Source organism: Garra rufa, chromosome 10, assembly GCF_049309525.1.
Source record: "Garra rufa chromosome 10, GarRuf1.0, whole genome shotgun sequence".
Classification (NCBI taxonomy): domain Eukaryota; kingdom Metazoa; phylum Chordata; class Actinopteri; order Cypriniformes; family Cyprinidae; genus Garra; species Garra rufa.
In genome coordinates, this window is record NC_133370.1 from 47960171 (window position 1) to 48032259 (window position 72089).

The window sequence follows — 72089 nt, forward strand, 5'->3', positions numbered from 1 at the left end:
TCTGAACACAATCTGATTTGCATCACAGTATAAGCAAATCGCTAACTCTTTACAATAAGATTGTATTTACTGACATCAACTACACTACCAGTTAAATGTTTTTGGACTGTAAGATGTTAAATGTTTTTAAAGAAGTCTCTTCTGCTCACCAAGCCTGCATTTATATGATCCAGAATACAGCAAAAACAGTAATTATTGTGAAAAAGTTTTACTATTTAAAATAAATGCTTTCTATTTGAATATATTTTTGAATGTAATTTATTCCTGTGATCAAAGCTGAATTTTCAGCGTCATTACTCCAGTCTTCAGTGTCACATGATTCTTCAGACATCATTCTAATATGCTGATTTGCTGTTCAATAAAACATTTATTATTATTATTATTATTAATATTATTATTAATATTATCAATATTTAAAACAGTTGAGTATTTTTTTTCTGGACTCTTTGAATAGAAAGATCCAGATTTATCTGAAATAAAAAGCTTTTGAAAAGAAATGATAGAAATTAATAATTTTATTTAGCAAGGATGCTTTTATTGATCAAAAGATGATGAATACATTAATGTTACAAACGATTTCTATTTCTATGCTGTTCTTTTGAACTTTCTATTCATCGAAGAAAACTAAAAAAATTGTTAAGCTGTTTTCAACATAACAATAGTAATAATACTACATGTTTTTGAGCAGCAAATCAGAGTATTAGAATGATTTCAGAAGGATCATGTGACACTGAAGATAATATTAATATTTTAAAATATATTCAAATTAGGGGTGGGAGGTACACTGGTGTCATAGTCATTACCGGTGTGACATTGCGCCACGACATGGATTTTCTAATACCGTCAATACCGTAATAAATCAATTATGTGCCTTGAACGGCTGCTTTTACATCAATAATAGCTCATTCTAAATAATAAGGCATTACATTTACTTCAAACGTTTAGTTGTGGTCTGAATACCTGTCCTTATACTATATATCTTGTTGTAAATAAAAAAGTAAAACATATTCGTTTCAGCTTTGCAGGTGGTAGGTAAAAGGGGAGTGTTGGATGCAGGGTTGCCAAGTCTGTGTTTTTCCCCACAGAATCGGTCTACTTTTAAACTGTTGCCATGGGTTGATTTCCCCCAGTTATTTAAAGGTTTTAAATATTGCAGAAATTAAATTTCAATTAAAAAATAATTTTTGTTTTGTTGTACACTAAGTATGATCTTTAGGTTTTTTTGCAAAATAAATATGTTGAGAATGCATAATACTCTCCCATGTCTCTTTTTGATAAGGATACCTACCATTTACTTATTATATTATAAAAATATTAACTTTATTCACATACTAAAGGGACAGGACGGGCTACTCCTCCCAAAATGTACCAAAAAAAGTACATTTCTACCGTGATATTATACCGTCACCGTTCAAAAGATGAAAAATAAAGTGATATTAATTTTAGGTCAAATCGCCCACCCCTAATTCAAATAGAAAAAAGTTATTGTACTATTTTGGATGTACTTTGGATCAAATAAATGCAGGCTTGGTGAGCAGGAGAGACATCTTTAAAAAATAAAAATCTTACTGTCCAATACTGGTTCCCACGGGTCCTTGAAATCCTTGAAAGTTTGTGAATCTGAAAAAAAAAAAAAAATGTCAAGTCCCTGCAATGTTCTTGAAAAAGCTTGAGTTTATTGTGTGCAAGATGTTTTCTGGAAAAAAAAAAATATCCATAGTAGTTCACTTCCAGAACAAAAATGTACAGATAATGTACTCACTCCCTTGTCATCCAAGAGGTTCATGTCTTTCTTTTTTCAGTTGTAAAGAAATAGTTTTTTTTGAGGAAAACATTTCACGATTCCTCTCCATATAATGGACTTCTATGACTTCCATTGGTTTAAACTTTCAAAATGCAGTTTCAAAGGGCTCTAAATGATCCCAGCCGAAGAAGAAAGGCAACTGACAAAAAACGATCACTTATTTTCCAAGCAAATGGACAATTTATGTACTTTTTAACCTCAAACGCTCGTCTTGTCTAGCTTTGCGTCAACTCTGTGTATTCCTGTTCATGCCAGTTAGGGTACGTCGAAAAACTCAGGATTAAAAATTTCGGAAAAACAATCTGTTTTAGAAACAATATATTTCTATTATCCTCTAATATCTCTTCCTGTGTTTCTCTGTTAGAGCTGTGAGTGGTCTGGCCATGGTGCTGTTCAGTCCTGCCTTCACCATCCTCTACTGCGTCTTCATCTACCAGGAGCTCATCGAAGCTCCCGTCAGCATCAGCGAGGGCTGGATGCTCTTCCTGTCGGTCATCTCGCAGGGCATACTAGATCACACTCTCTACGGATCCCTCGTGTATCCGCTCTTAGCCCTGTTCATTTATCCCTGCTGGCTAATGTTCTGGAACATTCTTTTCTGGAATTAACTTGTCTCAAATGTCTGAAGGAGCTTCAGATGGAGCTGTTTCTGAATTGAATACCACTTTGTGCCAGTCATAAAGAGTTATTGTCCATCTGAGGACGTTATCTGCCTTTAGGGGTTGGCGTGAGGAGGATATAGGAGGATGTCAGGCCCAAAGAGAGATCAAATAAAGAGGATTTAATGGTGTGGCTTCAACGGTAAGAGTATTGAGTGTTTCAGTTTTGGGGAAGGGGTTTGCATGAAGATGGATGTAAGAAAGCAGAAATGTTCAAATTCATTAGGAAAGATAATATTGTTACTAGAAGTGTGGACATAATGGGACATTTTTACCTTATTATAGAAAAGGCTTTGCATAGTTTGAGTACTGGAAGCTTATATTTGATATGGTTTAACCCCTTAACTGTCACTTCCATTTTTGAGCAGAGACATGAAAATGAAGAATTCAAACCAAATTTTTTATAATTTATGAACAAAAACATTTTGCAATATGAATTTAATGTACTTTTTCCATGTAAAATCATTGTCTGATTTTAAAATGGCTTTCAAAGAGTGAATTTTGATATTTTAAGTTTTCAACTGATATATCATTTCTTATAATTTCTAAAGTGTGATAGAGAAAAAGGCGACAGGGAAGTCTATTCATAACAAAGGTCAGAACTCCTGTTATGAAGTAGATCTTCGAGGTGCACTCTTGTCATAAATTAATCTATTATTTTTCCTACATAATTTGTAACACACAAAAAAATGTAAAATATCTATTTAAGAGCCTTAGACCTTTCCAACAATATATAGTTTGTCATGATTAGATTAGGATTTATTTGTAAAATGGTGAAGAAACTTAGGCATCCCACAGAGTGGACGGGTGACAGTTAAGGGGTTAATACTCAAAAATTGCACAAAAGCATTGTTTGTTCATTCAAAACGAAGCCCTTGCCATTTTAATTCTTTCTGGACATTACAAAAGGCGGAAGTGAGAACAGTCAACCTTAAAGAACAAGTTGTTTTCAATTTGTTTCAGGCAACACTGTATTCATATGTTCTGATAAATTATGCACATAAGTTTTTGATTATTAAAATAAAATTATTAAAAATAACTAAAATTATAACCAAAGTGTCAGATTTACTGCTGATTAATTGTTTATTAAATGAAAGTGTTAATGCATCAATAATATTAATAAAACCTTTATAAGATGTTGAAATGGACAGTTTGAATACTTATACAAAAAAAAAAAATAACATCAAAATGTTAAAATAAAATATTATTGTCTGTCAGCCATTTATGTTACAGCTGATGTTACAGTTATGATCAGCTTTATAAATATGACATGAAACATGAATGCTGCACTTGAGCCACTAAAAATAATGAATTGTGATCAATAAAAAGTTTTTGGATCGAGTAATTGATTTTGGGGGGAGGCCAGACCAACACTCGTCCTGCGAATGTTTAGTGAGCACATCTAGGCCATAGATAATACCCTAATACTGATCCAAAAAACTTGAACTATTCTAACACATGCACCCATACATATACATACTTTAGCAATGGATGAGAGTTAAAGCTAAAGAAGAATAAAGCATAAAAGCATGAAGCTTTGGCAGCATTCAAAAGTCAGCAGTTTAGCAGCCTTTAATAAACCAGTTCAATCAGTTTCTAGTGGAAAGGAGTGGTTGCTGTTTGTGTATCTGTAGTTAGGCACTGTATCATCATTTTATGTTAGGGCACACATTGAGGATAGAGCAGAGGTGCCTTTTGAGTTGAAACCCTTTTGGGCAGCGTTCTGACATGTAATGCAATTGTGCTTTGGCTGACCCAAGTTCAATCCCTGGATTGAGACCCTTTCTGATTCCATTTCTTCTTTCCAGCTCTGTACTGCGCTCTACGAATAAGGGCCAAAAAAGTAATAAAAACAAAGCAAAGACAGAATGGACTAGACATCCCAGCAGATTAAAGGCACGATATGTACGATTTTTTGTTTAAAATATGCAAAAACCACTAGAACAGTGTTTTATATTTTGCTGACTTGTGTGCTTACATTATCACTTATTTAACTTACATTAACTTACATTTTGTTTAGAAGAATGTCCAGAGAAGCTAGCTATTTTAACTACTGTAACAAACTGTAATTGTGTCGCCTGCCAATGTTGTGACACACCCTCGATTTTCCAGTTTTATTTTGTAGGAAACATGGAAACCCCAAAGACACTTTAATATGTTATGCATTTTGTTAGAGAGCTGACGAACACACAACATTATAACAGAACTTTCTACACACTCAAATGTATCTAGCATGATAAAACAGCAAGGCTTTTTCCAACATACACATGACTGGAAGGAGCGGAAGCGGTCAATTGTGGGAATAATAAAAGCTCTGCTGCTTTCTAGCCATGTGTCGCCCTTATCCTTCATTATCAGTCGCTCCAGTGTCCTCGTTTCGCTTCCACCACTTTCAGCCCCACCCTGCTTCATGCTACAGTGACCTTAATAAGTCTTTTATATATTAGCTCATCCATGAACATGATTTCTGCCCAAATCCCGACAGATTGCGTGGTCTGTGGGGATGAAACTACAACTTCCATGATTCCACACCCTATCACAGCCTCATCAAACTACACCTTTGTTTCTTTGTTTATTTTGAAAATGCGCCCTCTAGCGGTGAAAACTTACATATTTTGCCTTTAATTGAATTGAAGCTGATTGAAGCCTTTACACTATTTTACTGGCATATGACTCTGAAAATGTGTTGTGGGGTGAGAGATCGTTTCATTTCCAACATTGACCTAAGATATAAAATTGTATCGTGCCTTACTGCCTTTACATGAAGCAGACGTTTTCAGACAATCGTCTGGCTCAGCAAAGGGCCAAGCAAGAACCACAACCTCATTGCTTAATCGCAACAGTGGTCGTAAGTAAGCCACAACTGTCTGCTGTCCTTGAAACTCAATAGAACGAGAGCCAAAAAAGTAACAGTTTTGAGCAACTATGAACCAAAATTGGTGCACAAGAAAATTAATTGCACGCCATCGACAAAATTCATGGTTGAACTGCTGTTGACAACAAAAGTCATAATCCCACAAACTGAATGTCTGGTATCATAAAGCATCAAATCAGCTGCATGCACTAGTCTGTCCACTGCCTGACTCCTTAGAGTCCGAAGTGTCTAAGATGCACGGCTGAACTGCTGTTGTCCGAAACGCCATGCGGCAGTCATGAGCAATCATTCACAAACTGAATGTTTGATAGCACAAGGCACCAAATCAATCGCATGCACCAGCCTGCTCAGTCTGAAACAGCAGGCTGAAACATATACAAGCTAAAAGAGGCATGCATAGGGAGCTTCTGGACTTTAACACAACTCCTCACGTGCCACTCCAACCGGAGAAAGCGCTGCACATGCAGAGAGAACACGAGCCTCAAGCTAAAACATTCTACTTGTTTTCTTGAAAAGAAGCAAGGCTACAGTGAGCTAATTAATCTAAACCCGTGTAAATGCATACAAGAGCTCAGATTAAGCCTCAGAAATAGCCTCCCATGCTGCCCTCCAGAGGCAAAGCGCAGTAACTATACATTTGGTCAAAATTGAGTTAAGGCTTAAAATGGACTTTGTGACAAATGTTGTCTTGTGGCAAAGTCTCCTGGTTCAATTTTTTTCCTGGTTCAATTAATTTGTCTCGGAGTAACGAGAGTGTCAACATGTTTGACCAGCTGGTGTAAAAACCTTAAAGGCATTTTTCTCAGTTTCAGTGTTGGCGTAGTTACTGCACTTTGCCTTTGGAGGGCAGCATGGTATAAAACGTTTTAAACACTCGCATGCAAATTCAAGCTAATTCACAGATGAGATGTAAATTCCTTGTAAATTTAGATGCACTGGGAAATAAATACATGTGCCTTGTTTTAGTCAAAAGAAGCAGCACATGACTGAAACTTGTTTTTCTGGTTACATTAAGTACTATTTAAAGGAGTAGTTTACTTTCATAACAACAATGCACAGATAATGTACTCACCCCCTTGTCATCCAAGATGTTAATGTCTTTCTTTCTTCATTAGTAAAGAAATGGTGTTTTTGAGAAAAACATTTCAGGATTTCTCGCCATATAATGGACTTCTATGGTGCCCCTGAGTTTGAACTTCCAAAATGCAGCTTTAAAGGGCTCTAAACGATCCCAGCCGAGGAAGAAGTGTCTTATCTAGCGAAACGATCAGTTATTTTCTAAAAAACATTTACAACGTATATACTTTTTTTTAATCTCAAAGACCTGTCTTGCCGAGTTAGACAAGATGAGCATTTGAGGTTAAAAATTTGAATTTTTTGTTAGATAAGACCCTTCTTTCCTTTGGTGTGATTGTTTAGAGCCCCTTGAAGATGCATTTAAACTGCATTTTGGAGGTTCAAACTCGGGTGCACCATAGAAGTCCATTATATGGAGAGAAATCCTGAAATGTTTAACTCAAAAAATATAATTTCCTTACGACTGAAGAAAGAAAGACATAAACATCTTGGATGACAAGGGGGTTAGTATCCATCCAGAAAAAGTAGACTGCCCTTGGAAAATGTAAATGTTCACCCTAGTTTAAGGGTGTCAGTTTGGTTCTCAATTGATATTTGGAGCTCTATAACAGGACCGACAACTGAAATATGGTATTGTATAATATGGTCATAGTATGAAATGGTGCAAAGTTAACAATGCAAGCTATGCAACAACCGGCAAACAGAAGCCTGTCTCAGTAACTATTTATGTGCTTAGAATCAAACGTTTTCAAGTACTGACGTTATTGTTTTGTAGTGTTTTCTATGTTGAAGAAGACTTAAGACAACCAGAGTGAGCTTAAAGGGATAGCTCAGCCTAAAATTAAAATTGTCATTATTTATTGACCCTCATGTCATTCCAAACCTGTATGAGTGCCTTTCTTCTGTTGAACACAAAATAAGATATTTTGACGAATGTTGGTACCCAAATGTTTTTTTGTCTATTTTTTTTCCCCCTCCATATTATGGAAGTCAATAGGGACCAAAAAGTGTTTGGTTGTCAACCTTCTTCAAGATATCTTCTTCTGTGTTCAGCAGAAGTAAGAAACTTTTATAGGTTTGGATCAACATGAGGGTGAGTAAATAATGACAGAATTAAAATTTTCCACATATTAACATGCAGTTATTGCATAAAAAAAGGAAACACACCACTTGCATGCTGTATTACATTATTAACTATTTTAAGAAAAGTGTAATGACAAAAAGAATCTATAAATATATTAAAATGCGTTTTGTTTTATTTATAGGAGGTAATATGTGACCCTGGAGCACAAAACCATTCTTAAGTCGCTGGGGTATATTTGTAGCAATAGCCAAAAATACATTGTATGGGTCAAAATTATTGATTTTTCTTTTATGCCAAAAATCATTAGGAAATTAAGTAAAGATCATGTTCCATGAAGATTTTTTTTGTAAAATTCCTACTATAAATATATCAAAATGTAATTTTTGATTAGTAACATGCATTAAGAACTTAATTTGAAGAAATTAAAAGGTGATTTTCTCAGCAATTTTTTTTTTTTTTTTTTTTTTTTTTTGCACCCTCAGATTCCAGATTTTCAAATAGTTGTATCTCGGCCAAATATTGTCCTATCCTAACCATACATCAATAGAAAGCTTATTTATTGAACTTTCATATGATGCATACATCTCAGTTTTGTACAATTTAACCTTATGACTGGTTTTGTGGTCCAGGGTCACATATGGTAATGTGATATAATATGGAATTGGGATTTGGATTATAAAATTGGATTTTTGTGGGGTTAAATATGTTTTTGTTGCCAGCATTCTTCTAAATATCATCTTTTTTCTCAAAATACCTTCAAATTAACATGCAGTTATTGCATAAAAAAGGAGGCACACCACTTGCATGCTGTATTACATTATTAACTATTTCAAGCATGAAAAGTGTAATGGAAAAAAAATTATATATATATATATTTAAATGCATTTTGTCTTATCTTATTTATAGGATGTAATATGGATTTGATAGACAATATTGCTTAATGTTTATTTTTTTTATTATTTTTTTTTTTTGGTTAAATGTTTTTGTACAATCTCCCACTATGTTATGAGAGGTACTCATGCAGAATAATATAGTAATATATATTCAGTATTCTTTGGCAATATATGTCTGCTTAGTTTGGCTGTTGCTAAAACAAACGTGTTTTTCGCAGTTAATACAAATCCATTCAGGAATGTCATTAAAGCAGAAAGCCCTTCGATTGTGCTGCAGCAACAAAACCCTTCATGCTTGTGTGACCTCACAACGTTACAAAACCTACACAAAGAAAATAAGCAGCACTGGCTTAAAATAGGTATAAAAATACCTTTTTATTGCATATGTGAGACTTTTTATTTCTCATTCTGTGAGGGAATACAATTTAGAAACCCTTAGACTTAGAACAGGCCTCTTATATTAACATTTTTATTTAGCAATCAGTTGTCATATCAAATGAAGACACAGTTCTTACACATGTGCTACACTGCAAACATGCTTTCTTACTTAGATTTTTTTGTCTAGTTTCCAGCCAAAATATCTAAAAATTCTTAAATCAAGAAGGATTTTCAAGACAAGTAAAAATAATTTCAAATTAGGTCAAAATTAAGTGAGTTTTTGCTCAAAAAAATCTTATTTCAAACAAAACAATATTATTTTTCTAACCCCATTGGCAGATTATCGCTTGTTTCAAACAAAAACGCACCTAATTTTGACTTGAAGAAAATTATTTTTTACCCGTTGATTTAAGAATCTTTAGATATTTTGGCTGGAAACAAGACAAAGAAATCTAAGTAAGAAAAGCATTTTTTTGCAGTGTACAGTCACCATCATTTAAAATTCCTGCCACTGACAGATTTGACAGACTTTCTATAGTGTTAAAATCTAGAAAGAAAATTATTATTATTTATTTATTTTTAAAATTGTTTATTTAGTGTGTCCTTTTTTTAAGGCGAGACACTGCAGGTGAATAGGATAAAAAAAATAACTAATATTTATCTTCTTTCTTACCCAGTTGATGCAAATGAACCATTATTTAATGAAATATGCACTAATTTGCATACATTTCTAGTACAAAAATCTAAACACTGGATGAAGTCAGTTTCAAAATTCTTTTTCAATTTTTTTTATTTATTTATTTTTTAGTTTTTTGGGGGGAATCAAATGTATAAAATCAAGCAAATTCTATATGAACAAATCCCTCTGTAAAGTCTTCAGGATGTAGACAGGAATACAAATGTCAAGTTTGGTGTGTGTAAGTGCTACTGAAGTGGAGATTTATGGCTCAGTGTAGAAGAAAAAACTCATTTTGAGAAAACAACCTTTAAAAATATGGATTGTAATTGAAATCTATCGACACTAATAGATAAAGTGCTATAATAGAAACACTGTCTTTAGGATGTTTTCTTTCCACTAGTCTGAAAAACCAAAAAGCCCAATATCTCAAACTTGACAAGTGCATGAATAAAACTCCAAACTTGGGTCACACATGTACATTGTTATGAAAACTGCTGTATGTGTATTTCAATGTTATTATTTCCTGAATGCAGTCTTTGTTAGGGGTTTTATCAGCTGCCTTCAGCTCATTTCTTACGTCGTACATCACAGCTTTCAGCTGCAGGAAAATCTCAAATCCTATTTGAAGGACTGGCTATTGTAAAGGCATCTCAGGCCTTGTACAATGGCCTTGTTGTTTAGCAAATGCTGCCATTGGCTGTAACAGGGGTCAGAGTTAGTCAGAATAAACCTGTGTAAGAGGATAAAGTATAAAAACCCAAAACTCAGAGCTCTGCTGATAAAACACAACAGGAACAAGTTCACAGACACCACTGTCCCAGCAGCAATCATGGTTAGCCGGTAAGTAACTTTCTTTCTTTCTTGTTATTCTTTGCTGTATATCACAAGCTTTAATGTATCTGGATGAACATTACAGTATGTTTTGGATTTACACTGCAAAAAATTATTTTCTTACTTAGATTTTTTGTCTTGTTTCCAGCCAAAATATCTATAAATTCTTAAATCAATAAAGATTTTCTAGACGAGTAAAAATTATTTTCTTGTTTTCCGAAAAAACAAGTCAAAATTGAGAGCGTTTTTGCTTGAAACAAGCAAAATATTCTGCCAATGTGGTAAGAAAAATAATCTTGTTTTTTGTTGAAAATTTTTTTTCTTACCCCATTGGCAGATTATTTTGCTTGTTCTTCTAAGCAAAAACTCACTTCATTTGGACTTTTCTGAAAACAAGAAAATATTTTTTAGTTGTCTAGAAAACCTAGAATTTGTCTAGAATTTTTTGATATTTTGGCTGGAAACAAGACACAAACATCTAATTAAGAAAAGCTGTTTGTGCAGTGTATGCACCGCAAAAAAAAAAAAAAAATGCTTTTCTAACTTATATTTTTTGTCTTGTTTCCAGCCAAAATATCTAAAAATTCTTAAAACCAAGAAGAATTTTCTAGACAAGAAAAAAAATATTTTCTTGTTTTCAGAAAAGTCAAAATTAAGTGCATTTTTGCTTAAAACAAGCAAAATAATCTGCCAATGTGGTAAGCAAAAAAAAAAAATAAATAAATAAATCTTGTTTTCTGTTTGAAATTAAAAAAAAAAAATTTGCTTGCCTCATTGGCAGATTATTTTGCTTGTTCTAAGTTAATTTTGACTTGTTTTTTTTTTTCGGTAAACAATAACATAATATTTACTCGTCGAGCAAATCCTTCTTGTTTTAAGAATTTTTAGATATTTTGACTGTAAACAAGACAAAAGAATAGAAATGCAGTTTTTGCAGTGTACGGTGTTGCGTTTAGGTCACTGGAAAACATTTATATAGTGATGTTGTAAAATGGCAGAACATCAATTCTCTCAGATATTTAAAAATTAAATTAAAGTATTATTATTTATTTCCTCGCTTTTCAGTTTTGAGCACCCTGCTGGAGGCTATAAGAAAATCTTTGAGACTGTGGAGGAGCTCAACGAACCTCTTCCAGCAACCGTCACTGGTATTTATATCTTTTTTTTTTTTTTCCTGTATTTATTAACTGAAAATATTCTGGAAAAAAATGGCATTCATTTCTAATATTTTAAAATGTATTTTTAATATCCACCACTCAAATTTCTCATATAAAAATCTTTAGAAAGAAAGGATGATGTGCTAGTCTGACCTGACAAAACCCTTTCTGGGTTGAAATGTTTATTTGTTTGTTTGTTTGTTTTAAAAATAAACATTTGTGACCCTGGACCACAAAACAAATCTTAAGTAGCATGGGTATATTTGTAGCAATAGGCAACAATGCATTGCATGGGTCAAAATCATACCTTTTTATGATCCACAAAGATATTTAGTTAATTCCCCACCATGAATATTTCAAAACAATTTTTGATTAATAATATGCATCGCTAAGAACTTAATTTGACAACTCTAAAGGCGATTTTCTTAATATTAATTTTTTTTTTTGTTTGTTTTTTTTATGCACCCTCAGATTCAGGATTTTTAAATAGTTGAATCTCAACTAAATATTGTCAATTGAAAGTGTATGTATTCAGCTTTCAGATAATGTATAAATCTCAATTTCCAAAAAAATGACACTTAATGACTGATTTTGTGGTCCTGGGTCACTGTAATTGTGCACCTGCATTAAATGCTTTTCTTACTTAGATTTTTTTTTGTCTTTTTCCAGTCAAAATGTCAAATTTTTTTTAATCAAATAGGATTTGCTAGACAAGTAAAAATTATTTTCTTGTTTTCAGAAAAAAAAAAAACAAGTCAAAATTAAGTGAGTTTTTGCTTAGAACAACCGAAATAATAAAGAAAAAATAATCTTATTTCAAATAGAAAACATTATTTTTCTTACCCCATTGGCAGATTATTTTGCTTGTTTCAAGCAAAAACACTTAATTGTAACTTGTTTTTTTGATTTAAGAATTTTTTTAATATTTTGGCTGGAAACAAGACAGAAAATTTAAAGTGAGAAAAGCAGTGTAGATGTATACATTTCAGGATCAGAGTCTGGAAACAGCTTGAGTTGCATTTGAACTCACGTGATGAACATATCTGCTAATTATCAAACACTAAACTTGTATTTTTTAGGTCGCATCCCTTCATTCATAAAAGGCAGTCTGCTCCGTCTGGGTCCCGGTTTGTTTGAGGTCGGAGCAGAGCCTTTCTTCCATCTTTTCGACGGCCAGGCCCTCATGCACAAGTTTGATTTCAGAAATGGACAAGTCACATATTTCCGCAAGTATGAAAGTGAATCTTTACATTATTGTGTTGATTCCTGCTCCAGTTAACTCTTTAAAAGAAAATAATACAAAATTATCAGTGATATTTTAGTTTCAATGATCTACAATTATAGTTTTTATTAGTATTTTGAATAATTAGAAATTTTAGTTTTCTTTATGTTTTATTTACATAGTTTTACTTTGTTTTATAATGTTCTAGGGCTGTCACTAACAATTATTTTGCTAATTGAGTAATCGGTTGATTATTCTGATGATTAATGAGTAATTGTACAATTTTTGTGGTAACAATAGACTTTAAAATGACTTAAAATACATATATGTGACCTTGGACCACAAAACTGGTCTTAAGTAGCACGGGTTTATTTGTAGCAGTAGCCATAAATACATTGTTCTTTTATACCAAAAATCATTAGAATATTATATAAAGATCATGTTCCATGAAGATACTCTACTGTAAATAGATCAAAACTTATTTTTTTGATTAGTAAGAACTTCATTTGGACAACTTTAAAGGTGATTTTCTCAATATTAAATTTTTTTTTGCACCCTCAGATTCCAGATTTTCAAATAGTTCATCTCGGCCAAATAATCGGCAGGAAATTGTGTTTTTTTACCGGGAGAAGTCCCACCAAAATGCGAATGGTCTAGTTTTAAGAAGCATTTGGGCAACCCTGCTCTATAGTCCTTAAATATTTAATATTGACTAAACTACAAGTCAAATCTCCTTATATTCTTAAATATTTGGCCGCTGCTTTATGATAGAAATTCTACAGCCACTGTCATTTCGTGAACAAGAACATGTGCACATCAAATTCAAACTTAAAGCGAGAGTTTAAACTTTTATTTCGAGATGATTCTGTTTGTGTGGAGCAGCATTTACTGATGTAGACGTACATAACCTAAACGCATAAAAAAAAAAAATGCATTATAAACCAGCAGTACATGTATTTATTTAATTGAATCACATCCTTTGTAAATTCGCAATAGCACTATACTGCAAAAAATGCTTTTCTTACGTAGATTGTTTGTCTTGTTTCCAGCCAAAATATCTAAAAAATCTTGAATCAGGAAGGATTTTCTAGACAAGTAAAAATTATTATCTTGTTTTTAGTAAAAACAAGTCAAAATTAAGTGAGTTTTTGCTTAAAACAAGCAAAATAATCTGCCAATGGGGTAAGAAAAAAAATCTTATTTCAAGCAGACAACTAGATTATTTTTCTTACCCCATTGGCAGATTATTTTGCTTGTTTTAAGCAAAAACTCACCTAATTTTGACTTGTTTTTACTGAAAACAAGACACAAATTTTTACTTGTCTAGAAAATGAATTGTCAAGAGTTTTTTGATATTTCGGCTGGAAACAAGACAAAAAATCTAAGTAAGAAAAGCATGTTTTGCAGTGTAATTCCTCTTTTTGCACTCTTCTCCTTGATTTGTTATAACTTTTGGCAGTCTGTGGTACTCCAAATGTTTTTTACCGGTCAGACCAATTAGTACAGCCAAAAACATGACAATAATTGACCATTTTCAGCAGCAATAATCAGCAAAATATGCAAGTTCGGTTCAATGGCAATGTTTACATTCACTTGAGCCATTGTGAAAACACTCATTGATTCTTGTCCATGGAATGTCCCACTTTGATTAATTGACACATGCAAAATGTAGTAAATTATTTTTTCTTATTTATGGAGTACTTGAATTTATTCAAGGAATCGTGACAGCCCTATAGTTTTCATTCATTTATTTCAGTTCTAACTATTTAGTACATCAAGTTAAACATATTAACTTTTTAAACCTGGCATTTTTCCGCCAGGTTTGTCAAAACAGATGCTTATGTTCGTGCTATGACCGAGAAACGTGTCGTAATCACTGAGTTCGGAACCTGTGCTTATCCAGATCCCTGCAAGAACATCTTCTCCAGGTTTGACTGCATTGCTGTTATTCACAGAATTGAAACCTTCTGCATTTGGTGCATCAGCATTTTTACATTTTGCCATTTGTGGCAGGTTCTTCACTTATTTCAAAGGAGTTGAGGTGACAGACAACTGCCTGGTGAACGTTTACCCTATTGGAGAGGACTTCTATGCTGTCACTGAGACTAATTACATCACCAAAGTCAACGTGGAAACCATGGAAACCTTGAAAAAGGTGAGACAAAGATTTAAAAAACACCCTTGCTCATGCAATAAGTGACATTTTAGACATAATGCTTGTTTTTGCTCAATTTTGCCAATGAAAACAGTTCCAAACAAAGATCACAGCACTGTTTTGCATCTCTGAGCAGTGGATGGTGTTTACCTGAATCAGCTTTTTGAAAGAATCGGCTAGTAAAAATGATTCAGTGATTCCTGAATGAATCAGCCGTTTGAATGAATCAGTTGAATCTCAAGCTCAGTGTGAAATTTCACATTTCGAATATATTTTTATGTCTTCAGTTATTTCAAATGTCAGTATTCAACTGTTTTGTTAAAAACAAAACATTAGGCCTATTTATGCATTTGTAACTGCAGTTTAAATGCAACCATGCCTCCTCTGAGATACATTAAAGTAGATATGTGAAAGTACTCGAAATTCAGACATATGGATTCAAGGCCTGGAAAGTGCTTAAAAACAAACATAGGTCCTTGAAAGTGCTTGAATTAAATTTTTAAATACATTTTGTTTATGGTGCTATTTCAATGAAAGACACTAGACGAAGTGCTTCTTATGCTGCCTTCATGTGCTATCGTAATTATGGTAAATACCAAAATCCGACATCGAAATTGCACATGAACACCCACTCACGTTGTAATTTCCACTGGAAAGCTCGAAATTTTTTATGATACCCGAGTTGCCGAGATGGGATAAACTTTGACCTTTCAACATGGCGGACAGCAACGAAACTATACTGAATGGTAAACATTGCATGATGTTAAAAGTTAAAAAAAACTTATATAGGCCGTATAAAATATATATACTTATATAGGCTTATAACTTATATAGGCTAGCTAAAACAGAACCATTAGTTAGTATTGTCTTTAAAAAAACTATACTATTCATGATCAATAAGATATACAGCCTATCATTTATCGTTTGCGTTTTGATGCATCCTCTTCTTCCTGTAGCAGATGCATTAGGGAGTTTATAACCGTTTTAAAACTTTTACCCAAATAGCATGTGAGGACAAATTCCGAGTCCGCCATGTTTCTCTTCAGTACGACAACAAAAGCACCTGAACACGACACACTGGTAATTTCCACTTCACAAGTGGAAAGCATCATCTTTCCCATATCACATGAAGGCAGCATTATTCTTACCCAAAAATACAAAATGGAAGACAATCTTGCTACTCAAGCTGTGTATTAACATTATATTTATTTATAGATTTATTTGCTTCTTTTCCATTATGCATTTACTTGCACTTTTACTTTCAATAGTATGTTTAAGATAAATAATAATAAAAAAATTCGTACTTAAAGGATTAGTTCACTTTCATAACAACAATGCACAGATAATGTACTCACCCCCTTGTCATCCAAGATGTCTTTCTTTCCTCAGTCATAAAGAAATTGTTCTTTTTTTTTTGTTGAGTAAAACATTTTAGGATTTCTCTCTTTATAATGGAGATGGATGTCGCCCCGAAGTTTGAACTTCCGAAATGCAGTTAAAATACAGCTTCAAAAGGCTCTAAACGATCCCAGCCGAGGAGGAAGGGTCTTACTGTATCTAGCAAAACGATTGGTTACTTTCGAAAAGAAATTGACAATTTATATACTTTTTAACCTCAAATGCTTGTCTTGTCTCATCTCTGTTCAGTGAATGTGTAGTGAGTATAATCCGGGTCAATGCAGTTAGGGGACGTCTGAAAACTCCCATCTCGTTTATGTCTTCAACGTCAAAATCGTCCTATAATGCTGTTTTTACCTTTTTTTGTAGAGGGAGTTTGAGTTTCTTTGTATGTTCACTTTGTAAACACTGTGTCGGTACTTTTGCAGCGATCTAAGGTGATTTTGAAGTTAGGGAAGAAAATGAGATGGGAGTTTTTAGACGTACCCTAACTGTATTTACCCCAATCACACAGACTTCGCATGCGCTGAGCAAAGACGAGACAAGACGAGCATTTGAGGTTAAAAAGTATATCAATTGTCAATTTGTTTCGAAAATAACCGATCGTTTCGCTAGATAAGACCCTGGGATCGTTTAGAGCCTTTTGAAGCTGCATTTAAACTGCATTTCGGAAGTTCAAACTTCGGGTGCCATCCATGTCCATGATAAAGAGAGAAATCCTGAAATGTTTTCCTCAAAAAAAAAAAAAAAATTTCTTTACGAGTGAGGAAAGAAAGACATGAACATCTTGGATGACAAGGGGGTGAGTACATTATCTGTGCATTGTTGTTATGAAAGTGAACTTATCCTTTAAGTACAATAAATATCCCATACTTTTACTTTTGCTCAAGTAAGTTAATATTCTAAACGGTGACTTCGACTTCTACCAAAGTCATTTTCTGGTAAGATATCTGTACTTTTACTTAAGTATTGCCTTCAGATACTTTATACACCACTGTTTAATCGTTTCTAAAAGGTGGACTTGTGTGACTATGTGAATATAAATGGAGTAACGGCTCATCCGCACATCGAGAAAGACGGTACAGTCTACAACATTGGAAACTGCATGGGGAAGGGAGCCTCGCTGGCCTACAATATCGTCCGAATCCCTCCAAAACAAAAAGGTAGGTGTTCTTATGGTCATTGAGAAACATTTCATGAATGTTGGTTAAACGATATCTAACGTGTTTGGTTAAATGGAAACAAACTCTTTCAGACAAATCAGACCCGATTGAGAAATCCAAGGTGGTTGTGCAGTTCCCGAGTGCGGAAAGGTTCAAGCCATCCTATGTGCACAGGTAAGCATAGCTACACTCAAATAGTACTATTATTGAAGACATTCTTACAGGAAAATACTATTTCGTTTAATTCAGTGTATTACATGCTGTTTCCCTGTCATTGGATGAAATGAAAATTTTGCATACACCATTCAATTAAATAATGCATTGATTTATGTATTGCAAATATGTATACAAATGCATAGAATTGATTTTGTTGTAATCTATTACAGTTTTATCGAACTGCTGTTATTGATGATAATGTTTAAATGAAGTGTAGATACAGTACTTGCACCAAAAAACTTTATTGTATAAATCATACAACTATAGTCAACTAATAAACCAGGCAGGGCGATCAAGACCATATCTGTTGCTCAGATATGCACAATATTTTTTATTTGCTTAATTTGGCAAATGTAAATATAGGGACATATAGTGTCTTAAATATAGGTTTCTTAAACAATGATGTTTTTATTTATTTATTTATTGTGTGGATTCCATATACTACCTTGAAAAAAAAAAAACATTGACAGTATATTTCACAATTATTTACACAGAACTAATTAATTAACATGAAAGACTGAAATAGTATTTTCTTGTGAATCATTCTCCAAAATCTTTTCATTTACTTCAACTTCATTTTTTTTAATTATAATGAATAATTACAATTAGGTTTGCAATCAAACTAAACCTAGTTTTATTGTAGTTCACAAAAAAATCACACTATAAAAAAACTGAAAATTGTACTATTGTAAATACTAAAGATCAAAACAGTGTAAATGTTGTTTTATGTTGGAAATATTAATGAAAATCCAACCTTAACTTAAAAAAACAATTACAGTGTAATGTTATAATTAATAATTATAATTAGGTTTGCAGTCAAACTAAAACTAGTTTTTGTTGTACTTCACAAAAAAATGTGAAAAAATTAGACAAAATGAAAAATAAAGTACTGTATTTTTTTTTTCAAACTATTTGTATTTTCACAAACAGTGAGTATATTGCGACTTTATAAATGTCATTTTTTGTTTATGCTTTTGTAAATATTAACAATAATATTTAAATACACTACTTTTGCCAAAGAAATCTTATTGTGCATATCATACAAATATGGCATAATGTATAGTCAGCTGGTCATTATTACAAAATAAACCACCAATTGCACACTAATGTATGTTGCTTTTGGTTTATTTGGAACTTTTTCCATTGGTGAAGAGAGAATATAGTGTTTAAAACATAAGTTACTCAATATTACCTTTATGTTGATAAAGGTCTGTGTTTGGAGCCAGTAATAGACTGATCAGTGAACCCATTTGTATTGAAATAAATCAGCAGTTGATAAACCATATGTCATCTTTCCCCTCCTAGTTTTGGCATGACAGAAAACTACTTTGTCTTCGTTGAAACTCCCGTTAAAATCAACCTGTTGAAGTTCCTGAGCGCTTGGACTATTCGAGGATCCAACTACATGGACTGCTTTGAATCTGATGAGGAGAAAGGCGTACGTTCACTTGATAATGCATGAGTTTCAGAATTTTAGGCAGCATTTGAACTTTATATATGTTGTGTTAATTTAAACAGACATGGTTACACATTGCAAGGAAGCATCCTGGAGAATACATCGACTATAAATTCAGAACCGCTGCAATGGGTCTGTTCCACCACATCAACTGCTATGAGGACTCAGGCTTCATTGTTGTTGACCTGTGTGCCTGGAAAGGGTAAGTCAAACACAATTAAATCAGCTCTATTTATTTATTGACTTATTTAGTGACTTTAGAGCCCTCTAGGTTTAAGTGAGTGTAATGCATTATTGTCATTACAGTTGATAACATAAGATTTCTGAAATGCAAACCAGGAACTTTTTTAGTGTCACAGTCAAAATATTGAAAACTCCGCTTGAAAAAAAAAAAAAAATCCCATTCACTAAATAAAATGATTTTGTGGTGAAGTAAATAAAACAGAAAAATAAATGTAATTTCTACATTAAATAATTGAGTTCAGGCAATAATAAAAAAGAGTAAAGAATAGTAGAATTAAAAATGTGAACTTATAAGTATATTTAACTTGGAATTGTTTTATTTTTTACAAAGATTCTTTAAGCAAATAAGTCATGATCCTGTTGTTCCCATCATGCACTTGGGCATGAATAATTAATAAGGGTAATTTTTCGCTGTTTTCAGATTGTATTTACACTGTTTTATGTTTGCTTTTGTTGTTAGTAACTTTCTGTTTAGTAACATCTAGAGTTCATTTTCTATTCAAAATGACCCATTCATATTTAAAAGCTATTCATTGATTGTTACCATCATTGTGTATCATGTGCCAAGTTTTGAGGTCTCTGTGTTCATTTGGTTAGTAACTACATTGAGTCAACATATAACCTAAAAACATTAAAGAGCTGTCTGCATGCTTATGTACATGTTTGAAAGTGAACCACATGCTTTAATGGCATTTTATTCAGTGCAATGATGTTTGAGTAAAGTTTAGTGAATTGTACTTGAGGACTGCAGGGTGAACTTAAATAATTAAGTAGAAATTACTCATTAAACTATAAATCAATCTTTAAATTTACTTACTTGCTTTGCTAATTTTACTTAATTTAGTTAAGTAGATTTTACTTAATTCCATACTTAAATTTGACTTAAAAAATGTGTGTGCAAAACTTGTCAAATAAAAATAAGGTGAATTTAGGGTAATAATTATAATGATGTTTGCAGTCCAGATGGACCTGGCTTTAATACAATAAAATGGCAAAAATCACACTACGAAAAATAGTAAATTGATAGAAAATTTATGTTCACGCATTTGGAAATGGGTCTTTACTATTCCTGTTTAGATTTATTACTTGGCATTCGAGGTTCATTTTGAGCACAAACTTCATGCTTTCTGTGACTGCAATTGTTTAGTTTATTATTTTTCATATTATTTGTTTTTATCAGGGCCTTATTAGAAGTCAGTCTACCATTAGAATGATTAGAAAATTGGTATTTCAGGGTTAGAAACTTCAGCATGGGTTAATTTGCACATTTATTATTATTCATCAGCATTATTATCATTTACATTTGACAGCTGGTTTCAGGTGAGATCATTTTTCTAATAAGTTTTTTTTTTTCTCTTTCTCTTCAGCTTTGAATTTGTCTACAACTATCTGTGGCTAGCAAACCTCCGTGCAAACTGGGAAGAGGTGAAAAGAAATGCCATGATCGCCCCTCAGCCAGAAGTCAGGCGATACGTGCTTCCTCTGGATCCCTTCAGGGTAAATAAAAAACACTTAATATGGCGAGACACTGCAGGTGAATAGGGTAAAAAAAACCTAATAGTTATCATCTTACTTACCAAGTTAATTGATTACATTGATAATTGCAAACGTTTTTTGTATTACAAGTTTTCTAAAATGTTAGGTTTTAAAATGCAAATGAGGCATTATTTAATGAAATATGTACGGTGGCCGAGAGAGCTCAACGCTCTGCTACTTAAGAAAACACATGCAAACAGAAAAAAACAACAAATTAAACACATGCAAACAGAAACAAACAACAGATTAAAAAAAAACCTTCATCAGTTTGACAACACTGCAAATCCTCACAACGCAAACACAAATACGGAAACGCGCTGCAAAAGCAAAAAAAAGCGCTGCAAACGCAAAAAAGCGCTGCAAACGCAAAAAAAGCGCTACAAAAGCAAAAAAAGCGCTGCAAACGCAAAAAAGCGCTGCAAAAGCAAAAAAAAGCGCTGCAAAAGCAAAAAAAAAGCGCTGCAAACACAAAAAAAGCGCTACAAAAGCAAAAAAAGCGCTGCAAACGCAAAAAAGCGCTGCAAAAGCAAAAAAAAGCGCTGCAAAAGCAAAAAAAGCGCTGCAAAAGCAAAAAAAAACGCTGCAAAAGCAAAAAAAAGCGCTGCAAAAGCAAAAAAGCGCTGCAAAAGCAAAAAAAGCGCTGCAAACGCAAAAAAAGCGCTACAAAAGCAAAAAAAGCGCTGCAAACGCAAAAAAGCGCTGCAAAAGCAAAAAAAAGCGCTGCAAAAGCAAAAAAAGCGCTGCAAAAGCAAAAAAAAACGCTGCAAAAGCAAAAAAAAGCGCTGCAAAAGCAAAAAAGCGCTGCAAAAGCAAAAAAAGCGCTGCAAACGCAAAAAAAGCGCTGCAAACGCAAAAAAAGCGCTACAAAAGCAAAAAAAGCGCTGCAAACGCAAAAAAGCGCTGCAAAAGCAAAAAAAAGCGAAATTTCCGTTGTGCTCCGTGCTATTTGCAGCACTTGCAGCACTTTTTTTACAGCGTGTTTCCGTATTTGTGTTTGCATTGCGAGGATTTGCCTGTGTTGTCAAACTGATGATGTTTTTTTTTATTTTATTTGTTGTTGTTTTTTTCTGTTTGCAAATGTTTTCTTTCTGTTTGCATGTGTTTTCTTAAGTTGCAGCGCGTTGAGCTCTCTCGGCCAGGGTTGGGGTCAATTCAGGAATGAACTCAACAATTCCAATTCAAATAAGGAAATGGAATTGGAATTGGAATTCAACAACAATTACAGGAAACACAGTTGGAATTGAATTGGAATTACAGGAAGTGGAATTCAATTCAGGGAAACTCCACTGAATTCCGTTTATTGCTGTTTCTGAGCATTTATTTGTGATTGCATTTAGAGACATAAATTTGAACTTTATTTATGATGCTTTACAAATACCAAGTAATGCATGAAATAGAGTTGATCAAATGCAAGTAAATAAAAATGAGAACTGTACATTATGAATTAATAATTGAATGACAGTGGTGATACGTTTGTGGATGTACTATACATTCAATATATGATTACCACATAATATATGTCTCAACTCAAATGACTCAAAAAATGAGTCATGTTCATTCATGTATTTCATTCACTTTTTGTTGCATCGAATTATCTAGGGCTGCAACAACGAATCGATAAAATCGATAAAAATCGATTACTAAAAGCGTTGGCAACGAATTTCATAATCGATTCGTTGTGTCGCGCGACGCAGAGACATTTGGTTGTTATTATATATATTTAAAAAAAAAAATTGAGCGCAGAGCGGAGTGGACACATTCGGTCTCTCTCCCGCACTGATGCCAGCAGAGTTCGGCACCTCATAAGCTGTGTTTCCATCCAAAAATGCGAATTTAACTTATGCGCAAAACTGGAACATTTGAGCATAAAGTACCGTTTCTACATTATATATATATGCTGCCCCGATTTATATCAAACATGTTTGATATTTAAGCTTACTTTGGCTAGCGTACTTTCACAGCAGCCAATGCTCGATCGCAAAACAGCTGCTGTACGGGTCGTTGGATAGTGGAGATGGAGAAAACTACTTCTATAGTTTTTGTAACACTGTCTGTCTGTATAATGTGTCGAAAACATACCACAACCGTAAGGAGGAAGAGGAGCTCTGCTGAGGTGAAATCGTCTCAGTTTTGAATAGGGCTGTGACGGTGGCACGTTGTTTTTTTATATATAGCCTACACTTCAGTCAGCGAACAAGCAGCCTAAAAACGCCAAAATAAATCAAAGAAATAATATATTTAATTAAGAAAGTAGCCTAAGAGTATTAAATAGGCTATTAAACAAACATTCCTTGTAAAAATGTCCTACAGCTCATCAATTTTTGGCCGACTGAATTTCCAGTCCGACTGTCTTTTTTTCTCTTTCTCTTCCTCATTACACAGCTGCTGTTTTTAATAGCAAAGTGATTACATTTATTTTCGTTCCTTTAGTTTATAAAGTTAATTTAGAGATATATTTGGAACACTTTTTGTTTGTTAAATTCAAGTTTTTGTTTTTTAAAGTTATACCTAGCAAACAGCGGCAGACAGATCAAAAGCCTGCTTAATTCATCGCGATTTAAATTAAAATCCATTGATATAAAAAACTTAAAACATATCACAATATTAGTTTAATCATTCAATCAAGATAATTCCAAAGTTTGTGCGGAGAGAAGCGCGCTTTGCAGCGCATGGAGACGCCAGTGCAATGTGGAATTTCTTTTTTGCTCATAAAGGTAAGAGTAATTTACCACCCGGGCCGGAACTGTAAAGGGTCTACCTTAGTTTGTGTGTACTAACAGTATCAACAAAATGTGCTCTTAAAGAAAACAAACAGAATACGCTTGATATCTTTGGTTTAAACAGGAGCGCTTCACAATAATTAACCGAAACCCAGGTAATTGCCTCACAAACACAATATCTATAGAAAGCTTTAAATTATTATTTTACTATAAAACGAAATAATTAAAATCGAAAACAAAACTCTTTCATTAGCTAATCCATAAAGATGCATTAGGCATTAATGAGCAGATGGCAGGATCGTCAATTTCATCTTTGCAACACTGAATCAGAAAATACTAGTTTATTAATAAGTAATTCGAATATTTTCTTAATTTTTGCCTTGACACATTCATGGTAATTACTTTTGCTGGGGCTTTGAGGCCAGTTTTGCGTGCATTTGAATGCGGAACTCTTCCAGCTGGTCGCTGCTGATGGCAGGACACTAAACACCGCCATGGCAGAATGAATGTAGCAGAAAGTTAGTCAAGTTATCCCGTTCCAGCGTGCAAAGTCACATGACTTTTTTAATGCGCACTGAGGAATTTAATTTGAGAGGCTTCTTGATGGGAAATGCAGCATGTACACCACAGCAAGCCGCTGTCTTGACGGATAGTAATTTTAGTTTATTTAGTCTATATATTTGGCAGATGTAAAGCATACATGTGTATGTTTTTTGTGTTAGTCCATTTTTATTTTATTATTATTATTATAACAGTTCAAGGAGCAACATGTTCGTGCACTTTCTAAAGATTTTAGTTCTGTTTTTGAATAAAGGGTTGTAAATCCCTTTTTTTTATCCGATTCATCGATTAATCGAAAAAATAATCGACAGATTGATCGATTATTAAAATAATCGTTAGTTGCAGCCCTAGAATTATCATCATTTCCTGAAATTTGGCATGTGAAATGATCACGCTTAACATACTAAACATACAGTACTTTGTATTTCTTTTATATGTTTGTTGTTTATGTGATTTACAATATTTAATGTAATATAAACTATTAAGCAAATCAAGTCAAATTATTTTATTTAGCAACTCAAGTGGAATTTAGTGGAATTTATTTGATTTCAATTCTGTTTCCTGGCATTCCATTTCAATTCCAATTCCATTTCCTGTCAGCTGCATGCAATTCCAATTCCATTCCAGGAAGTGAATTGGAATTTACCATTCATTCTCAATTCAATTCATGAAAGGCCCCAACCCTGCTCTCAGCCACTGTAAATATGCGCTAATTTGCATACATTTCTAGTACTGGATGAAGTCAGTTTCAAAATTCTTGTTTAATTTTTTTTGACATATTAGAGTCAAATGTTTTTACAAAGAGGATTTTGAGTCTCATTTTGTCGCTGCATAATTCAGAAAAAACTTTGAACTGAGAGAAAACAATGTTGTTGTTGTGTTTTTTTTTTTTTTTTTTACATTTTTTGGGGAATAAAAAGGTTCTATAAAACCAAACAAATTATATATGAACAAATCCCTCTGTAAAAATCTTCAGGATATAGACAGGAATAAAAATGTAAAGTTTGGTGTGTGTAAGTTCTACTGAAGTGGAGATTTATGGCTCAGTGTAGGAGAAAAAACTCCTGGCCTTTAGAAATATGTATTGTAATTGAAATCTATTGACACAAATAGATAAAGTGCTATAAAAGAAACACTTAACAGTGTCTTTTGGGTGTTTTCTTTCCACTAGTCTGAAAAAACACTATGAAACAGCCCAAAATCATGAAAAAACAAAATTTTTGCCTGGAGTGTCTCCCCTTAAGATTGATATTTTTGTGTGAGGAAGATCCTAATGCTTCAAGATCAATCTTCAACACTGATTTCTTCTAGGAGGAGCAGGGCAAAAATCTGATCTCTCTGCCGTACACCACCGCCACAGCCACAATGCGAACTGATGGGACCATTTGGCTCGAACCTGAGGTGCTTTTCTCTGGTCCACGACAAGGTATGACAGCTTTTTCGTGTTACACTCTTTTAAAAAAAAAGTGCTTTAAAAGGTTCCTCACAGCAATGCCTTTGAAGAACCATTTTTGGTTCCACAAAGAACCATTCAGTCAAAGGTTTTTTAAAGAACCATCTCTTTCTTACCTTTTTATAATCTGAAGAACCTTCTTTTGCCACAAAGAACTAGAAAGGTTCTTAAGATGTTAAAGGTTGTTTATAGAACCATTTAGACAAAAAAAGTTCTTCTATGGCATCATGAAGCACCTTTATTTTTAAGAGTATATGACACCTTTTTGTCATTGATCCCTTCAAGATGCAGCTCAAATAAAGCTGGACATAAAACTCACGGTGATGTTTTATCATATGTTTTAAATCTCAAAGCATTCGAGTTTCCTCAGATCAACTACAAAATGAACAACGGAAAGAATTACACATACGCCTATGGACTGGGCCTCAACCACTTCATCCCTGACAGGGTATGAATAATCACACTCTTCTGTTCAGTATTTTATGACAAGAATGGGTTTTTAAGGCTGTCTTTGATGGTTCATAGATTTGCAAACTCAATGTGAAGACCAAGGAGACCTGGGTTTGGCAGGAGCCGGACTCCTACCCTTCAGAACCGCTGTTTGTGCAGAACCCTGATGGAGTGGATGAGGATGATGGTGGGTGACATTAGCCGTAGATTAAGCTTGTATTTTGGGTAACACTTCATTTTGATGTTCCCCAACACAAATTCAACTGACTATAAGTAACTTTGTAAGTAAGTACATGTCACCTTATTCTACTAACACTGGTAACAAGTGGAGGTAAACGGGTTAAAATTCATGCAATTTGATGTCAAAATCAGAATAAAAATCATTTTTATAGAATACTAGTCAAAGACGACATTTGAAGCTTTTAAAGCATTTAAACCAAAGACTATTGAATAACCAAGACTTGTCACCTGTATAGTTTTGAATGGGGGAAAAATGAAACACCCATTATGGCCGCGAAGCCCCGTCTTCTTAGTGAAAGAGCCTTAACAACAAGTTCTTAACAATGCATATTACTAATCAAAAATTACATTTTGATATTTTTATAGTAGGAATTTTACAAAAAATCTTCATGGAACATGATCTTTACTTAATTTCCTAATGATTTTTGGCATAAAAGAAAAATCGATAATTTTGACCCATACAATGTATTTTTGGCTATTGCTACAAATATACCCCAGCGACTTAAGACTGGTTTTGTGGTCCAGGGTCACATATATATGGGGCAGTTCTTGTCGGATTTTTGGTGATTGAAAATATGAAATTTAATCGTAAGCTTGGTGGACAGTTTTGGAGAATTTGAAGTTTCCCCATTCAAAGAGATAGGAGCTGCACTTGCATGTCGAGAGGAACTTCAAAGATGTCCGTAGAGTGACGTGACTTGCCTTAAAGGGACTTTGGTTGACATTTAGTTGCAAATAGCTTGTAGTTATTAAAATGTCTAAAGTGGATCCAAATAAAGAGTAACAGTTTTGTGTAATGCTTCACTATTTAACAGGTGTCATAATGACGATTGTGGTGTCGCCTGGAGCCCAAAGACCTACGTTCTGCCTGATCTTGAATGCCAAGGATCTGTCTGAGGTTGCAAGAGCAGAAGTTGACATTATTTCTCCAGTCACCTTCCATGGAATGTATAAACCATAGAGCGGATGGAAATACTGAACATAGAGTCCTCCAACACTGACAAACTCTACTGTATACGCCATCACACTGTAAACTAATAATAATAAAACTATGGTATTGCACATTTGTTTTTGCAAATGCATAAAACTTAATTTGTCAACAAAATAGACTTGAATGCATGCAGTAGTTCATCCAAAAAAATGAAATTTTTCTTTGGAGACTCTGGTGATGAAATGTGCCTCAAGCGCACTGCATGCTAACTCTTTACTTTTACTTCATACTTTAAGGGGAGACGCTACAGGCAAAAACACTGTTTTTTTTTTTGTGTGTACTGGTCAAGTTTGAGATTTTGGGCTTTTTTGTTGAAAATACCCAAAAGACACTGTGATGTGTTTCTTTTATAGCACTTTATCTATTTGTGTCAATAGATTTCAATCCATTTTTCTCCTACGCTGAACCAAAAATCTCTACTTCAGTCGCACTTACACACACCTGTCTATATCCTGAAGGTTTTTACGGAGGGATTTGTGAATATATAACTGGCTTGATTTTATACAACATTTTCCCCCTTCTGTTAAAGCTATTTCTGAATAAAATGAGAAATCCCCTCAGTAAAAACATTCAACTCTAATATGTCAAAAAATTAAGAATTTTGAAACTGACTTCATCCAGTGTTTAGATTTTTGTACTAGAAATGTACGCAAATGAGCACATATTTCATTAAATAATGCCTTATTTGTATATTTAAACCTAAGATTTTAGAAAACTTGTAATACAAAAAATGTTTGCAAATTTCAATCAATCAACTGAATACGTAAGGTGATAACTATTAGTTAACTATTAATTTTAATTAGTTATCTATTAATTCTTTTTTGTTTTCCACTCACCTTCAGGTCATCCAAGATGTAGGCAATTTTTTTCCTCAGTAGAACAGTAAAGAAGATTTTAAGCTGTAATTGTGGTCCTTGGTGATTTATAAAATGCAAGTCAACACTTTGAGAGTCAAAATGAATCCCTGTGGTTCCTGATGATGTGTTGAGGTCTAATGAAGCAGAACGATTGGTCTGTGCAAGAAACTGAACATTATTTACAGCATTATTACCTGTAAACTAAATCCAACTATTTTACAACATATTTGTGACCCTGGACCACAAAACCAGTCTTAAGTCGCTGGGGTATATTAAGAAACTGAACATTATTTACAGCATTATTACCTGTAAACTAAATCCAACTATTTTACAACATATTTGTGACCCTGGACCACAAAACCAGTCTTAAGTCGCTGGGGTATATTTGTAGCAATAGCCAAAAATACATTGAATGGGTCAAAATTTTAGATTTTTCTTTTATGCCAAAAATCATTAGGAAATTAAGTAAAGATCATGTTTCATGAAGATTTTTTGTAAAATTCCTACTGTAAATATATCAAAATGTAATTTTTGATTAGTAATATGCATTGTTAAGAACCTAATTTGGACAACTTAAAAGGTGATTTTCTCAGTATTTTGATTTTTTTGCACCCTCAGATTCCTGATTTTCAAACAGATGTATCTCGGCCAAATATTGTCCTCTCCTAACAAATCACACATCAATAGAAGGCTTATTTATTGAGCTTTCATGTGATGTATACATCTCAGTTTTGTAAAATTTAACCTTATGACTGGTTTTGTGGTCCAGGGTCACATTTAGATTTGAGAAAAAAATAGTTAAAAATGCATATTTTCACATTTTATTAAGAGGTATTTTCATACATTTTGGTCTCTACATTCAACAAAAAAAATAGTACTTTGTTCCATATTCTTTGCATGCAATGACTGCTTGAACTCATGGACTTCAACCAGAGTTTTATACTCTGCCAGGCCTGTACTGATCTTTAGCTCTGGCTGGTTTTAAGTGTATTTATTCTCACCTGTGCTGTTGTCCTTTCATTATCACAAACCCAAACGCTTTTGCATCAGTTCTGATTTATTGCATGATTTAACTTAACTTAGATTTCAACAACATTCTTTTCTTTCCAAGTCCATGTACAGGCTGTGTAGACTATATGACTGGAGATCAAAATGAGACGTTTTTATTATTTGGATACTATTTGATAAGCACATTTGTAACAGAAAATTACATTATTATCATTATGACATGTAAACAGACTTTTGGTTTAACCACAATAACATTAAATAGATTTTTCTTTTAGTTTAGTGTTTTTAAACTAATTTAATTCACTAGCAAGCAATGTTTTTAACAGCGTTATCATATCAAAGTCCCTTTAAGGCAACTCATGTCACTCGGAGGCCATCTTTGAAACGCCTCTCCACGTGTGAGTGCAGCTCCTCTTTGAATGGGGAAACATCAAATTCTCAAAAAAAACTGCTCACCAAGCGATTAAATTTCATATTTTAAATCACCAATGAAATCTGACATAATTATGGTTCCTTGTGCTCCAATAGCGTTAAAAAACGCCAATGCGCATGCGCAGTATGGAGCGCACGTCTTTTAGCGCGCCGACTGTTTCTATAGCAACCCGGACTTCTAACGGCAGCTGCAGTGACGCGCTGACTTTACTAATCAATGATTGGCTCTTTCATTAAGAAGGAGGGGCTTCGCGGCCATAATGATCAAGGATAAACACCAAAAGGACAAGATGGATGAATTCAGTGTAATGTTTTGGTTTTGATCAATACGATAAACTTGCAGAGTTTCTACTTGACAGGTAAGCTATTCAGTTTGTGCAGTCTTTCTTTAATTGTTTCAAAAGTATTGTTACTGTACAGCTAAACCGAAGCCATGGTAAGGTCTCTGTTTATTACACTGTAAATGGCCTTATGGCCTGGACTTCGTTTGACAGAAAAGTTTCCTGACTTCTGCATTAAGCGTAACATTTGGTGAAACAGCTTGGAGGTAGTACTACTGTTATTGTAATTACAAAAATACAGTAAGTGAATTTTTCAATTCACTTACTTGAGCTTGAGCGCAATCCCAAATATACCAGTAAACTTTTCACATATTGTAACTACAACATTAGATCTAAGGCAAAATCCAAGACGAACAATAAATAAATAAAGCTTGGAAGTCTTGTTTTGTTCCACATCCGTCCATTTACTAAAATAATTATTTTGTTGATATGTTATTTATCTGTACACACACACATAAGATACATGCACTGCATTGTAGTCACATTTCCTTCAAATGCATTTACTGAAAATAATCTCAGCATTCACGTTGAATGGACATATCTCCAAAGTCCAGCAGAGGAAGTTTAAAACGTTACATATTTATTATGCTACACTTCAGCAGTTAGTATTTGGTTATAACTGGCATTTGAAAATAAATAAATCAAATAAAGGAAACGCTACATAACTAAACAGTTAGAAATGCAGCTACAAAAGTGAGTCACATGACACTTTGACATTTACAAACATTTACACAGACATTTAATGCTCTTTTTTTCTTCTTCTTCTTAGTTAGATGAAAATGCAACTGGGATTTAATGAGATTAAAGCACATGGGTTGTGAACATTAACAACTGTGTTGCTGCTTTTCGAAATCCCAGGGGTAAAAGCTTGTGGTGTTGGGATCGGAGCCGAATAACATCTCAGCAACGCTTTGTTGAACAGAATCAGATGAACCTGAGGATACCATTTTACTGAGCTCAGAACAGAAATAGTCAATTTCAGTAAGATCAGCATGTTTCACTGCTTTTCCAGCACAGTGTGTATCCTCTTCACCTTCTTGGCTTATGTCAGGTTCAAATAAGCCAAAATCTGATGTATTAAAATCAAAAACGTTGTTTTTCATTGGGTCGAGCACTTCAGGGTTTCCCCACACAGAGTGAAATACTTGAGAAGAATCACTAGCATTTGACACTATAGAGCCTGGTTTGGATTCTCCAGAAGCATCGGATACTCCTCGGATTGGTTCAATGAGTTTTTCTTCATTGCTATAAGCATAGCTCTCTTCATTAGATGGGCAAGAACCAAAGGGGTAACAATCTTCTTGTTCGGATCCACTGAGGTGATCACTTAGCACATCATAGGACGCAGATATCTGCTTCTCCTCCAGATTATTTATGTCTGTGTAAACTGGTTGAGGACTTAAGAGTTGGCAAGAAGTAATCATATAACCAGACTCACAGTTTTCCGTTTCCGAGTCAAATATCCCTGTATCGACTGATTCGGGACTAAATGGATCAGGGACGTGGATTTCAGAGTTGCTCTGCTTCCTGGTTTCCAAACCTGGGCATTGAAGATCAATGCTACATTTGGTTTTGTCAGCAGGTTCTGGACTAAAAGGGGTTGGAGTACCAACTTCATGATAACCAGAATCTAGTCTTGGAGCTTCATGACAGAACGAGTTAACAGTGTTCATTTCTTCTAATTCAGATACGCCTTTGACCGGCTCAGTAGGTACGGGACTAAATGGGTCAAAATACTGGAGTTCAAGTTTACTCATGGCTGAGCCTTCAGAGCAAGGTTTGGGTTGGGAACTGATAGACTCATTGGGATAAAACTGGTCGGTAGTTGATGTTTCTGTGTCAGTGAACAGACAAAAGAGGTCTTGAGTTGTAGAATTTGGTGGGTTGCTTTCTGCTTCCTGGATGGATGAATCAGGAACAGGTTGGGCTACACCTGGACTTGTCGTCCATTGGTCATCCCACTCTGAATCAAGCACACTTTGGCACGCATTTGAATCCTCAAATGTGAGACTTGGAATTTGCAAAACCACCTTTTCAGAATCAGGTACTAATATTTCATCATGTTTAGGAGAGTCAATGGTCTGATTCTCATTCTGGTCGTTGGTTATCTCGTTGTTGTGTTCTGTGTCTTCAGGCTTTCTGGAGCGTTCAAGTTCATCTTCATCATTGAATTCAGGGCTCAAAGAGGCGTCATTGGACTCATCTTTCTTTACATCATTTGGCTCAGGACAAACCGGACTTTGATTGTGTAGTTCAGGGCTACCGGGATCTAATCTCACAGTGAAGAAGAACATATCTCCATATTTATAGTCGTACACATCTAAATCAGAGGGCTGTGAAGGAGAAACGCAAGGAGAGCTGGAGGGATTGCTATTTTTATCATGCAACTGTTCACCTAGAGGACCAGGACTATTATCTGGAGGTGAACTCTCAGAATTTCCAAGTTCTTGGTTATTCGCAGCATTTAGTTCGGAAGTGATAATATGATGTTCAAAGGTCTGCTGGAAATCGCCTGGGTGGGGATCAGGGTCACATGGACTAAGAGGAAACCCAGTATAGGAGCCTGCAATGATGCTCTGTAGACCACACAATGAGTTAACTCTTAAACCAGATCCAGCCTGAACGTCAGCTCTGTCCTCCTCCTCTTCAGGGAATACATTGGAATCAGCGTCAATCGAATTAAACACTGTAGAGCTGTGACTAGAGTCAGATTCGTGGAAACACTCTTCATTGAATTGAGGGATGGCATCGTTTGATTGATCTGGTTGCACAGTATCACAATTTTGGTCTTGTGTGGTATTCGTCTCAGACTTATAATGGTCTTGTGTGGCGTTCATCTCAAACTCATATTGGTCTTGTGTGGTATTCGTCTCAGACTTATAATGGTCTTGCGTGGCGTTCATCTCAAACTCATATTGGTCTTGTGTGGCGTTCGTCTCAAACTCATAATCTACATCGCTGCCAGATTTAAGACTCCTACTTTCAGTGGACATGGACACACCACTATCACGCTTTCCAGTGGACTGTGTGCCATCAGCATCTGGCGGCATGTTGACGGAGGTGTTAAAGGTACCGTAGTCTTTAATAACGGATTGACGAGAGTAGTGTATAGTTTCTGGAAGACTATTTTCTGCAGGGGTGAGTTCATCCTCACAAAGCTCTTCTTCTGACATGACCAAGAGAGCGTCTGAGGCGAAAGGGTCTGTGCCTTTAAACGGGTCCCTGGATAATTGCTCTGAGAGAAAACGGCAACGTATTAGTGTCTTACAATGGATTGACTCACTCTTTTCCTCTGTATCTAATGCATTTATATGCATTTATCAGCAGCTAGGTTCTTTTCAAAACAGTGTAATAAATTTAAAAAAATTATTTTCGTCTCTGTTGCACCAGTTTTGGAAGTGTCTAAAATGACTGTAGTCATATGTACAAATCATTGGTGTTTGGTGATGGGTTTTTGGCTCAAGGTCTGCATTTAAAGTCACACCAGAGGTGTTCAACTGGGATTAGGACTTGGCTTTATGCAGACCAGTCAAGTTCTTCCACATTGACTGAATCAATCATTTTTCCATGAACCTTTCCTTATACACAGAGGCATTGTCATATTAGAATAGAAACGTTTTTTTTTTTTTTTCCCAAACTGTTGCTATAAAATTAGAAGCACACAATACCCTAGAATTTTTATTATATGCTTAAACGTTAAGATTTATACTCATGGAAATTATTAAAGTAGTCAAACCTGTTCATTAGTAGGGGTGTCTCAATACTTCTGGCAATATAAATTGAGGTCTTATGAAGCGAATCGATCAGTCTGTGCTAGAAACTGAACATTATTTACTTGTAATCCAGAGCTGCCTCAGACAAACAGTCCAGAGTGATGTCCGGCTCACAAACAAATCATTCTTTTGAACCGGTTCTTTCTAGTGAAACTCAATGTTTCAAGAATGTGTATACGGGTAAAATAAGTTAAGGTTTTAAACAGAAAGTTACCAACCTGTCACATCATCCTTTGGGAAATGGTCATCTCCAAATACATCACCTGGACATTATGAAAAAAAAAATGCTGTGAGTTATATGTAAATGTACAGTCAAACATAATCATGCCATATCAGTCACTCACCATCAGTGAAGGGGTTTGGATGGAAGAAGTCAAACTGTCTGTTTGTTGCCTGACAGGGTTGAATAATCTCAAAGTCCTCCTTGTCTATATCAGAAGAGTCAGACTGTTTGAAGAAAGAAAACATAAGCTAATAAGTGTCCAGTTCCAAAAATATATTCCTTAAAGGATAAGTTCACTTTCAGAACAAAAATGTACAGATAATGCATTCACCCCCTTGTCATCCAAGATGTCCATGTCTTTCTTTGTTCAGTTGTAAACAAATTATGTTTTTTGATTAAAACATTTCCGATTTCTCTCCATATAACGGACTTCTATGGTGCCCCAGAGTTTCAACTTCCAAAATGCAGTTTAAACGCAGCTTCAAAGAGCTCTAAACAATCCCAGCCGAGGAAGAAGGGTCTTGTCTAGTGAAACAATTGGTTATTTTCTAAACAAATTCACAGTTTATATACTTTTTAACCTCAAATGCTTGTCTTGTCTTGTCTCTGAGATGCGCATGCATAGTCTCTGTGATCTGGGCCAAAAGTTAGGGTATGTTGAAAAACTCCCATCTTGTTTTCTTCCCCAACTACAAAATCATCCTAGATCGCTGCAGAAGTTCCGACCCAGTGTTTACAAATTGAACATGCGAAGAAGATCAAACGCCCTTTACAAAAAAAAGGTAAAACAGCATTGTAGGACGATTTTGATGTTGAAGATGAAAACAAGATTAGGGAGATAAAACCCTTCTTCCTCAGCTGGGATTGTTTAGAGCCCTTTGAAGCTGTGTTTAAACTGCATTTTGGACGTACAAACTTGGGGGCACCATACATATCTATATATGGAGAGAAATCCTGAAATGTTTTCCTAAAAAAACATAATTTTTTTTTTGTACATTTTTGTTCTGGAAGTGAACTAATCCTTTAATGAGTTGTATAACTGATTTAATTTAAAAAGTATTCAAAGTTTGCTTTTAGTGTGTATTTGAAGCAGTGTTGCCAAGTTCACTGTTTTCCCGCAGAATTGGGCTACTTTAAAACTGTTGCTGCGGGTTGTTTTTCATGTCCGTGGGTTAAAGCGACCGCAATAAAGTGATATTTAGCCCCTGGAATGTCCATTTTACCAGGGGAACCTCACAAAAAATCTTGTATTTTACCCCCGGAATGCAATTTTCAGTAGGGGACCCCCTAGAAATGCTTTTGGGTAGCAGTTGGATGGGTTTTGTTGAGAAAACCAGGCAACCCTGGCAAGTTACTGCAGTTTTTGCACTTAAAGGGGTCATATGATGGGGTTTCTTGTTTTCCTTTGTCTTTGGAGTGTTACAAGCTGTTTGTGCATAGATACGATCTGTAAAGTTGCTAAGCTTAAAGTCTCAAACCCAAAGAGATATTTATTATAAAAGTTAAGACTCAGCCACACCTCCCTAAAACGGCTCGTTCAAACACGTCCCCATTTGTCCACATCACGAGGTGAGTAGATTAGCATAACACCGCCCATATGTATATGGAAAAAAAAGAAGGCGTAACTTTTACCGGCTCTAGTAGTGTTGCAGCCACCATGTTGTTGAGACGCAGTGTGTTTCATTGCGAAATCGAAAGTACTTTGTTCTGTTCTGAAACAGTTCAACACAAATATTCGAGTGGGTGCTGCGCATTTCGTGGAGGACTGTTTCCTGAACCTGGGAGAGCAGCTTGCAATGCCAGCTGAACACAAAGGGTTAAGGCTATAAAGTGGGGCAATTCCAATGTTGTAAGGACAGTCTGTGCTTCTGATTGACGGCCTGTAAGTACGTTTTAATATACTATTAATATACTATACTAATTTACTATTCAAACACCAGTTTTGAGCAGTGTAGAGTAGCACTTGTTGTTTCTCGTTCTACGATTGCAAATGCAGATATGGTGCAGACACGCAACGCATAATGACGCAGTATGAGTCATTATAATCAGTAGTTATGTCCCCACTGGATGCAACAAATGCCTTGTTTATAATGGGTTTTATTGTTTCTGTGCATCACAACATGGTAAGGGGTGTAACATTTCCATCACACGCTTGAGGTATTCGGCCAATCACAACGCACCGGATAGCTGGCCAATCAGAGAACACCTCGGTTTCCATCAACGATGAGTTTTGTAATAATCTAAGCGTTTCAGAAAGGCGGGGCAGAGAGAAGCAACATTAATGTACAGTATGTGAAAAATAATATGTTTTTTGAACCTCATTGCATTACAAACAATACACAAAATAATGATCTTTTTAGCAACATCATATGACCCCTTTAATCTTGTTTTTCCTTAATCTGAGTGTATGCAGACTGCAGTTTGATTAAACAAGCAATAAACTAAATTTCTAGGCATTTAGCACAACTGTATACAAATAAACACTCTGAAGAAGTTATTTAAATGGCTATAAGTAAAAAAAAAAAACAATGCAAAAAAACAGATACATTCTACAGGTACAGGTATCTGTGTCCTACCTGTGGAGTGGTTGATCTGAACATAACATCCTCCTCTTTGACCTCCGTCAGTGTGATCTCAGTGAAAGACGATGATCCACTGCTCTTCTGTAATCAGTAACACATCATGAGTTCAACAAACTAGTAACTAGTAGGAAATTACACACTCATATGAATGCTATTGGTCATACCAAGTTCTCCATTGAATACTGCATTTTATCAAGCTCCTCTACAGTGTTCTCCTGCTCAACATCATTCAGTTCCTCTCCTTCCGGTTTGGCATTGATCTTCTCACTGTAGACATGATCACTCTCGCTTTCTACAATATCCACGCTTCCTTCCGACTCCTGGTCCAAAACTGCACAAGGATCTTCTTCTGACATCTCAGCCATTGAACTTTCACTGGTTATGAGGCCAGCAACCAACTCAGCCAGCTTCTTTTTAACCTAGTCAAAAAGGGAAATAAAGAAAAAAACAACCATTACATTAAATTTACGGAGTGTAAATTGCAGATTGCACTTGGAGAGTCTCTCTTAGATTTCATCAAAAATATCTTAATTTGTGTTCTGAAGATGAACGAATGTCTTATATGCTTTGAAAGACATGAGTAATTAATGACATAATTTTCCTTTGTGGGAGGACTATCCCTTTAATTATTTTTACCTGTGTAAATATAGTGTGCATTTCTTTAGACTTGTCAATTTTTACGGTTGGAGACATTATTTTTTAGGATGAGAATGGATGTTATTTTCCAATATTCTTGGTCTGGGAGCGGACCAATATAGCTGTGAGTTTTACAGATATAAATGCCATATGGCAACAATTTGCTGTGAAAATGTGAGTTTAAACTTCCAATGGTCATACAGCTACAGTATTTTACAATAATTATGTTTATGATTGACATACAATAGCTTTTGTTTGTCAGCGAGGTCTAAAACAGTGGTTGTCAACCAGATGCTGGTGACCAGCCTGATATAAATGTTACTGTAAGATAATTATTATCTTTCTTACCTTTCTTACACACCACTGCACATAATTCAATCATTTATTAAACAAATATGATGATTATCACACGTGACTAAGAATGCTACACAACGTAACATTTAAATAATATGTTTTTATAATATTCTACAATAGAACCTAGTTGTTACTATCCAAATTTGGCATCAAGAACCGTGACCTTTTTTACCAGTATTAAAAATAAACTACTGAAATGTTGGTATTGTGACACTTTATGTACATTTTTGTAGCATTTCCATTGGTTCCAACTCCTAAAGACTGTGTTTTCCCTTTAAATCTACAGGGATGCAGTATAGCTTTTGATAAAAACAGGGATGTACTGTAGTACAGTTACATTATATATATATATATATATATATATATATATATATATATATATATATATATATATATATATATATATATATATACTAAATGAACTAAATGAAAAACTAAAACTAAATTCATTAAATCTATCATTTCAATCAGTAAATTAAATAATTATGGCAAGTTAGAATTTTTAATATGCCATCTGAAACAAATTACAACCTTAAATTTGTTACAGCGATTTTAATTGGACAATAAAATAAAAACAAACATTTGACAGTAGCCCTTAACTCAAACTTCATCTTGTCTTGGGAAGCTTACTTTATAAATGTAACAGATTACAGATTCAAAGTTACCCTATTTAAAATGTAATTACTTTATTGAAGTAATGTAACTGATTACATCTTATTATTTTTCCAAATTTCTAACAAATGTAACTAGTTACTCCCCAACAATTGAATAGCAGTCAATGGAATGTTTATATGGCAAGCCGTTTTAGCCTAAAATATACTAAGCGTTACTCATCGTAATTGCATTTTTAATAGTAACAATTCAATTAGAGAGCTCTATAATTCAATTTTTACTAGTAACAATGCCAATTAGAGAGCTCTCTAATTAAATTCTTACTAGTAACAATTATAATTAGAGAGCTCTACAAATTAATTTTTACTAGTCATGTCTCCATTGACTTCCATTCATTTTTAATTACAGAGCTCTACAATTGAATTCTTACTAGAAAGAATTACAATTAGAGAGCTCTCTAAATCAATTTTTACTAGTAATAATTCCAATTAAAGAGCTCTTTAATTCAGTTTTTACTAGAAACAATTCCGATTAGAGAGCTCTTTAATTTAATTATTACTAGTAAGAATGCAATTACCGAGCTCTACAATTCAGTTTTCACTAGTAAAAAACACATTAAAAATATGTTTAATTGCAGAGCTCTGTAATTGAATTAAAGAGCTCTCTAAATGGAATTGTTACTAGTAAAAACTGAATTAGACAGCTCTCTAATTGGAATTATTACTAGTAAAAATTGATTTAGAGAGCTCTGTAATTGGAATTGTTACTAGTAAAAATTCTGTTGTAAAGCTCTGCAATTAAAAATGAATGGAAGTCAATGGAGACATGACTAGAAAAAATTTTTTTTTAGAAAAAATTTGTAGAGCTCTCTAATTGGAATTGTTACTAGTAAAAATAGATTTAGAGAGCTCTCTAATTAGAATTGTTACTAGTAGGAATTGAATTAGAGCTCTCATAATTTAATTGTTACTTCTGACGAGCAACACTTAGTATATTTTAGGCTAAAACGGCTTGCCATATTATATGTAAAGCAGGATATATTACAAAATATTACAAAACATTTTGGGTGAACTGCTACCAAAAATATGCAAGGAGAAGAAGAAGAAGGTGACTGAACTGTGACCTGTATAATCTCCTCGAATAAGTCCTGCAGCGGAGTGATCCGTAGATGCAGGCTTTCTGCATGTGCTTTGGCGTAGGCCACTTCCCGCTGGAGCTGCAGGAGATCTTCAGCCGCGGCACACAGCTCTATATCATACTGCTGCACTGTCTGCTCCAGCTCCTGCTGCTCCTCCTGCAGAGACTGCAACTGTACAGGAACACAACGTCAGACACACACAGATGGCATCGCCCAAATACTGAGCTATATGCTGTTAGCACTCTGATGCACATAGTGAAATATGTATTTTATCAGCGGTGTATAAAGTACCTGAAAGCCATACTTAAAAGTAAAAGTACAGATATCTTACCGGAAAATTACTTTGGTAGAAGTTTAGAATATTACTTGAGTAAAAGTCTTAAAGTTTGCGATATTTATTGCACTTAAGTACAAAAAGTATTTTTTTAAATCTTAAATGTACCTAAGTATTGAAAGTAAATGCATTTTTTTTTTCGTAATTGCAAGTTTATATCTTCCATTTCTGAGAAAAACCGTCCGAATTAACAGTTTATATTGCAATTCTGACCTTATTTCTCTCAACTGCGAGTTTATATAATCAATTTCTGAGAAAAAAAGACAGAATTCTGAGTTTATATCTCACATTTCTGACTTTATTTCTTGCAGTTGCAAATTTATATCACCCAATTAGGAAAAAAAAAAAGTCCGAATTATCAGTTCATATTGCAATTCTGACTTTATTTTTCACAAATGTGAGTTTGTCACCCAATTCAGAGAAAAAAAAGACAGAATTGCGAGTTACAACCATGCATGTGAGGAAAAAATTCAGATTTGTGAGATACAAACTTGCATTTGTGAGGAAAATTATTTCTCACAACTGCGAGTTTATATCATCAATTTCTGAGAAAAAAAGTCAGAATTCTGAGTTTATATCTCACAGTTCTGACTTTATTTCTCACAATTGTGCGTTTATATCACCCAATATGGAGAAAAAAAGTCAGAATTGAGTTTTTACATCTCGCAATTCTGGGTGGGGGGGGGGGGGGTTTCCTGAAAATAAGTCAGAATTGCAAGTTACAAACTCCTTTGCGAGAAAAAATGTCAGAATTGTAAATTGTATCTCCCAATTCTGATGTTTTATCTCAGAAAAGTCAGAATTGCAAGATAAAATTTACAATTCTGACTTATTATGAGTTTATTAACTTTGTGTTTGCTCACAAATATTTTGTGACGGAAATAAAGAGGTGAAAGAAAGAAACAATAATTTCAATGCAAATGCAATTTTTTTTCAGGGAAAGGCAATATTTTTGTGAGCAAACACTTTCTAGATAGAACACAATACTTTTGTGAGATTTTTTTTTTTTTTCATACAGTTTTGCAAAATTAAGAAAAAAAACTTTTCTCAACATCTCGCAATTCTGACTGAGATCCTGACTTCTGACTATTTTGTAGTAAGTAACGAATATGCTTCAGGAAATGTATCAGAGTAAAAGTATACATTTTTATTAAGAAATGTGGAGTAAAAGTAAAAATAGGCTGAAAAATAAAAACTTAAATACAGATACTCCCCAAAATTCTTCCTTACTGTATAATTACTTTGTTACATTACACCACTGTATTTTAAACCTCAAATATTGTGTAATAAGTGCCAGATTGTTTTTGCATCCCAGTTTAAATACTAAAGTACAGTATATGACCATCACTGCAATGTTTATTTAGTTTTTCCTGTGTGCATGTACGTATGATGTTGAGAGTCCAATAGAAACTCTAAACCTAACAAGTGTTGATGAAACATACTTTTAAAAAAGCAATGCATTACAATATTGCATTACTCCCTAAAAAAGTAACTAATTGCATTACTTAATTACTTTTTATGGAAAGTAATGTTACATTTCTTTTGTGTTACCCCAACACTGAATCGAATCTACAAAAAAATATCAATACTGTGCTTAACTGTGTGCTTCTTCCCACTCTTAGCAGTTCGTTATCTAATACAGGATCCAAAGTGTAGACCATACTATCCTTTTGACCATCTTTGAACACAACTATTAGTTTCCTCTCTGAATTGCTGATTGAAAGAAATAATGGCAATCTGATCCTTAGACTGATCCTCTACTGTCTTAATATGGTTCTTGTTCTCCAGGGAAGCTTTAAACTCCTTTAGTTTTGCATCTACAGTAGATACAGCAATATTGTTAGTCTGTTCAAAAGCCAGTTTCTTCTATTCTTTACGGCTCCATCAATACTTTCTTCGGTTTCAAGTACCAGGCAACTGCAGCGCTCATCTACTTCTGACCTGAGAAGTAATTTAAATGCTGACTAATGGCATTCTGGGGAATATGTGTAGCTTCCACACAAACCACTGAAGACTCAAAGCTCTTTCAGCTGGCAATCTTCTTATAATGCATGCAGTTGTTTTATGATGCATGATGCAGACGACTGGTGACTAGATAATGTGTGGAAAATATGAAGGCAAAAAATGCCTGCGTAAGCACTTTTGTTCTATATTTATATCAAAGTATATAGTTTAGCAATGCTGCATGAGCAAAAGTGCTTTTTCCCAAATATCTGCACAATTGCAAATGTAAAATTGATTTTATATATGTTAATATTTTGATACATTTTAGACTCAATATTGTCTGTTTCAGCTCGATTTCACCAAAGAAAACAGTTCAATCAAAGTCACAGCAGAACTGTTGTGCATCTCTGAGCAACACAGCAGTTTAGATTACTAAATGAATCCATGGTTTTGAATGAATTGAGAGAGTCAATGATTCAGTGACTCAAAGCAAAATTCATAAGGACAGTCACCTGCTTTCTTTTTTAATATATCAGCTGTTTGAATGAATTGGTTGAATAAATGACTAAATGACTCACTCATCAAGTTTTGCTGCAACCTAGTGCCAGTTTCAGTGTCATATTTACATTAATGTCTATTTAAAACCAATTAATCTCATAGCATTATTCATGCATTGTAATGTCAGTGTAAATGCATTCATGCCACCTCTGAAACATTCTAAAAACAATGTTATGGTCACATTGCAGGATTACAATTTTATGTTTAATACATTTTATGTTGCACCAAAAGCTGTTTTCTAATGACTATCCAATGCTTTTCTCATTTTACACAATAATGACTTTTAATGATCTTTTGGCAGATTCTCAGCCCAAATTGATATGTGATTCATTTGTGAGTTGTGAGTTTGAATTGCACTCAGTTCCGAGAAAAAAAGTCAGAATTCTGAGTTTATATCTTGCAATTTTGACTATATTTCTTGCGAGTGCAAATTTATATCACCCAATTAGAAGACAAAACGTCAGAATTGAGTTTTTTTATCACGCAATTCTGGGGAAAAAAAACTGAATTTCCTGAAAAGAAGTCAGAATTGCAAGATACAGAATTGCGAGAAAAAAAAAGTCAGAATTGCGAGAAAAAAAAACAGAATTGTGAATTGTATCTCAGAAAAAGTCAGAATTGCGAGATAAAATTTACAATTCTGACTTATGAGTTTATAAAGTTTGTGTTTGCTCACAAAAATGTTGTGACGGAAATAAAGAGGTGAACGAAAGAAATAATAATTTCAATGCAAATGCAATTTTTTTTTTTCAGGGAAAGTTGCAAACACTTTCTAGATGGAACACAATACTTTAGTGAGATATTTTTTTGAAAATAAATTCATTTGTGAATTATCCGATTAATTAATTGGTACATCATGTAATAATTTAGATTAAAAAATGTCAAAACACAAAGAAGAAAAGCGCTTGAAGAAGATACAGCTCTTCAAATATGAACAAAGAAAAGGATGGAATACCATTGATTTAGTTTTTCTCCTACGGAGCATGAGACTGGCTATTGATCACTGTCTGTTGTGTCCAGTCAATGAATTAGACGCTAAAGTAATATCTAATTACCCGACTTGCTACTTATCCTCATCCTTATACTGCCACCCAATAGTCAATAACAACACTGCAACAAAGAAATATGGCTCACCAAAAAAAGTCACACAATATGCAGTCACATACTCTATGATGTATTTCAGTTAGTGTCAAATGAGTGATGCAGTGTAGAAAGGACTGATGCTGATTTATAGGATAAAGAACTTTTGTGGTTCCAACAGTAACTGGGTCTAAATAGTTTGAGCTTGGTTTCTCCCAAGGCTTTTTTTCTCCATTTCTGTCACCATTTGAATTTGGTTCCTTGCCATTGTTGCCTTTGGCTTGCTTAGTACATTTTTGGCATCATTGTCAGCTTGACTGCACAGACAGTATTTAAAGAGAACTGAACTTGAAGAATCAATGAAGAAATGACTTTAACTGAAAATTTGACTCTAGAATTGAATTTTGTTTGCATTATTGACACAAGCTGTATTCTACAAAGTGCTATAGAAATAAAGATACAAAACTGTGCTAAATGCACTGTGCTATAATGTTGTTTGTAAGCAATTAGAGGCCCACCACATTTGGAAAAGTGTATCAGCTGTATAATCAATTATTGGTCAGTCTCTAATCGTCTAAATTCATTAAACTTGGAATCTCTGTAATAGAGGACACATTAACATAAAAGGCACAGACTGAGTGGCTCTTTCAAGTAATTTCTTGGCATTTCAAGCGTAGGCTGCTGCAGTGCTCTTTTGGCTGGTCGTCTGCCGATGATTCAGAACGCAGCAGCACGCCTTGTTTTCAATCAACCAAAGAGAGCTGGCAACCATTCGCATCGAATTCAAAGCTTTGTCACTGAAGATGGTAATGTTCCATCTTTTAATGAACCTAAACCTGCAATAGCAGCATTTGACCTGTTGTAGGTCTCTTAAGCATTTGCTTACCGCTTCCTTCTCCTGTTTCTGGAGGTCATAGATCATCTTCAGTTCTTCCTTTAGCTGCGTCTTCTTCTCTTCCAGCATCTCCACGGTCTCCTGTGTGTTACGACACAAAGCCTTGACCGTCTGAAGAGTCTCCTGTTCCATGTGGACCTCATCTTGCAGACCCTGAGGATATATTCATAAGCATATGTTAACCTGATGTCCTCGCAACTGCTTCTAAAACTTGGATGCACACAGAGTCTCGTGCAAAGTGAGCTGATTTTTTTCTCTCTCATCAGACCTGGCTGAAAAGTCATTCATAAATTGGCGAATGCACAAATGCACAAAGAGATTTTGCTGCTTAATATTTTTGGAAACCTGTGATATTTTTTTCAGGATTCTTTGATAAAACAATGGTAAAAAAAGAACAGCATTTATTAAAAATATAAAAATCTGTTGGTACAATATGCACAACCGTTCAAAAATGTGGGGTCAGTGCATTTTTTTGCTTTCTTTTTTTTGAAAGAAATTAATATATTTATTTAGAAAGGATGTGGCGAATTGATAAAAAGTGATGTTAAAGACTTATATCGTTAGAGAAAATTTCTATTTTGAAAAAATGATGTTCTTTCTGACCTTTTGTTCATCAAAGAATCATAAAAAAGTATCACAGGTTCCAAAAAATGTTAATGAATCAGCATATTAGAATGATTTCTAGAGGATCATGTGACACTGAAGATTGGAGTAATGATGCTGAAAATTCAGCTTTGAATCACAGGAATAAAATATATTTTCAAAGTATATTCAAATACAAAAATGTTCATTTAAAATGTTGTAATATTTCACAATATTACTATTTTTTTCTGTATTTTTGATCAAACAAAAAGGCAGCCTTGATGAGCATAAGATAATTGATCCCAAACTTTTGAATGGCAGTGTAAATTTTTATTTTAATAATAATATGCATTATTAGTATATTTTCAAAATTAGTTAAGAACCACATTCCAAGTTAAAACTGTTCTAAATTCTATATACATTAGTGGATTTTCTCATTTTGGAGGAGTGACATGCATAGTATAAAAACATTTTAAGGCACAGGGCTTTCGACAGTGACAGGGAGAAAAATGGGCTTTTACTGCCAACAATCAAACAAAACAAACCAAACCACACCATTAGGGAGTGATGGGTGCTTTTGAAGCACTTTGGGGAACTTTTGAAACCATTGCAAATTCAGTTATGTTTCACATTTAAAAGAGTGGTTTTCATTTCTGTCAGTTTTACTCTTTACCTCAGTGATGGAAGCATTGGATTATTTACCATCTCTCTCTCTCTCTCTCTCACTTGATCTTGTTTATTAAAATAAAATTAAGTAATTTTTAAAGTTAAAATGTTATTTTTCAATTGTCAAAATCCCCATACATAATCAAAGTCACAATCTTCAATCATTCCAGATGAGAAAATCCTTAATATACAGCCAAAGAAACATGAATAATTAGTCCACATCCTCGAGTCTTTGCTTCATTTACCTCGTGAATGAATGACCTGTTCATGAACGAGCCATCATTAGTTCACACAAAAGCAGACGGGGCGTCACGATCCTGTCACTAATGACTAGAAATAAACAGCAGAGGCTCCCGCGGGATTCTCATCATTTGTATGCAGAAGAAAATCATTTTAATCATAGGCCGCGGGTCACAGGAGCTGTTTGTTTACATTTAGCCGTCCTGATTAACTGTGTCAAACTGTAAACTGTGCACAGTTAAGTATAGATTGCAGCAGACGTGACGCCAAAACCTGGAAGACTAATTCACCAGTCCCTTAATTGATTGGCTTCTGTAATTAGGTTTTCAGTTTATGAGTAAAACAAGGTCTGTGCTAAATCGAAACTGACTATACCTGGGCATTTTGCTCTACAACAGAAATTGCACAGTCTTGTACCTTTTGTCTTTTTGTCTGATTTTCATTCACTTTTTGGCTTCAACTCAAAGTGATTCTCCTCGTAGCTGGCTGGGCTGGTTTATAGCTTCTAACACTTTTACAAAGACTTTTTAAAAATCCCTATTGGAAATATGAATTGGGAACTTCCAGAAACCAGCTCTGACTGAAAAAAATCACTAAAATTATCACATTTTTTAGACTTATTGTTAATGGTTTTCAGTATTGTTTTGGGTAATTAAATCAACAGTTCTTCAGTAACTGTAAGGTTATGGTATTTGTGGCAAAAATCAGCCTTGTTGTTGGGAATTAAGGTCCTGTTTGAACTCAGTAGCTTGTTGGACTAATTGACAAGACGATAAAAGCTGGCTGACAACAAGCTTCTTTTAAAATGGCCAAAAGACCTTTGTCAGTGTACCAGCATATTTAATTTTTGACAGGAATGAAACCGAGGAAGTGAAGGTTAGAAATACAGTGCATTCAATGGACTAATATCATGTTCAGTTGATGAAATATCTTTATGAAAGACTTTCAGTTAAGAAAAACTCCAAAAATGTTATTACATTTTTAAAGTTTGATTTTTGAAAAGTACACATTATCTTTTATTCAGTGCATGTCATTGTACAGACTTTAAGTCTATGCCTCACAACCTTGTTTTCATCCGTGGTAAATTCAGTACAGTGTCTATCCTGATTGAGGTCTATGCCATTTTGAGATAATGGGTGTACGCTTAGAGATGATCATCATATTTATAATGAAACCATACTTTTGTTTTGTATAGTGTTAGTTAAATTAAGGCATCTCTGTTTCAGGCAATGTAAAAACATTTCAGAATCTTTGTTTAATATTTTTTTGCATCTCTGAAATGTGTTTATATTTTAAGTACAGTTGTGGTAATAAAACATTTAATTGAACATCTGTATATTTTGAGTAAATGTTACATAAACTATTTATTATCAAATTTTATTTGGCAACCTTTGCATAAATTTATATTTTAAACAAATATTAAGTGCCATCTTTCTCAAGACATATTATTTTAGGTAAATTATTTTAATCATAGCAAATAGATTTTATATATATATAGCTCATATGTGACCCTGGACCACAAAATCAGTCTTAAGTAGCATGGCTATATGTGTGGCTATAGCAATAGCTCAAAATGCATTGTATAGGTCAAAATGATTGATTTTTCTTTTATGCCAAAAATCATAAGCATATTAAGTAAAGATCATGTTCCATGAAGACATAAATATATCAAAACTTAATTTTTAAAGAGTAATATGCATTGCTAAGAACTTAATTTGCACAACCTTAAAGGCAATTTTCTCAATATGTTGATTTTTTGCACCCTCAGATTGCCAAATAGTTCAGACAAATATTGTCCTGCCCTAATATACCATACATCAATGGAAAGCTTATTTATTCCGCTTTCAGATGATGTAAAAAAAAATGTTTTGTGGTCTAGAGTCAAATATATAAATAAATAATTTATACAAATCATTGTTATTGAAGGAGTACAATAGTCCTTTTCTAGGTGTCTTTAGCCCCTTTTGTTCTGTGCAATCACTTATACATAGACTATTATTTCTTTGATATCACACATGTTGCTGTTGTGAAAACCTTATCACATAAATAAAAGTATAGAAGCATTATGAAGGACATATCACACCAAACACGATGCAATAAAATAAAACAACCTGAGACAAATGGCCCATTCACTCTAAGAATGACAGCAATATGGGTTGGACTGAGAGAACACGACGTTCTGGCTTGACTGCAATACATACTATCGGTGCGGCTATGTTTGTCAGTCTCTCTTTATAGAAACACGCGTAGAAAATAACACAGTACCTTGATTTCATTATCATGTGGAGTGTTGACCTGAGCCTCAAGCTCCGTGTCCCTGAAACAATATAAAACGCAAAGAAGATAAATCACATCAAAATATCACATAATGCATGATTCTCTCATTTACGCGCACGCAAACAGAAGATTACTGCAGGTGAAATGTGTACAGTTTAATTCTGCAACCCATGTGTCAAATGATGTCAGGATGATGAATCACACCTCTACAGTAGCCTACATGCAAACACCATGCCATTATTTCCGTGCATGAATAACCTCGACGTGAAAGGTGATGATTTTTGAAGGAATGTCGGTGAAATCGCATTTCAAAGGCTAAGTCTGCATGCAGCCACTTAGATGCATAAAGATAACGCTGCGCGCATTCGCGTACCTTGTAGCGGCTGCAGCGCGCGCTCGTGCCGGCCGCAGGCAGTCTAGAATAAAGCGCAGCATATTCATGCGTGACACATCATCCGCAGCACACACGTCACACGAGCGGGTTAACACTCGCTGTTCAAAATTATCTTTCCACTTTCCATGAAACGCATGCTGTCAAATAAAGATGCGCGAATGAGGCGTTCTCCTTCAATCGCTCTCCGATCTCCTTCGGCTGCGGCGGCGATCACGTGATCACGGACACTGCGCGACACGAGACCAAACCAGAACCGGCCCCACGGTACGTGAGGAAGAAACCAGCTCAACACACCGCCAGTGGTCTGCCCCTGTACAGTCAGTAACAGCATACTGTAGGAAACGTGGAAAGATGCAAACTTTATTCCCAAATGCCCAAAAATACATTTAGTGTCAGTTTAAAACCAAGTTAATGAGACACAGCCGGACTAATGAGAACTGGAGGGGGTTTACTGGACAGTATAACATTTCTTCAGGACAGTTTATTTTATTTTTGACCACTGGAAGTCACTCTTGCATATGTGAGAGAACTGAGATGTGTTTTTCATTGATCTCTTCATTCTTGGTGTTATGTCTCAGGGACTTTACAGTTTTTTACGACTGCTTACACACTAAAATTAAAAATAACACACAGTTAGTGAAACCTGACACCCAAGGAGCAAAACCTCAGCCCAAATCTACACAACTATAAGCACATTCTCAGCCTCACACTTTTTGCAAAATACTACACACATTGTTTTGCAAGACACTAAACACACTTCTCTACATTAGACACAGAAATATACAGAAATGTCACTTCTTTGCCATTTTAAGGCACTGCTTTCCAAAATACTACACATGAACCAATTGATCAAACATGGCCATCAGGTGTGCAGACCCTTAGGTGCTTAATTGTAAACTCAACAATCAAGGTGTAAGCACTATAAAAGGCAGTAAGTTGCAGTAAGAGGAATAAGGAGAAAGATCTTTTACCACAAAGATATTTTGAATGTCCCCGGCCAATGCTGTGGGAACATTACTATATATGCTGCAATCATTCAGAATGGGCTCATTACACTGGCATGCCAAAATAGGTCCTTACAATACAGAACACATACTCACATTTTTAGACAGACTAATTATTGGACAGACTAGGTACTGGACTAATGCAACCAGAAACTTGTTCCATCATTACAGTACCTCCCACAACACTCTCCCTTCCTTTCCTTTTTCCCTTACGCATGGCAGTGGAAGGTTTAGGATCTCCAACCCTATGTTATGCCCCTCATTCAAGCTATGGAGGAGGCCTGTGTGACCTACTAGAAGACGAGTCTGGGCAAGGACGGAATCGCCATTCGAGAAAATTCTTCCCTTGCCATCTTGCGAGGGAGGACATTGGCTGTCCCTGTTGAAAAAAAAAAAAAAACAGCTAAAACCAGCCTAGGCTGGTTGGATGGTTTTAGCTGGTCAACCAGCCTGGTTTTAGCTGTTTTGTTTTTTTTTTCAGCAGGGGTAATGTGGACAAAGTGCCTATATTCAGCTACATGAAGAGATGATGATGCTAAGGTGTTTTTTTTCTCCACAAAAGTATATGTACTATATTGTATTTAGAATATGTTCTGATTTTCAGTGCAAAATGCAGCATAATTGCAATGATGTACTGAAGGATTTTACAACGTGGTAAAAAATAAATACTTTCATCAAGGTGCAATACTTGTCTTGTGTGTTGTGTTTGAACAATATATTCATATTCTTTAACAATATCTCAAAAAAGAGAAAAAAATCAAACCCAGTCTGTATCATTAGAAAGGTAGAAATGTTACAAGTGTTTAAGATTGAGCACAGCAGTGTGTAAGTGGTTCAAACAGAATCCGACTATATGAACCATGTGTGTGCCATTTGGTACCAAAACAGGCTTTTGGTAAATCATTGTACAGTTTTGAATTAAGTGTTTCATTTTGCAAAAGATCTGAGATGTTCTGCTACTTGTGTGTGTAAATGTGTGAATTGTGTGTAGGGTTTTGACAAAATGAGCCTTGTTTTTAAAATTGTGCCTAAGCAATCGTAAAAAACTGTAATATGTGGCTTTGGACCACAAAACCAGTCATAAGGGTCAATTTTTTTAAAATGGAGATTTATGCATCACCTGAAAGCTGAATAAACAAGCTTTCTATTAATGTGTGGTTTGTTAAAATAAGACAAAACGCCTATTTGGCTGAGATGCAAGCATATTTGCAATCTGATGGTGCACAAAATCCAAATATTGAGAAACCGCCTTTAAAGTTGTCCAAATTAAGCATATTACTAATCAAAAAATTAAGTTTGGATATATTTATAGTTGGAAATTTATAAAATAGCTTTATGGAACATGATCTTTCCTTGATATCCCAATGATTTTTTGGCATATAATAAAAATTGGTAATTTTGACCCATTGTTGGCTATTGGTACAAATATATCAGTGCTACTTAAGACTGGTTTTGTGGTCCAGGGTCACATAGTATAAGTTCAAAAGGGTTTACAGGTTGTGTGTGTGTGGTATTCCCTACATTATGGGGACCAAATATCCACATGAGGATAGTAATCAGCAAATTTTCAGACACTTTTTTTGGTCCCCAAGCTTATAAATGTTGTTTTGACCAAACCAGAACCTGCCCACGGTACGTGAAGACGTACGGTACGTTGAGAAACCAGCTCAACACACCGCCGGTGGTCTGCCCCTGTACAGTCAGTAACAGCATACTGTAGGGAACGTGGAAGCATGCAAACTTTATTCCCAAATGCCCAAAAATACATTTAGTGTCAGTGCAATACCAAGTTAATGAGACACAGCCAGACTAATGAGAACTGGAGGGGGTTTACTGTACAGTAATATTTCTTCAGGACAGTTTATTTTATTTTTGACCACTGGAAGTCACTCTTGCATATGTTTTATAGGACTGAAATGGAAACACTTTAATATGTGACTCTGGACCACAATTTTTTGAAATTGAGATTTGCATCACCTGAAAGCTGAATAAAGAAGCTTTCTATTAATGTGTGGTTTGTTAAAATAGGAGAGTAGGCATGTTTGGCTGAAATGCAACTATTTCTGCAATCTGAGGGTGCACAAAATCCAAATATTGAGAAAATTGCCTCCAAATAAAGTTCTTAGCAATGCATATTACTAATAAAAAAAAAATAAGTTTTGATATATTTATGGTTGGAAATCTACAAAATAGCTTTATGGAACATGATCTTTACTTAATATCCTAATGATTTTTGCCGTAAAATAAAAAATGAAAATTCTGACCCATACAATGTATTGTTGGCTATTGCTACTAAGATACCTGTGCTACTTAAGACTAGTTTTGTGGTCCAGGGTCACATATAATATAAGCTCAAAAGGGTGTACAGGTTGTGTGTGTGTGTGTGTGTGTGTGTGTGTGTGTGTGTGTGTGTGTGTGTGTGTGTGTGTGTGTGTGTGTGTGTGTGTGTGTGTGTGTGTGTGTGTGTGTGTGTGTGTGTGTGTGTGTGTGTGTGTGTGTGTGTGTGTGTGTGTGTGTGTGTGTGTGTGTGTGTGTGTGTGTCCTGGTATTCCCTACAACCAAATATCTACACAAGGATAGTAATCTATATGTTTTGACCTTGTGTTGACATTTTTATGGTCGCCAAGCTTATAAATAATACAGAAAGTTTTTTGAGAATGTAAAAATGCAGTAAGTTTTGTGTGAAGAGTAGGGTTAGGGATAGAAAATACAGGTTATAAAGTATAAAACAGTTTTGCCTATGGAATATCCGTCCCATCAGGCCCTCGTTAAAAAGTAATATATTTAAAACACATTTATGTCATACTAAGAATCGAGTCCCCATGCCTAGACAATTAAGATCCAGCCCCGGATGCCAGATCCTCTCAGAAAATATCAGATTTGTCTGGTAACTCTGTACATGGTAACTGGTAACTAATCTAATAGTCAAACCCTGTTAACAGGAGGTCTTCTCTGGTACCCTAAACACTATTAAACACTAATAACAGTATTCTATCAGCCAAAAATTTGACTCAGGGAAAAGCCAGTGAAAGTGAAAGGAGCAGAGTTTATTAAATAGTCTTAGTTGCATATGTTTCAGTGCTCAGACTTTGTCTGAAGAACACAGATCCAACAAGTAGTGTTATAGCAAACTGATTCACAACAACATCCCATAAACCTTGAGTTTCTATAAACATTCCCTTGTATCTCTTATACATAAAGACAAACAGCCCTTGAAACCACACAGCCATAAGACTAAACAACGTGGAATATATATATAACTACAATAATATAACATAAATGACTAATTAATGATTCAATGAAATGCAAATTTAAATGGCTATATATGATTATTATAAATGAATAGTTTATTGAATAATTAAATGATAAATGATTATAAAAGAAGAAATGAATGAAGAATACAAGTGCAACACAACACAAATGGTTGCTCTCTTAAAGAAAAACACACAGTTTGTATTTGAGGATCCTCAGTTCTTTTATATCTGATCAGATCTTCATATCTATCTAACTGTAACTGAAATAAGAGAACAGTTGAATGAACAGTTAATAAAAACCGTCCCGACTACTCTGGTATACTTTGCATTGACAGCTGCTGGACTTGAACAGTTTTGACTGTGCAAAGTTCTGCATTATGTTCTAAAATGTGTACTTCATGAAATACATGCTGTAGTTTTGTCTGTAGATAAAGCGCAAGACAAAGGCAAACTCATTATTGTTTTCTAATTGTTAAGGTATTTTTTATATATTTTTTGGATGTCCGATTAAATGCCAGCTACTGTAAGTAACATTGCTTTCGGATCACATTATTGTGCTTTTTTTGCACAAATATTTGCTTACTTTTACTGTGGACATTGAAAATGTTAAAGTCCAAGGGTTAAATTTTCCAAGGGTTAAAGTCATCGGGCTAATTCCATAATTGCAACTTTGAAAAGATTTCTGAACATTTTAAGCTTGTTTTCTGACTCCCTTTAAGGCATTTGCCCTGTTTTGATTCATATTCATGTGAAACTGATTTATCTTTATTTTATTTTATTTTGTCATCACAATTTTTTTTAAGAGATAAAAGAGATAAAAATTGTCCTTATCAACCTTGATTGGCATGGCAATAAAATTCTATCACATTATTTTGGCAGTTACAATTTTAGACTGGATTTTGCTGAAGTGGATGGGTTTTAGTGAGCTTTTGGGATGAAAAATCGTCAACCCGATCTGGCAACACTGTTCCAGTGTATGACGTAATAATAATAGTGGGACCTTCTGGTTAAATTATGGCGGTGTATACACCACAGCTAAAATCGGTTGCCAATTCAGATAAAAACAAACCCATAATAAACTGAAATCCAAACGCATTATCTTTCAAATAAGCTCCATATTAAAATAATGTGATGTGCACCTGACAATTTTAACAACTCTATAAACTGGATCACTTAATGAGCTGAGGCCGTTATTCAATGACACTTATTAAGCATCGCTTATAATAAGTGGAAATGGCAACCCTTCACTGCTTTCTGCAAAGCAGCTGTCCAAACATAAACCACCCTTGACGGAACCACAGTGTTTCGTTTATTTACCTTCAATCGCTGTAGTTTCAACAGTAAGTTCGGTTCCGTACACACAACAAAAACAAAATTATAATTCAGAAAATTCACTCCCATAGTGACCTTTGCCTCTGATGATATTTACTCTTTGTCTAGTTGAATAGCTTATCTTTTATTAGCTATACAGTGATTTTTAGTAGCATTGTTGGTGTGGGTAATTTTTCAATATTAAAATGCTTTTTTTTATATCTAGGCCTACCTATTATCTTACTACTAGACTGTCAATCATCAGAGAAATTAAATCCTGCATTGTCTGTGGTCATACTTCATCCGAACCTGTGAAAATGTGTCTGTGAGAAAGTAGGTGTTATCTCTATATTTTGTTTCAGTGTTCCCTGAGTTGACTTGTTTTCAACCTTGAGGGAATGTTTGTGTGTGAGAGAGAGACAGAGAGGCTTTGGAGGAGGAGGAGATGTCTTCTGTTAGGTGTACAGCTGGCATATATTTGTGAAAGATGTTTTCTCTGTTTTGGAGAATGAGCATTGTTAAATTATATCATATTGCACCATTATAGGTTAAGGGTGTATAGTTTTATCAATTGTTTATTAGTCATGCAACAATACATATTACTGTTGTAGTTGTCATTGATGAATCTAGTGCTCTTATGAATGTAGTTAGCATGAATGAAAATTAACCTACAATACTCAATGAAATAGCGTAGACTTCTAGATGTCGGTAACCTACTTGTTCTACAGATCTCTGCACTGGTATAAGCTACTGTGTTGATAGCACTGATGACGTTTCTGACAGATAATATCATGATGTTTTTGCCTTCGTCTTACCGAATCCTGTCAGTGGGCTCTTTTGATTACTGTCAGATTAAGAAAAACAAATGAACATTAAACCAAAATTAGTTCAAATCTTTTATATATGTGACCTTGGACCACAAAACCAGTCTTAAGTCGCTGGGGTATATTTGTAGCAATAACCAAAAATACATTGTATGGGTCAAAATTATAGATTTTTCTTTTATGCCAAAAATTATTAGGAAATTAAGTAATTATTAGGAAATTTTTTGTAAAATTCCTACTGTAAACCTATCCAAATGTAATTTTTGATTAGTAATATGCATTGTTAAGAACTTAATTTGGACAACTTTAAAGGTGATTTTCTCAGTATTTTGATGTTTTTGCACCCTCAGATTCCAGATTTTCAAATAGATGTATCTCGGCCAAATATTGTCCTATCCTAACAAACCAAACATCAATAGAAAGCTTATTTATTGAGTATTCATATGAGATGTATACATCTCAGTTTTGTAAAATTTTACCTTATGACTGGTTTTGTGGTCCAGGGTCACATATAAGATAAAGATACAGAATTCTGTATCTTTATCTTAGATTCTGATATGATGTGTCCTGCATCCACTAGTAAAAAATATAAAAAATTATATCTGGTGTCTGAATAATTTTTTGGTTTGACTGTGTTGAAGCTGTCCAATAGCAAATTGCGACATTCTGTACTTTTACCTCTTATTAAGATTATTTTAATCCTAAAAATGTGTTAACTTCACAGCAAACAGCTAATTTTTTTTTTCACTCATTCTCACTTCTTTCAAGAAAATTAATAGGGATGCACCGAATGTTCGGCAACTGAAAGTTTTCGGCCAAAAATAGCAAATAAAGCTCTTTTGGTGTTCGGCGAATAAGCAAAAAGGCTGAATAAATGACATGATGTGATCGAATAGAGGTGTGCACTAATGCAGCAAACATGTGAGCAATGTGGAAGCCTTTAAAGAAAGAGAAAGACGCAAAAATCATTACAAGCACCGACAGCGAGAGACTGTTTAGTATCGCATCACATGTCTTCCATGAGAAGAGAAAGGGCTGGTTGTTGCTGGTTACTGTATGATGACTGAAATCACCAAATGGCCTTAAATCATTAGTAAATAAACTACAGAACGTTATGTTGTCTAATACACACACAAATTGTGTTTATTCTGACTGCGCTGCACCAGCTCCTTAGCCAAGGTTCAAAATCCAAAGTAGTACTGAGGTCTTCTTGCGGGTTTGCGCCAAAATAAAAGTCAACATTCATAAATGTTAGTATTTCAATTTTACTGTTGTTCTGTAAAATAAAATTAAAAAGTAAAAAAATAATAATAACAATCATTACAACAGCTCTATTAATACATTTATTATAACATTCTCCTTTGCTCAGCAAGGCTGCATTTATTTGTGCATTAAAAACACATGCCTGATTCAAGAAGGGGGTCTTAAAAATGGCCAACGAATATTATTTTACTAACTTATTAATTTTAAGTTAAATCATGCCTTGTTGGTAGGCGATAATGTCTACTAGAATGTTAAAAATGTTCAGTGTTAAATTAATATTTTTAAATTGTTGTTTTGTAATCGATTTTTTTTTCTTTGAAAAGCAAGACAAAATTGTAAAAAGCAAGCATTGGCTGTTTAATTTATGCAATGGTGAAAAAAAACTGGCAAAATACATGGGGGAAAAACCTGAAAAACTGTATTCGGTAATCAACCTTCAGCTTTCGGCCCGTTTTGTAATTTTGTTCAGCTTTGGCTTCAGCCGAGAATTTTCATTTCAGTGCATCCCTAAAATATTCAAATCCCTGGATCCTTCAATCCCCTTGTTTTCAATGTGAACGTCAAGGTTCACACAGCTCTTATCTGAGGCCTGTGGTAACTTTCCATTGTTATGGATACTTTGTTTGACAAGAGGGGGGCAGCAAATAAATTTGTCCTGGGAAAGACGGGCACAGACGGTGTTTGAGAGCTGAACTTGAATGAGCAAATCAACGAGCTCAAAATGGAGCCACAGAAACGATCATGGCATCTCATGAAGCATCCTGCACTCTGTGCTCTGAGGGCTACGGCATGCGTTCTGATGGTTCTGTCATTATGGATCTTTTTACCACTGATTGGAAGTGATCCTGAGCCTGTGATGAGTGATATTGCATCAGTCAAGCATACTTTGAGACCGAGACGAGTACGAGAAGCAGCAAGCTGGATGGACCATCCCAACCCTCCTCACACATACGCTACGAACATGTGGTGGAGACTCACCAACTTTACAGTAAAGGAGAATGGATTCGAGAACTGTTATGTGTGCGCACAACTCCCACTCAGCACCGCTGGAGTGGACTGGTGGCCGCATCAAGATCGCAACACGTCAACCATCCTGGCTGTGGTGGCTGTGGCAGCAGCTGCTTTTAATGACAGCTCCTCTCTGTGGTACGACCAAGACGAGGAATGGAGGGAGATCAAAGTGACAAAACGACTGTTTGGCCAGGTAGCAACGGTTCGGGACATACCAACCGATCTTACATGCTATAGTAGAGTTACAGGATCTAATCCTTTAGGGAAAATACCAAAGAGTAATTGCAAAGTGATCTACGAAGAGAACGAAATGAATCTTGCCAAACAACGACGTTGTCTCGGATGCTTAAACAAGGGTTTCGTTGTTTCTGGGCCTCTGGGACAGTCTGCAATCGCTAGACAATACTTGTTTAGCAATCATTGCACACGTACTCAATGTGAATCTGCTTGTGCAGTTGTGCACATACCTGGTGAAGAGGGCACAGGAGTGGTAGAAAACACCTTCTGGCAGTGTGGGTATGAAATATATGTGTCTCTGCCTCGAAACTGGACTGGAACATGTGCTCTAATTCAACTGCACGGTGGAACCATCATTCTCCCACACCATCCACATGAAATCATGACGAGAAAGAGAGACGGACTGCTTAACGTTGTGCAAGACAGCCAAGTGCCCAAAAACCATCACATCTGGAGCATAGCTGAGAAACTGCTGGCTGTTTTTGTATCTGGAAGAGGTGTTGCACCATTAATGCAAGAGGTACGGGTTACCAGGTATGATCTGATTTCTTTCATTAACACCACGAAGATGATGGAAGGCGTCGAGGAGGAGCTGAGAGGACTGAGGCTCAGCATTTTGCAGAATCGCTTAGTCCTGGACCAGATTTTGGCGGCGCAAAGCGGAGCGTGTGTGACATTGGAAGAAACGTGCTGCACGTACATTCCTGAAAATGACGGAGATGGAAATGTCATTGAAGAAGCGTTAACGAATTTGACCTTCCTGGCACAGACTGTGAGAGATTGGGAAACTAATTCAGAGTCTTTTGAATGGGGGTGGTTTAACGGTTCATCTACAAATGTGACAGATCTGATTGTGATGGCAGTTTGCATGGTTTGCTTTGTCTTGTTGATCCTGTGTTGCATGTATCGAAGTGCGATGACATTGGTTAGAAATGTTGTGTCGTCTACCTTTGAACACCAAAAGGTTCATTATGATTTTCCTTGCTGGTATCCCAAACCAACACCTGCGGATTACTCTGAAACAGATTCCAGCTTTAGCAGCAGTGAAGACGGCACTGAAACTGACTCCAGCTATGCCGTGGCAGTGAAGACCACACTGAAGCTTAATTATGTGTAATTATGTCTGTGGTGGTACGAGTTCAGAAACAGGCTTTATGTTTAGCTTGCTTAAATGTAAGAGATGTCTATGTCTCACAAAAAATGCGATAATTGCTTTCTTGCCTATGAAGAATGATAGCGTTTTGATTCCTTGTGAATGAACATGTCAAGATGAAAGTGGAAAAAAAGTGTTTTGATTCAAGAGAGCAACCATATATTTGTGTTGGTTTTACTTTCTTTTTAATACTCATTTATTGTTCATTCATTCATTTAGAATAGTTTAGCATTTAATTGTTTTGTTCTTCCATTTATAATCATTTATAATAATCATTATAGCCATTCATTTACTCACTTCTTTTGCATTTATGGTAATCATTATAGCCTTTCATGTACTCACTTAATTTGCATTTATAATCATTTATAATAATCATATAGCATTTATGTACTCATGTCTTTTGCATTTATCATCATTTATAATGAACATTATAGCCATTCATGTACTCACTTTATCTACATTTATGATAATCATTAAAGCATTTATGTACTCACGTCTTTTGCATTTATAATCATTTATAATAATCATTTACTCACTTAATTTGCATTTATAATCATTTATAATAATCATATAGCATTCATGTACTCACTTCATTTGCATTTATAATCATTTATAATAATCATATAGCATTCATGTACTCATGTCTCTTTTGCATTTATAATAATTTATAATAATCATGTACTCACTTAATTTGCATTTATAATCATTTATAATAATCATATAGCATTTATGTACTCATGTCTTTTGCATTTATAATCATTTATAATGAACATTATAGCCATTCATGTACTCACTTTATCTACATTTATGATAATCATTAAAACATTTATGTACTCACGTCTTTTGCATTTATAATCATTTATAACAATCATTTACTCACTTAATTTGCATTTATAATCATTTATAATAATCATATAGCATTCATGTACTCACTTCATTTGCATTTATAATCATTTATAATAATCATGAACTAACTTCATTTGCATTTATAATCATTTATAATAATCATTAAAGTATTCATGTACTCATGTCTCTTTTGCATTTATAATCATTTATAATAATCATGAACTAACTTCATTTGCATTTATAATCATTTATAATAATCATTAAAGTATTCATGTACTCATGTCTCTTTTGCATTTATAATCATTTATAATAATCATTAAAACATTCATGTACTCACTTCATTTGCATTTATAATCATTTATAATAATCATTAAAACATTCATGTACTCACTTCATTTGCATTTATAATCATTTATAATAATCACATAACATTCATGTACTCACGTCTCTTTTGCATTTATAATAATTTATAATAATCATGTACTCACTTAATTTGCATTTATAATCATTTATAATAATCATTAAAGTATTCATGTACTCACTTAATTTGCATGCATAATCATTTATAATAATCATTAAAGCATTCATGTACTCACTTCATTTGCATTTATAATCATTTATAATAATCATATAGCATTCATGTACTCACTTCATTTGCATTTATAATCATTCATAATAATCATGAACTAACTTCATTTGCATTTATAATCATTTATAATAATCATTAAAGTATTCATGTACTCATGTCTCTTTTGCATTTATAATCATTTATAATAATCATGAACTAACTTCATTTGCATTTATAATCATTTATAATAATCATTAAAGTATTCATGTACTCATGTCTCTTTTGCATTTATAATCATTTATAATAATCATTAAAACATTCATGTACTCACTTCATTTGCATTTATAATCATTTATAATAATCATATAGCATTCATGTACTCACTTCATTTGCATTTATAATCATTCATAATAATCATGAACTAACTTCATTTGCATTTATAATCATTTATAATAATCATTAAAACATTCATGTACTCACTTCATTTGCATTTATAATCATTTATAATAATCACATAACATTCATGTACTCACGTCTCTTTTGCATTTATAATAATTTATAATAATCATGTACTCACTTAATTTGCATTTATAATCATTTATAATAATCAATAAAGTATTCATGTACTCACTTAATTTGCATGCATAATCATTTATAATAATCATTAAAGCATTCATGTACTCACTTCATTTGCATTTATAATCATTTATAATAATCATATAGCATTCATGTACTCACTTCATTTGCATTTATAATCATTCATAATAATCATGAACTAACTTCATTTGCATTTATAATCATTTATAATAATCATTAAAGTATTCATGTACTCATGTCTCTTTTGCATTTATAATCATTTATAATAATCATTAAAACATTCATGTACTCACTTCATTTGCATTTATAATCATTTATAATAATCACATAACATTCATGTACTCACGTCTCTTTTGCATTTATAATAATTTATAATAATCATGTACTCACTTCATTTGCATTTATAATCATTTATAATAATCATTAAAGCATTCATGTACTCACTTAATTTGCATTTATAATCATTTATAATAATCATTAAAGCATTCATGTACTCACTTAATTTGCATTTATAATCATTTATAATAATCATATAGCATTCATGTACTCACGTCTCTTTTGCATTTATAATAATTTATAATAATCATGTACTCACTTAATTTGCATTTATAATCATTTATAATAATCATTAAAGTATTCATGTACTCACTTAATTTGCATGCATAATCATTTATAATAATCATTAAAGCATTCATGTACTCACTTCATTTGCATTTATAATCATTTATAATAATCATTAAAGCATTCATGTACTCACTTAATTTGCATATATAATCATTTATAATAATCATTAAAGCATTCATGTACTCACTTCATTTGCATTTATAATAATCATGTACTCACTTCATTTGCATTTATAATCATTTATAATAATCATTAAAGCATTCATGTACTCACTTAATTTGCATGCATAATCATTTATAATAATCATTAAAGCATTCATGTACTCACTTCATTTGCATTTATAATCATTTATAATAATCATGTACTCACTTCATTTGCATTTATAATCATTTATAATAATCATGTACTCACTTCATTTGCATTTATAATCATTTATAATAATCATGTACTCACTTCATTTGCATTTATAATAATCATTACAGCATTCATGTATTTTATTTTATTTTACTTTATTTGCATAATCATAATCATATATAATTGAACATTTCTCCATGTACACATTCTGACCACAAATTCTTGTCATTTCATTACTATTTAAATAGAGAGGAAAAAAATCTAGTTTTATACTTATCTTTTCGAATTACACTAGGTAAAACATGTTCTGTCATTTTCACATCTGCTTACTTCTCTTAAAGCTAATTTGAAAATATTCCAACTGGATGAATATTTCACTGTAAGAAAAATGTACAAAAGAGGTCACTTTATGTAAGGAGCTAACATTTAATGTAATAATATTCACTTTTTAGGGGTAATTCCATGCAAAAAAAAAAAAAAAAACCCCAGCTAAAACCAGCCTACACTTGTTTGCTGGTTTTAGCTGGTCAGGCTGGGAGATAATCATTTATGATGATCATTAAAGCATTCATGTACTCACGTCTTTTGCATTTATAATCATTTATAATAATCATTATAGCAAAGCAGCTAAGACAAGCCAACCAGCCAAGGCTGCTTTTAGCTGTTTTTTAAGCAGGGAAGATACAAAGGTTTATATTTTTTAAGAGGTATCGCCCTAAAGCTTTTGTACTTGACAGTGTTAGATTCAAACACAAGAGGGCAGCAGAGCATCACACTGCGTTTAGCACTAAAAAATAAAAGTAAAAAAAAAATCAATAAAAATAGTTATTTAGTCAGCTGACAAATGTATTCAGATTTAAAAACTGAGGTATTTCTAAGTTGTTTTGAGTTTTTTTCTTTGTTTTACAGATAAGCAGAAGCTGACTCGTGAACATTGCTTTCTGACTTTCTGTTCACTGCTTTTGTCATTTGTGCCCTAGTCTCTCAAATACAGTGGAAAAGCCTGTTTGAATTCATTTGCAGTTATTGACTGCCAACTTTGGTTCATCCGTGGCTTAATGTCATCCATGTTGATAAATCTGTCGCTGCCATCCAAGAGTAAATGCAGATATTAGCTTCATCTTAGCTTCTGAAGACTATTATGACTTACATTTTCAAAATAAAAACTTGTAGTAAACTATTTCAGCAAAATTAAAACAGAATGACAAAACACTTGCATGAGTTCTTTATTTATAGTTTTCTGCTGTGGAAGTATCACACTGGGACTGTTTTGATCTGACAGTATAATCTAACCACTACACCTCAGTGATACAATACAATATAAACTGAAAGTTTATTTTTGAATGATAAAAAAGACTACATTAAGGCTTGGGGTGAAAACTACAAGTGCAATTCATCATGTATACAGTGTCTGTTACTTCACAGTAATTTACATTTTATAATATGCTAGCTACTAATTTTTCTGTTTATTCTCATTTTGGACGGATTGGTTTCATTTCCAATCATGCATGCCATTGTTAAATGTGTTTTAACAAATACACAGAGTATTAAAAGCATATTTACAGTAGACTATTAGTTTATCAACAACAGCAGTAATAAAAACGTCCAGTAGAGGTGATTTGAATCCATCGAAAAATTCTGAACAAAAAGATCAAAATCTTCACAAACATTCTGATGCCATAATGATCATTACAGCCTTTATGTACTGGTAAACAATCAAATACATACATTTATTCATATAGCAAATGCTTTTATCTAATGTAACTTACAGATGAGCAAAAACACAACTTCAAACTTCATAAAAAAAGAGCAAACAATATGTAGCGCTGATGCATTAAAGAGCAGAAAAAGTAGTATTTATATATTTGTTGTATAGTTTTGGTTCACTGCTAAAAAGAAGCATTTTTTATGGTTATGGATCAAGTGCTCATAAAGGAGTGTGTGTGATGGCTCAGAAGGTTTGTTGCAGGCTCAGAAATCATTCAGAGCTCTAGTAATAGAGTTTCAAAGAGCCTGTTGAACGTTGCTGATCCACAATCAGTCCAGAATACAAGCGTCAGTGTCTTGGATTTGATAGCAAACATTTTTTTATTATTTGAGCATGCAGGAATAAAATCCTTTTGAGTCAAGAGCAAGTGGAGGTGGACTCGCAGATATAGGATGAAATGATCAATCTTAGATGACTTTACAGGACTGCTTACTAGGGATGCACCACTGTATCAGCCAATAATCAATATCGGTCAACAAAATCCTCTGCACTATCGGCAGACCAAGCCACGATCAGGACGAATTGTATCCTGTCAAGCAAAAATGTGTCTGACTGCAAATACCTCTAATGTAGACATTGTACAGTCCATCAGTGTTGGGGAAAGTTACTTTTAAGGGCAGACACTGCAGGCAAAAATGCTGTTTTTTCATGCACCTGTCAAGTTTGAGATTTTTGGTTTTTCATAAAGTGTTTTTTTCAGTGGAAAGTGGAACTAGTGGAAGGAAAACAACCAAAAGACACTGTTAAGTGTTTCTTTTATAGCACTTTGGCTGTTTGTGTCAATAGATTTCAATTACAATACATATTTTTCTCAAAATGAGTTTTTTCTCCTACACTGAGCCATAAATCACCACTTCAGTAGCACTTACACACACACCAAACTTTATTTTTGTATTCCTGTCTATATCCTGAAGGTTTTTACAGAGGGATTTGCTCATGTATAATTTGCTTGATTTTATACAAGATGTATTATTCTCCAAATATTCTCTGATATTTTATTCTATAAAAAATATTTTTTCCAAGTGTTTCATGTCTAAGTTTTTTTCTAAATTATGACGTGACGAAATGAGATACCCAAAATTCCCTCTGTAAAAACATTTGACTCTAAAATGTCAAAGAATTAAACAAGAATTTTGAATTTAGATTTTTGCACTAGAAATGTATGCAAATTAGTGCATATTTCATTAAATAATGCTTAATTTGCATATTTCAACCTAACATTTTAGAAAACTTGTAATGCAGAACATGTTTGCAATTATCAATGTAATCAATCAGCTAGGTAAGGTGATGACTATTAGTTTTTTTTTTTTTTTTTACACTATTCACCTGCAGTGTCTCGCCTTAAAAGTAATGCATTACAATATTGAGTTACTCCCTAAAAAAGTAACTAATTACATTACTTAGTTACTTTTTATGGGACATAATGTGATACATTACTTTTGCGTTATGTTTGCGTTTTTAGCAAATGTAAAAGCCCTTTCACACCAAAAAGTGAAAAAATAATGAGAAAAATTAATAATAAATGCTTAGTTAATCAAAAGTTTTACTTATTCGTATTGAATTGAATCAATAAAGTTCAGCAGCAAAGACATTGGTTAAGAAAATGGGATTAAATACATAAAGGAAGTAGCAGGCATTACTTTTTGGAAAAATATTTCCTTGTAAATAATGCATTACTTTACTAGTTACTTGAAAAAGTAATCTGATTACGTTAACTCACGTTACTTGTAATGCCTTACCCCCAATGCTGCTGTCCATATTAACCCATTAATGCAAACTTATTTAAAAAATAGCATTATTATCCTATTTGACCTTATGAATCACCTGAATCACCTTCGAGCCAGGGTTGCCAGGTTTTCCTTTTAGCAAATATTATTTGTAGTGCCTGTTATACTTATTGCTTTGTTATTTCTGATGAGAATCAAAGTCTCAGCTTTCAAATATTATCCATTGTATTGAAAATTCAAACAATAAATGCCATTCTATTTGATTCTATTTTGAGTCTTTTCCTGTTTAACCCCTTACAGCATCAAATAAACATGAATGAACATCATGGTATGCTTTTGGTGTGAAAAGGCTTTTACATTTGCCAAAAATAGAACTTTTTATTAGGGCTGTAAAATAAATCGAAATTCGGTTTCGATTTCTGCTTCAAACGATCATGAAAATACAGTAATGGAGATGAAACGATTATTGCGCCCCGTTCTGCTCCTCTTTCCAGTGGTGCGCTTTCGCTCCTCCATAAAAGCCTAATTTCACATGCAAGTCAGCAAAATCATGTAAGGTGTGACGTTCATAAAACGGGACATGCTTGATTTATTAATGTTTCTTCGATGTTGTGTTTTCAATGGTGCGTAAGAAAACTTGCGCATGTAACACATGTAAAGTTATCTTTTAGCGCAAAAAGCACCTAAACGGTCAAATACACACAAATTATTTCAAAATGAGGCGTTTGGTGATTATTCATGTAAACTCTTGTCCGTTATGTCTTAAATAATCATAAACTGTTGAGGATAAAAATACATGTGCAACAGTATATTGGATCCGTGTGGCTCTTAAAGCGGCAACACATAATATTCCTTCTGCCGTCTCTGTGTCTAATATGAATAAAATGTAGAAATACAAAGAGAAAAATCACTCACTGCTCTTGAATGAAGGACATTTGTAGTTTTAATAAGAAACCAAGCATGTTTAACTATTACAGTGAAGACGCTGTTTTATTTTACATTCAAATAATTACATTCAATTTCTGTAGTATTGTTGGACTACTTTAGACTTGGATAAAAGTAGTCAGTATTTTTTTTAAAGCACAGTTTTTTTTTTATTTGTATCTTTTTTTCTCGCTGTATTGCTATCTTTAAATTAATCACTATATAAATTTCGAACACTGTCATAACCGTTTAAATAATCGTGATTACAATATTGACCAAAATAATCGTGATTATGATTTTTGCCAAAATCGAGCAGCCCTACTTTTTCATATTAAAAACAAACAAGCAAGCCGTGCCCAGATTTAAAAAGTAATGCAAAAGTAACATAACGCATTACTTTCCATAACGTAATTAGTTACTTTTTTAGGGAGTAACTCAATATTGCAATGCATTACTTTTAAAAGTAACTTTCCCGAACTCTTATTATGCCCCCTTTAAGGCACTATTGGTATTGGTATCGGCAGATGTCATTCTGAATAATCGGTTCTCTATCAGCTGAGACATTTATTTTTGGTGCATCCCAAGTGCTTACAGACTCTGAGGAGCCCCCATATCCAACAAAGCACAAACTTCCGTCTCTCTGGCCGCTCCTGCCATCACCCTTCTGGCTGGATGGATCCCCTGTCTAACCTCACGAGTCTCCATGGACTGCATCATTTCAGTGTTAACCATCTGAACCGATGGATGGTGCACCTGTCTAACTCCTTGAGCCTCCATGGACTGCATCATTTCAGTGTTAACCATCTGAAACGATGGATGTAGAGCCTTTCTAACTCCTTGAGCCTCCATGGACTGCATTATTTCAGAGTGGGCCACTCCTTGAGTTTGCATAGACCCTTTCATTGGCTGCTTCTCAACGAGAACTACATTCTGGTAGTGGTGCGTTTCCCGTTTGGCAGTTCCAAGATGGGAAGCACCAGAGGCCTTCCGCTCCTCCACTATCAGGTTCTCCTGAAGGCCTAGGACTGGGTTGGATGTCATCAACAGGGTCGGCTGGGCTTCCACTACATAAACAGGGTTGGCAGAGGTGTAGTACAACGTAGGCTGCTGGACTAACAGGGTTTGGTTAGGAACCATCACATTCTCTTGGACATAGACTCCTGTTGAAGACATGCTGCTGGTCTGCTGCGCTCCTGCGGTTTGAACAATGGTGGATGAGCTTGCTTTCTCCTGAGACTGTGAATGACTAACTGTGCTTTGTAGGTTGACATCTTTGTGCGCGCTGGGCAAGACCGGTTTAGAGGTCACAGGGACGGTTGTGCTGATTTTAGATTCAATTTTAGAGCCACTGCAGATCTCAGCCAGAGTCTTGAACCTCAGGTCAAGGTCATCAAGAAAAGCCAAGTCGTCGTCTTCGTGTAGGAGGCCGCAGATGTCCTCAAACGATTCCTTGTGTGATTCCTGACCCTCGTAGTCGTAGACCTTCAGACTCTCTCCCATATTTTGCTTCTTAGCTACATGACTTGCTTTCTGTAATAGGATAGAAAAATGTTGCATTTATTTATTTATAAACCCTTGACCTGTTCATACACACCAATGGCCCAAAAATACATTTATATAATTTTAGAAAATCGTTCTAACAATGCATACTTTATTAAATAATTTTCTAGTTGTTTAAAGGACAAGTTTAACCCTATCAGTCTGGTCTTTAATCTGTATACAAATATGTATACTATTTTTACATTAAATGCCCATTTAGAGAAGAATAATTAGAGAATCAGTGTTTTTTATATACAAAATGTCTATAATTTAATATTTTCTGATCAGCAACTTTTCATGAATAAGAGAATGTGAACAAATGTTTCTAATGTTACCATGTTATTACTATGTTATTACTGCATTTACCTATATATCATTGTATAAAAATAATAAGAACTTATAATCTTTATAAACTTTATAAAAAAGCATTATTATATATTATATATTATATATAAGCAGTATTACTACTATTGGAACGAATGTCATTTATTTAAATTCCTTTGTCATGATTTATGTCAGGATTGCTTAAAAACAGTAAAAAAAACAAAAACAAAACAAAAAAGACTATTACTTACATAAACTATTATATTTGGTTCATCAATGGCCAAACATAAAACTTATTTTTTATTTTTATTTTTTTTATTTTTTTTTGGTACGCATTTTTATGTATCTCTTCCAGGTCAAAACTATGCAAGCCTGTTTCCTCCACCGAATAAAAAATAAAAAAAATAAATAAATAAATACATTTATCTCATAATTCTGACTTTTTTCCTCAGAGTTGCATGATACAAATTCAAAATTTTGCCATTTTTCTCAGAATTTAATCTTGCAATTGTGAGTTATAAAGTCATAATTGTGAGGAAAAAAGAAAAAAGTCAGAAATGTGGCTTTAAATTTTGCAATTCTGACTATAACTCGCAATTGCAAGTTTATATCTCACAATTCAGATTTTTTTCTTGCAATCGTTTTGACTTTTTTCCCTTAGAGTTGCATGATACAAACTCGCAATTTAGATTTTTTTTTCTGAGATATGATATATAAACTTGCAATTGCAAGTTATAAAGTCAGAATTGTGAGATACAAACTCACAATTCTGAGAAATAAAGTCAGAATTGCATGAAAACTTGCAGTTCTGAGTTATAAAATCAGAATTGCAAGACAACTGTGCCTTTTTTCTTAGAATTGTGAGTTTATAATTTACAATTCTGACTATAACACAATTGCATATTGTTAAGTGGGAATTCTGAGAACATATCAGTCTTTTTCCCACCTCAAAATTATCAGAAAATAAAGACAGAATGCTGGTAAGATAAAAATTGACAACTGTGAGGAAAAAAAGAGAAAATTTTCAAATTTTCAAATTCTGACTTTATAACTTGCAATTGCTAGTTTATATCTCACAATTCAGACTTTATATCTCACAATTATGAGTTTATATCTTACAGTTCCAAGAAAAAAAGTCAGAATTGCGAGTTTGTATTAAAAAGTCGCAAATACCCTTTTTAATTTTTTATTCAGTGGCAGAAACAGGCTTCCATACAAAACAGACCTGAATGCATTATTAAGATTAAAGTTTTCTGTTCTGGTGTAATCTTTTATCACATGCTATGCAAAAGCAAGTTATGTGCCCTTGGCATTTGGAGTCTTCAAATATGCATTTTTATGTCAATTAATTTATTTTAATTACATGGTCGATTGTTATATTGAGCCATGAAGACTTAAGCTGTGTAAAACTGATACTTACTTGAGAATAGTAGTTGCTTAAGAAAGCATCAGACAGCGCAAGCCCATCAAAGGTGTAGTCTTCAAATCTGCTGCGTTCATCTGTTATTTGTCCATAAATGTAGCGCCCATCAGTCTGGATCTTGTGGTGATGATATGCACTGTCATGCTGGTCATGGACAGAGGTCCAGTGTGAGCCTTCTCCTCTTCCAAATCCTCCATCTTTAACTCCACCCCATTTCTGACCTCCTCCTACGGCGTCCACATTACTGAGCTTGTTGTCGTCCAGGTCTGTTGACATCTGTAAGAGAGCCACGTCCTGTGGGATAGAGTACAGCATGTTTATATGTCTGCAGAGTCTAAGATTAATGCTCAGTTAATTGCCAAATATGTGTAATCATCTTCTGGGGCGCTGTAAAGGGGGGGTAAACGATGACGATTCTCGGGGCCCATGACTGAGAGGGGGCCCAGAGAAGCCCCCAATAAAATGTGGTTCTAAAAAAATATTTGATAGTAAAAATGATTAGCTTTAAATTATTCTATTTGAGGTTTCCTGGTGTCAAAAAAATGTATTTGTTTAGGAAACACAAACGTCTGTGGGGCGTCGTAATAATTTTAAGATCACAATAAATGTTGTTAACTAAATACAAGTCAATGTATAAACAACCCGAACCCGACCAACGTTTTCAACTAACCCGCCCACAACTCGGACCGCAAAATGAACTGTTGGCTATAATATGTCACAGTTGACTTTGCTATCCTCACATAAATGAACTATAGTGTCCTTCAGCCACTAGAAAAATATATCAAAGATTATTTCTAGTGTCTAAATATTTTTTGTACAAACTTTAATTGTATTTTAAATGATTAAAAACGTCTGACAAATGGGTAAACCTTGAAGTTTGAAGTAAAAAACTGATAATGGAAATTAAAACTGATATGGAAAAAATTAGAGCGGTATTAAAGTTTAATTGTTTTGATTCTTGAAAACTAATTTTCGTCCTTTGACCCATAAATAAATAAATAGCCTATAGGCGCCTGTGGAATAAAAGGTTTAGAAGTTTGTGTGTTTGACAGCGCATTGTTCTGCTGCACTCTTTACTCTTCTAAGACAAAGAATCACAAGAAATGCAAACATATTATTATAAATAATAAATGATTATAACAATAAACAACAGCAGTTATCAGGGTCAAAATGCTCTTTATTCTTTTGGAAAATATATACAAACGTTGGTAGTTCAAAAGTTGGAAATATTTGATATTTTAAATATTGTAGGAAACATTAGAAAATTATTAATATTTTGTCCTCATAATGTTTGTGTAGTTTTGATAATGTGCTAGATATAAGATACAAGGTACAAGCTAAAGGAAGCTAGAAAGTTACACTAGATAAAACAGTTTGTCAAGAGAAAAAGCAACCATATTGCTAACATGTTTCTAACAAGATAAGGAAGTTGGTAGCATGCTTCTAGCATGATTAGCATGTTGTTAGCATGTTTCAAGCATGATTAGCAAGTTGCTAGCATGTTTCTAGCATGATTAGCAAGTTGCTAGCATGTTTCTAGCATGATTAGCAAGTTGCTAGCATGTTTATAACATGATTAGCAAGTTGGTAGTATGTCTCTAGCATGATTAGCAAGTTGCTAGCAAGTTTGTAACATGACTAGGAAGTTGGTACCATGTTTCTAACATGATTAGCATGTTGCTAGCATGTTTGTAACATGACTAGGAAGTTGGTACCATGTTTCTAGCATGATTATCATGTTGCTAGCATGTTTCTAGCGTGATTGGCAAGTTGTTAGCATGTTTCTAACGTGATTAGCATGTTGCTAGCATGTTTCTAGCGTAATTGGCAAGCTGTTAGCATGTTTCTAGCGTGATTGGCAAGTTTTTAGCATGTTTCTAGCGTGATTAGCATGTTGCTAGCATGTTTCTAACGTGATTGGCAAGTTGTTAACATGTTTCTAGCGTGATTGGCAAGTTGTTAGCATGTTTCTAGCATGATTAGCATGTTGCTAGCATGTTTCTAGCATGATTAGCAAGTTGGTAGTATGTCTCAAGCATTAATTGGCATGTTGCTAGCATGTTTCTAACATGATTAGCAAGTTGGTAGTATGATTAACAAGTTGCTAGAATGTTTCTAGCGTGATTGGCAAGTTGTTAGCATGTTTGTAACAAGACTAGGAAGATGGTACCATGTTTCTAACATGATTAGCATGTTGCTAACATGTTTGTAACATGACTAGGAAGTTGGTACCATGTTTCTAGCATGAATAACATGTTGCTAACATGTTTCTAGCATGATAAGCATGTTGCTAGCATGTTTCTAGCGTGATTTACAAGTTGTTAGCATGTTTCTAGCGTGATTGGCATGTTGCTAGCATGTTTCTAGCGTGATTAGCAAGTTGGTAGTATGTCTCTAGCAAGATTAGCATGTTGCTAGCATGTTTCTAACATGATTAGCAAGTTGGTAGTATGATTAACAAGTTGCTAGAATGTTTCAAGCGTGATTGGCAAGTTGTTAGCATGTTTGTAACAAGACTAGGAAGATGGTACCATGTTTCTAGCATGATTAGAATGTTTTGCTAACATGTTTGTAACATGACTAGGAAGTTGGTAACATGTTTCTAGCATGAATAACATGTTGCTAGCATGTTTCTAGCATGATTAGCATGTTGCTAGCATGTTTCTAACGTGATTTACAAGTTGTTAGCATTTTTCTAGCGTGATTGGCAAGTTGTTAGCATGTTTCTAGCGTGATTAGCATGTTGATAGCATGTTTCTAACGTGATTTACAAGTTGTTAGCATGTTTCTAGCGTGATTGGCAAGTTGTTAGCATGTTTCTAACGTGATTGGCAAGTTGTTAGCATGTTTCTAGCGTGATTAGCATGTTGATAGCATGTTTCTAGCATGAAGTTGGTAGTATGATTAACAAGTTGCTAGAATGTTTCTAGCGTGATTGGCAAGTTTTTAGCATGTTTGTAACAAGACTAGGAAGATGGTCCCATGTTTCTAGCATGATTAGCATGTTGCTAGCATGTTTGTAACATGACTAGGAAGTTGGTACCATGTTTCTAGCATGATTAGCATGTTGCTAGCATGTTTGTAACATGACTAGGAAGTTGGTACCATGTTTCTAGCATGATTAGCATGTTGCTAGCATGTTTGTAACATGACTAGGAAGATGGTACCATG

The 72089-nt window shown here is 34.2% G+C and overlaps 4 protein-coding genes across 5 annotated transcripts in view; 2 read left to right on the forward strand and 2 right to left on the reverse strand.

Moving 5' to 3' along the window:
• The window catches only part of gpaa1 (glycosylphosphatidylinositol anchor attachment 1), a 14725-nt gene extending 10470 nt beyond the window's left edge, over positions 1 to 4255 (forward strand). Inside the window, exon 14 of the mRNA XM_073848928.1 lies at positions 2169 to 4255. Within this exon, the coding sequence (XP_073705029.1) occupies positions 2169 to 2412 (244 nt within the window). The 3' untranslated portion in view covers positions 2413 to 4255. The remainder of the gene's footprint in view (positions 1 to 2168) is intronic.
• A 5964-nt stretch (positions 4256 to 10219) lies between these two features.
• Positions 10220 to 27312, forward strand: rpe65a (retinoid isomerohydrolase RPE65 a). Its single transcript, XM_073848784.1, has 14 exons — positions 10220 to 10289; positions 11346 to 11428; positions 12517 to 12667; positions 14480 to 14587; positions 14673 to 14814; positions 17228 to 17375; positions 17468 to 17549; positions 18897 to 19029; positions 19110 to 19249; positions 20658 to 20787; positions 25419 to 25533; positions 25914 to 26008; positions 26086 to 26197; positions 27066 to 27312. The coding sequence occupies exons 1-14, from the start codon at positions 10279 to 10281 to the stop codon at positions 27209 to 27211; spliced, it is 1596 nt and encodes a 531-aa protein (XP_073704885.1). The 5' UTR covers positions 10220 to 10278; the 3' UTR covers positions 27212 to 27312.
• Positions 27313 to 30259: 2947 nt separating this feature from the next.
• On the reverse strand, positions 30260 to 48360 carry LOC141344055 (uncharacterized). Of its 2 annotated transcripts, none has more exons than XM_073848782.1 (9): positions 48147 to 48360; positions 47762 to 47813; positions 44000 to 44161; positions 39183 to 39368; positions 36622 to 36876; positions 36452 to 36538; positions 33997 to 34099; positions 33871 to 33915; positions 30260 to 33114 (listed from the first exon to the last, which is right to left on the reverse strand). In XM_073848782.1, the coding sequence occupies exons 1-9, from the start codon at positions 48212 to 48214 to the stop codon at positions 30704 to 30706; spliced, it is 3369 nt and encodes a 1122-aa protein (XP_073704883.1). In that variant the 5' UTR covers positions 48215 to 48360; the 3' UTR covers positions 30260 to 30703. The 2 variants fall into 2 exon arrangements, with proteins under 2 accessions (XP_073704883.1, XP_073704882.1); XM_073848781.1 differs by having other exon boundaries at positions 39177 to 39368.
• Positions 48361 to 62425: 14065 nt separating this feature from the next.
• The window catches only part of dsg2l (desmoglein 2 like), a 52824-nt gene continuing 43160 nt past the window's right edge, over positions 62426 to 72089 (reverse strand). Inside the window, exons 13-14 of the mRNA XM_073849292.1 lie at positions 68916 to 69212; positions 62426 to 67162 (exon numbers count right to left, since the gene is read on the reverse strand). Coding sequence (XP_073705393.1) covers positions 66221 to 67162; positions 68916 to 69212 — 1239 coding nt within the window. The 3' untranslated portion in view covers positions 62426 to 66220. The remainder of the gene's footprint in view (positions 67163 to 68915; positions 69213 to 72089) is intronic.

Bases quoted from the DNA above. Each gene is read 5' to 3' on its own strand.
- rpe65a (XM_073848784.1), top strand. The intron at 14,815-17,227 runs GTGAGACAAAGA...CGTTTCTAAAAG, and splicing joins CCATGGAAACCTTGAAAAAG to GTGGACTTGTGTGACTATGT. The intron at 26,198-27,065 runs GTGGGTGACATT...ACTATTTAACAG, and splicing joins TGGAGTGGATGAGGATGATG to GTGTCATAATGACGATTGTG.
- LOC141344055 (XM_073848781.1), bottom strand. From the start codon at position 48,214: ATGAATATGCTGCGCTTTATTCTAGACTGCCTGCGGCCGGCACGAGCG. The intron at 44,162-47,761 runs GTACTGTGTTAT...ATATATCCTCAG, and splicing joins CACATGATAATGAAATCAAG to GGTCTGCAAGATGAGGTCCA. The intron at 36,877-39,176 runs GTTCAGTCACCT...CTTTTTGACTAG, and splicing joins AGGAGATTATACAGGTCACA to GTTAAAAAGAAGCTGGCTGA.